General features: G+C 41.0%; 1 protein-coding gene and 2 pseudogenes across 1 annotated transcript; all 3 read left to right on the plus strand.

Annotated features, from left to right (window-relative positions):
* The first annotated feature begins 16653 nt into the window (after positions 1 to 16653).
* LOC147431551 (mitochondrial succinate-fumarate transporter 1-like) lies at positions 16654 to 18674 on the plus strand. Its single transcript, XM_086494600.1, has 2 exons — positions 16654 to 17350; positions 17422 to 18674. The coding sequence occupies exons 1-2, from the start codon at positions 16880 to 16882 to the stop codon at positions 17956 to 17958; spliced, it is 1008 nt and encodes a 335-aa protein (XP_086350726.1). The 5' UTR covers positions 16654 to 16879; the 3' UTR covers positions 17959 to 18674.
* A 10074-nt stretch (positions 18675 to 28748) lies between these two features.
* On the plus strand, positions 28749 to 29614 carry LOC147431552 (uncharacterized; annotated as a pseudogene).
* A 23170-nt stretch (positions 29615 to 52784) lies between these two features.
* On the plus strand, positions 52785 to 53650 carry LOC147431553 (uncharacterized; annotated as a pseudogene).
* Positions 53651 to 72089: the final 18439 nt, after the last annotated feature.

The following is a 72089-nucleotide window of genomic DNA, read 5'->3' on the forward strand; positions in this document are numbered from 1 at the left end:
CCTGTGGTACCAGTAAATGTACTCACATGATCCATGCTCCAAAAACAAAATTATATTCTTGAAGAAAGGGACACGGCAACAATTTCCCAATCTCAAAAGAAGAAGAAAACACGAAGGAAGAGATCGCAAAAAGCAGGGAAGTCAAACCCCAATTCAAAGACCAACATAGGGACTGGTGACAACCCCATATATATGAACGACATTGAAGAGGATTCTGATTCAGGTGAAACCATGGAGACCAAAACAACCACTAGGAAAGAAACCAACAAGGAAGATCGTCATGAGCCACAATGGCAAGGACCCAAGAAGAAGATAGGAACTTATCCAAACCCTACAGAGGAGATCAAGCTAGTCAAACAATTAAGGAGTTTGGTAGAAGAGACCCAAAGGGATCTAGAGCGAGCACCGTAGTGTAACATTTAATGGTCTAGTAACTTATGTGTAGCGGAAAATAACATAGACATAGTGAGCATTTCATTAAGGATAGATTCCTAATGAGCATAGCAAGAGCGCTTGAATGGAGAGAGCAACAAAATCATAACACCTAGTTAGATAGGCATGAACAATACTTCAAAAAGAGAGAGAAATTAAGCTATTGAGAACAATTGAGGAACAAATTTACATGGAGCCTGGTCCCCCCTCCAGAAGGCTTTGTATTATAGGTTTCCCCCATCAAGGGAGACATTTTACAATACACTACTTTGTGTTCCTTCAATAACTTGCTGGTGCAATGAAGATGGAAGCTTCAAGCATCAAGATTACACTTGAAAACACAACATCAATTCCCTCATGGTCTCAGACCCAAGACCTCACACACCTTCGAAGATGGTGAGAGCTAGCGGGGTATGAGAGTAGATCAAGAGGAAGGAGTATTCTTACGAGAAAGAAGTATGTCTCCTCACATAATCACTCTTAGTAGCTTAGCATAGCGTAGTAATTAGCCTGGTAGAGGAGAAGAGCATGCATTGGAGCTTGGCTCTTGGTTGGATTTGCATCACAAAGCCAAGAGTTGTTGGTGTAGGCCTCCCTTCGCACAAGCTTGGAGTAGATGATGAGCTTTCCATTAAAGCTTGAGAAGGAAATAGTCTTCTTTACTTCACACATGAGCTTGTGTGTGTGTGTGTGTGTGTGTGTGTGTGTGTGTGTGTGTGTGTGTGTGTGTGTGTGTGTGTGTGTGTGTGTGTGATAATGCCTTGCAAAAAATCAGCCCCCTCTCTCTCTTGGTCGATCCCTCTTGCTATTTTCTCATGTCGGCATCCTATTGGCCCCTGCAAAGCTTAGCCAATGACAATTAAGAAGCATAAGTGATAGCCTTGTGACATGTGTCCCCCTTTCCCCTTTTGTGAGAGCTTTAGGTATTTAAATTATGCAATTAAACTCTCATTGGACCTCTTAGTCTTCTGGCCAATAGGAATCAGGCAAGCCAATGCTCATTGGACCCCTTGGGAGACTGTCCAATAGTCTTCTAGAGAGAATTATTTGTATTGGTTCTTTTATTAAGTGTTTTTAAATGAATTAAACTAAATTTACTCTAGCCTAATTCTCATTGATCAGCCTCTATGGCCATCCAATAGGATTTGAATGCACCTTGGGGGCAACTGGGCTAGGAAGCTGACATGTGTCCAATATGCCCTTTGTGTAAAGGGAGCTTGGAAGAATGTGTGTGTGTGTGCATTTCTCTCTCATCCCCTACAAATATGGCTTGCCCCCTCCTGGATAGGGATGTGGGAAGACTTTTGAGTCTTTCCGCAAGCATCCAATTTTCCCTAAGGTTTGACCATTGAAGATTTCTTTTAATTTTGGAACCTTAGCATTTTGGAAGTCTTAATGGGCTTAACCTTAGGGTCTTTGAAGCCCAATGATGCACATTTCTCTTTTGCAAATGGTCCCCCCTTTGGATCCTTATTTTCTCTCCTTTGGATCCCTACTATGACGGGCTTGCCAACCTAACCAATATTCTAGCTTTTTCTCCCCTAGTACTTCCCCATATTAAATGATCATTTTAACATGAGAAAATCATTTAGGAGAATTATATATTAGTTATTATGACACCTAGGTAGATACACATTACAAACACAGTGTTCCCTACGCAGAAACAACCTCACAAAGTCCATAGACCCCTAACTATACCTAGTGTCATCCAAGAAGAAAGTGACTTGAAGTCATGGGAAAGTGGGCGTACTCACTTCTTGTTTGAAAGAATGTTTACGGAGGGACTACCTGACCCTACGAAGAAATGGAGATCCCATCTTCCCCACATCAAGGGACTGAAGCCCAAAAGGTGTCGTTAAATATTGCCAAATTGACGGATTTCATGGCTTCAGAAGTTAGAACCACCATCATATCCAAACTATATGGAGACCTCGAGCTATTCTTAGCTCTTTGAGCTTTCCTCAATAAAGAACTGAAAGTTGGGCTACCACAATTTACACAAATGGATGGAGCTAGGGAGATGCCAATGGAGGAGGAACACTTCAATCCACAACCCAACCTAGATGAGAACTCTGTTGTAGAAATACCTGTTAACAAGTTGGGACAATACTTTGAGGGCGATGAATCCAATGCGATCATACCAATCACTACCAATGGATTAACTGTGAAGGGAATCCTTGATGGTGGCAGTGGGGTTAGCATTGTGACTAAAAGTTGCTGGAAAACTATGGGAAGACCTCACTTTAGGACCACAAATATAGTAGTAAAGATGGCCAATGGGACTATTGTTAAACCTATTGGGATGCTAGAAGATCTCAAGATCAAGGTCTTTGGACACAAAATAAGAAATACCTTCATTGTTATGGATTTGTCCAAGCACACTATGTCATCTGAGATGATCTTAGGACATCCTGTCATGATGGAAGCAAAAATGGTGCATGACTGGTCTAAAACCATGTCTACTTGTAATTCCAAGATTCCATCATTCGAGTGGATCTTGTAACTAGTTGAGCACATCCTCTAGGAAACACATTTATAATTGATCATAGATCTGACACCACAGTTCACTCGGCCCCATTGCAGTATTGTTACATGTGTAAAGTGGACACTGATGTTGGGGAAGATTCTCCTTATATGGATGTTCTACTTGGGATGATTGAGTCTGACAATGTGGATTGGGTCCACCTAGCAGCAACCATAGACACTTGGGGAAATAGGGGAATGACTTTGAATTGCCACAACTCGTACCCTAGATGACAATCTATCCAAGGGAGCAGAAGACACAAGTAACGATTCATCTAGTGACTCTTCACTAGAGATCGACTGTAATAAAAAATTAGACAAGAGTAAGAGATATAAGAGGCAATGATATCGATCAAATGTGCGTGCTAGAATAAATGAAAAGAAATATATTGCAGAATGGCTTAATTATATAGGGGCATGTGATGCTTATTAAAAGCTGGTAGATAACTGGGGTGAATACCTTCAAAGTGTTATGTGGTGTAGTCCACAACCCATTGACATCGCACAGCTAGAGGCTACAAACAAGCCAAAATTGAGCCGTACCGTAAGGAGATGACAAAATCAAGAGTTAGCTCAACAACAAAAGGAAGCGGAAGAGAAATCACAGTCCATAGAACAACAAGACCCCACAGACTTACACCCTGCACACCTGAACATTTCAAATCCTACACCATAGAGGAACGTAAGGTTGTGTATACAAAGGCACAAAGGACACCTGTCGATGGAAGTAATGGAGTCCAGTGATAGTTAAGGAAATAGAGTTAGCAAACCCAAGAGAAGAGTCAAAACCTGTTTTCATTGCCCAAGATCTGACAGAGACTGAGGAGTATGTACTTAAAGAACTTCTCAAGGAATTCAAGGATATATTTTCTTGGACATATCATGATATGAAAGGTGTTCCACCTTTCGTGGTGCAGCACACTATTCCCATGAACAACATGGCTAAACCAGTCCAGCAAACGACCCTACCCAATGAATCCTAAGTATGCAAAGATTGTTCAAGAAGAGATTGAAAAGCTTGTCAAATGCGGATTCATATACCCTATTGAGCACTCAGAATGGATGTCTCCAATAGTTATTATGCCAAAAAAGAATGGAATACTCAGAGTGTGCATGGATATCAAGAAGGTCAATGCCGCCACTAGGAGAGACCATTACCCCTTGCCATATTCAGAACATGTACTTGAAAGAGTTGCAAGAAAGTAAGATTATAGCTTTTTAGATGGGTACTCTGGATACAATCAAATCACAATTGCACTAGAGGACCAAGCTAAAACAGCTTTTATAACCGAATTTGGAGTGTTCGCATTTTGTGTTATGGCTTTTGGCTTAACCAATGCTACTGTTACCTTCCAAAGATTAGTAAACACCGCTTTTAGAGAATATTTGAGAGAGTTTTGTGAAGCTTTCTTAGATGACTTGTGTTTATTCTTCTTGGAAAGAACACCTATCATGTTTACGAAAAGTGTTTGAGAAGTGCAGATTGTATCGCATCTCCTTATACACTTTTAAATGCCAATTTTGGGTTAAACATGGAGTCATTTTAGGGCATATAGTGTCCAAAAATGGGATTCCCACATATAAGAGCAAAATTAAAGCCATTGCTGATTTGCCACCACCTACAAACTATAAAGGAGTTCAAAGGTTCATGGGCCATGTTGGTTATTACCGACGGTTTATTTTAAATTTTCTTGAGATAGCTCATCCTTTGTACAAGCTTCTTCTTGAGTTCCACTGGACCGCTGAGTGTGACCATGCTTATGAGTCATTGAAAAAGACCTTGACTAGCGTTCCAATTCTATGAGTGCTTGATTGGAATGTAACTTTCCATGTGCATATTGATGCATCAAACTTTGATATTGGGTGTGTTCTAGCTTAACCAGAAGAACATAAACTGGACTACCCCATTAGCTTTGCAAGTCGTCAATTGAATGATGCTGAGAGAGACTACACCACTACAGAGTGGGAAGGTTTAGCTATGATGTTAGCGGGTACGCCACGACGGACGATGGAGCACAGGGAGAACACAGACCAACAAACTGTCAATCCGAGGATGTAGCTGACCCGACTAGGGCATGGAGGCAATCTCTGGGTTGTCAACCCTAAGCTAGACACGAACAACACTCTACAGTCACTAATCCTACCACAACACTACCATAAAGCAAAGAAACAGACAACGCATCCTACGAAACACTACAAGCTCGAAACAGTCTCAAATCATATCAGAATGACTTGAAATCAGAGGGCAAGACTCACAAGGACATATCCTATATGGCCAAACACCTAAACCCTGAAAACCATAACTGTAAGATCTCTAATCGCTGACGCGATAGACTCAAAACAGCAATTTCCAAAGTGTCTGAAACTGATCTACAAAGACATCAACACAAAGAGCTTCTCGCCCTGATTCTAACGACTACTCGATCATTCAGAACGGATGTCGTTTGAGGTACTTACGACCAAATATAGCTCGTAGCAGGCGGGCTCGCGATGTGGTCCTCGGCTTGCATTGCTTGTGTCGAGGCGGAGAGCTCCTCGATGCTAACACGCTCCTACTCTCATATCTGCAATGTGATTAGTGTGCGCGACAGTGTGTGTGCGTGAATCTCACTACTGTGTGCTGCAGAAACCACGACTGTATATTAATTGAGATAACGTAATGTTTTTTTTACAAAGCCTTAGGTTTCAGCTTATATACAAAGCCTTCAAACCTAATGTCCGGCCAAATGACCTGAATTGTCCCTAGGCTTCTACAGAGCTTAATTACAAGAAACTGAGTTGGCTTTACTCATGATACAAGCATCTGCGGCCAAAATGCAAGTGCTGATTTAAAATATGAGGTTCCCGTAAACATTACAAAAGTGTCTGTAATGGCTCAAAATAATAATAACGGGATATTCGATGACGTCCATGAACTCGTATCTTCATGTTGCAGCATCCATCTTCATCTTCATTACTTCATCACCATCTTCATGTGGAATCTTTACAGAATCTTTGAGGAATCTTCATGGAATATTTGTGGAAACGTTGTTGAAAGGGCGTCCTTTCAACATATGATTTATGTAGTAAAGAAATTTCTCTCCTACCTCCTTGCCAACAAGTTTTTTTTCTATGTGGATCATCAAGCCTTGTTGTATGTAGTAAATAAACCTTGTTCCATGGGAAGAATTTCACGATGGTTGTTGATTCTTCTTGAGTTTTATTTTACTATTGTGGTGAGACCCGGTAAAAGACATTTCATGGCAGATCATTTGTCTTGCATACCCAATGGTGAAGCCCCTACTGGAGTCGATGATGAATTGCCCGATACTTCCCTATTCCTAGTCGAGACCTTGCCTGAATGGAGTGAGAAGATTGTGAACTTTTTAGTTAACGGTTTTCCACCCAAAGAGCTTCGTAAAGAATATAGCTCAAAAACTATTAAAAGAATGTGAAACTTATTCTCTCATTACAAGAACTCTCTACAAGCTAGGGAAGGATGATATTCTTAGACGTAGTGCCTGTGAAGATGAGTATTTTTACATACTACAAGAAGCCCACATGGGTATAGTCGGAGGACATTTCTTATGGGAACTAACTACTAGAAAGGTGTTGCAATCAGGCTATTGGTGGCCTACCTTATTCAAGGATACATCACTATGGGGTTTAGACTTTGTAGGCCCAATTAGTCCGGCAGCTCGTAGCACTCAATCTTGATATATTATCGTTGCCACTGACTATGTGACAAAGTGGACGGAAGCCAGGGCAACATGTAAGGCTGATACAAGGTCAACTCCCAAGTTTTTCTTTGAGAACATTATTACAAGATTTGGTTGTCCCTTTGAGATTGTGAGTGACAATGGTACTCATTTTATGAATGGGGTGATAAAGGAACTCACGACAAACTTCCACCATAAGTCCATGCCTTATTATCCACAAGCAAATGGGAAAGCTGAGAGCACTAACAAGACCTTAATTTCTATCTTGACCAAAACAGTCGAAGCTCATCGCCCAGATTGAGATTTGAAGTTGACATTAGCTCTATGGGCTTACGGTACTTCTTACAAAATTGCTATTAATTGTACACCATTCAAAATGGTATATGGCCAAGAAGCAGTTATGCCATGGAAGTTTGTAATTCCTAGTCTATGTGCAGCTTCACGAGAAGGTTGGGATGGTAACCCTTTAGTTGAGCGTTTATATATCCTTGAAAGGTTAGACGAAGAAATGCAATTGGTTATGCAAAACACACTTGTGGAGAAAGATAGGAGGAAGAAATGGTTTGACCGTCATCTCTAAAGAACAAAGATATCAATGTTGGTGATAAAGTCCTTACATATGGAGTACGAAACGAGAAGAAAAAGTTGAAAGATACGGGCAAAGGACCATATAGAGTATGTAAAATCACCCCACAAGGTACACTTGTGTGGAGAGTCTTGATGGAGTTGAAACCATTGGATTCCTCAATGGGAGAAAATTTAAAAGATACTATGATCCTTTAAGCCAAGAGGAGCTACGTGCCATCCATTAAAAAAAAGGCAGCCAAGGCACAAACAGAATTGAAGAAGGTACAAGCTCAAGTTGAGGCTAAGGAGCAACAACAACGCATAAGATGCCAACGAGCGGCAAACCTTGGAGTTACACATACATTCCACATTGAAACAGAGGATGATTGGTTGGACTCTGACACACCTCTAAGATACCCTATTGAACTAAAAAGCACCTATGGGAAAGTGCGATAAAACGCCTTGTTAGACACGGGTGCTAAAATATAATCTGTTGTCATACAGAGTGTGGTGTCAGTTGGGAAAGCCATCCCTATCTGAGAGTACTATCCAAGTCAAGGGTGTCAACAAGAAAAAAACTACGATTTTTGGTATCTGGAAGACTCCTGTCAGTTATGACAGCGGGGTTGTAGCTCAAGACTTTTTGGTCATGCTTGTTGGAACTATGGAAGGTCATATATCACTTCTCATAGTCACGAAACCATGAGTGATGTGGAATTTTGAGCCAGTTTTAATCAATTTTGGGTCTTTTTTTACCATTTTATAACCATTTTTGGTCATTTTTAGCCCAAAAATGCCCTCTTTTGCCCGTAAAAAGCCCAAACGAGCTGGAAAAAATCCCTAAAATTATGGGAAAATCCCATTGGGATTAAATTTCATCTTGAACCTCATTTTACCACTTGCCAAGCACTCTGGATGCATCTCTTCCGCCCGCGCATGAAACCTGCTATTTTTGGTCGAGATCGCCCCGCAGCATTGAACTTTCTAGGCAAAACGAGCGTGCCACTTTGATACACTTGACATTTGTACATTTCTAAAGCAAAATAGGAATATATTTATGTGAAAAAGCATGACAGAGTGCCACGTCAAGGGCCTCGCTGTCCCCGCAAGGTATATACAGAGCTGCAATTGTGGCATCTATTTTCACATATATCACACTATGTACACCGTAGCATTTGGTCCCACATATTAAAAGCATTGAGATTGAGGTAGATATTTTAGTTTCACATTATGTACGTGCCACGGCATGACATCCACCCCCTCTAAACCTGCATATCCTCCAGCATGTGCCGCACATAGCTTTTGCAGGTTCAATCCTCATTTAAGTCAACATACATATCGATTTCATCATCACTTGCAACAAAGTCCAGTGCATCATCATCTCTTTCTTCATCCTCATCCATAACATGTTCATCAGAGCCTTCATTTTGACTTTCTTGTGAAACAAAGGGATCTGTATCGCCTCTTCTTTTGAACAATTTAATTATTTTCCCTACAATGGGAATCTTCATTTCTGTACTATTCAACTCGTGTAAGGTATAAATTGCATTTCCATGTACATGCTTAACCACATAAGGGCCAAACCATCTCTTTGAAAGCTTTCTTATTGCTGAATGTTGGTTGTCAAGACTACTGTCATACACCAACACCCAATCACCTTCCTTAATAGCTCTAGGTCTGAGCCTATGCTTTTTATCAAATATGTCCTTATTCTTCAACCTTGCATGTTTTAATCGTGCTACTTCAATCTCAATATCTTGAGGTCTTCTTTCTAATTGTTGTATGTGTAAAGCAAGAAGGTCATCCCTACTCATTCCATCTTCCCAAGGCAATACATTCCATGTGGGAATTACATCCTCAGTTGGCATTATAGGTTTCTGACCATACATCAACTCAAAAGGCATATAACCAGTAACTGAGCTATGAGTTGTACGATCATCCCATAAAGCATAAGGCAATAACCTAGGCCACTCTCCCATTTTACCTTTGCAAGCCTTACCCAAATCTTTAATGATAGGAGGATGCCCACGTTCTGATTTACCATGCATATTATTTATTTGATTAAGTCATGGACCGGGCTTGTCGGTCCAATAGGTGTGTAGGTGATCGTCGATGAGAGGTGCACCACTTATTTTATTTTTTTAGTAGTTTTGCAACGACCGGCCACTGTGGGCACCCATGTGTGAATGGGTTGAACTCTTATAAAAGGTCCATTTGACCTAAAAATCCTCATTCTTGGAGGTGTAAGCTAAGAAGTAATCTTGCTCCATCTATGTCTCCTTCTCCTTCGAGTGCTCACATGTGTGTGTGTGTGTGTGTGCGCGTGCGTGCTTGAGAGAGAGAGAGAGAGAGAGAGAGAGAGATCAAGCATTGCGACGGCGAGGCGGTTGAGCGCGACATCGATAGCAGCTCTTTCTTCTTCCCAGCACAGGATCCTTCATGACGAAAGCATTGAGCGGTGAGTGACACACCCTTGCCCCTTTGAGCTTGCTAGGATCTTTTAGTTGTGTGTTTGCAGCCTTTTGAGGCTCACACACAGTGCGCAGGCAAGTTCCCAACTTCGACACGTATGGCAAAGTGTACATCTATGTAACGCAGTCTCGCGGTTTTGTCAAGAAAGGACAAGAGGACAAAGTGTACAGATGTAAGAAGGCTTTGTATGGGTTGAAGCAATCTCCTCGTGCTTGGTATGAGAAAGCTAACACTCATTTGGTCAAACGAGGGTTTCGTAAGAGTCCAACAGAAAGCACATTGTATGTCAAGCGTGAGGGTGATTTACTTCTCATTGTTGTTCTTTATGTGGATGATTTGTTGATCACTGGTCCCAATGAGGCACATATTGCTGAATTTAAGGTTGATTTGAATGCTACTTTCAAGATAAAATATTTGGGGCTATTACATTATTACTTGGGCATAGAATTTAAGCAGTGTGATGGTGGTATTTCCTTGTGTCAGAAAAGTTACATAGAGACATTGCTATGTAAGTTTGGACTTGAGGACTGCAAACCTATTTCCATTCTCATGGAAACATGTTTGAAGTTGAGTCTACATGATGCTGGTGATCCTGCTAATGTCACTCTTCACCAAACTACTATTGGCTGCCTCATTTATGTATGCAACACAAGGCCGCATATTGAGTTTGCAGTCTCACTCGTCAACATAGCCTATGGTCTAAGCATTGGCAGGCAGTCAAGAGGATTTTTCACTACTTGAGTGGCACTTTGCATCTTGGCTTGTTTTATCCCTAGGGGGGGATCATTGCCGCCAGATTTACATGCTTTTTTGAACTCAAATTGGGCTGGTTGTTATGACACACGAGCGTCCACAAGTGGTTTTTGTTTCATGCTTAGCAGTTCATGTATTTCATGGTTGAGCAAGAAGCAACCAACTGTGGCCACTTCCAATTGTGAAGTTGAGTACAGGGCAGTCTTCACAGCTATGGTTGAGTGTGTATGGCTCAGATGCCTTATAGATGATTTGGGTGTTAAACAAGACATTGCCAAGATCATCTACACTGATAGTCAGAACGCATTGGCAATTTTGAGGAACCCAATTTTTCATGCTCTCACAAAGCACATTGAGCTGCATTACCACTATGTCAGGGAAAGGCTCTTAGCAAGAGAGATCAAATTGGCTTTTGTGCCAACACAAGACAACCTTGCAGATCTTTTCACAAAGGCATTGTCTCTTGGGAAGTTGGAAGCTTTCTGCAAAGCTTTGGGCTTGCTCCCCTTTGTGGACTGATCCTGTCCTCAGGGCATGGCACTTTCCTTTACTCTTCGTGGCAGCCCTTCTTCACCGCATCACTCCCAGGGGGGATTTCTTACCATATACATGTGGTGGTGATGTGTGTGAACACACTAGGACCTCCGGGGCATTTTTCCCTTCTTTAGGAGGTTTTTGCCTACGTGCATTGTATATACACCCATCACTCTAGGGCTGTCTATCTTTCCATTGGACACTAAGTAATACACTCTCTGTTGTGTGCCTTGAGCTTCCTTCGTCTTCTCCAAGCTGTGTGTGTTTCCCTGCAACCCTAATTCCAACAGAACAAGATGCTAACACTAACCGTAACAAGAGAGCTTCTTTCTCTCCTAATTTTGACACAAGAAAAAATATCAAAGTCGTACCTTTTGAAAGAGATGCATATTTGACAACTTTGCTACAACTTCTCAACTCTATGGCAACAACAACAACAACAACACACAACAGTGAGGAAACCAAAAATTTTACAACCAACGTCTTACTCAAAACTCTAATCGTAACAAAAAGGTGGTGTTGTAAATGTTTCCAGTATGGCCACTGTGCCCAAATGGTCCTTCTAAGAGAAATGGACAACCCAATGGCCAATCTAATGGAGTCACCCAAAATCCAAACCAAAGACCTTCAACAACAACTACCCAACAATGCTACTGTTAACCTCATCGAAGATGCTAATCCCAAACAACGACAATGAAGTGGAAGCCAATTACAGTGAGGGATATGATCTTGAGTATGATCACGATGACAACCCATCTTTAGGTACTCCTATATTTCCTCACACTTTGTTTAAAGTGCAAGGAATAGTCAAGGGTGAAAGTGTCACCATTCTTTTAGATGATGGCAGTAGCCATGCTTTTATTTCTGCACGATTGGCACAACTCTCTCTCTCTCTCTCTCTCTCTCTCTCTCTCTCTCTCTCTCTCTCTCTCTCTCTCTCTCTGAAATTTCTTCACCTCACAAAGTCAAAATTGTTTTTAATAATCAACATTTTAATTGCAAAACCCAAGTCACTGTTGAAGTTTGCATTGGTGAATTTACACAAACTAACGTTTCTGGTAGCACCATTGCATGGTCTTGGCATGATTTTGGGAATGCCATTCCGTCATGAATTTGATTCGTTGATTAATTATAGAATATGTACCATGTTTTTCACTCATAATAATCAAAATTTCTCCATCCAAGCAACACTAGCACATAAAAAATTTCCACTTCTCTCTCACACTGAAGCCAAAAGAGCAATTCAAAAACAAGGGAAAAAATATCTGGTGCTAGTAAATCAAATCTTCGCTGAAACTGAAACCTCACATAACTCCTCACGTGATGATTTTCTCTCACAATTTAAGAGTTGTTTCATGCATGACCTACCACCTGGGACTCCACCTTCACGCCCAGAAGATCACAAAATAGATATTATATCAGGTAGTGAACCTCCTTGTAGAGCACCTTATCGTATAAATCCGATTGCAATTAGGGACATACGAGCTCAAATCACTGACTTTCTTGATCGAGGACTTATAAGACCTAGTAGTTCACCATATGGAGCTCCAATACTTCTTGTTAAGAAGAAAAATGGAACCTTTCATATGTGTATCAACTACAAGGCTTTTAAAAACAAGATCACCATTAAGAGTAGGTTCCCTATTTCTAGAGTGAAACATCTGTTAGAAAAATAGAAAGGGGCAACCATCTATAGCAAAATTGACCTCAAATCGAGGTATCATCAAGTCAAAATGTTTGACCAAGATGCCTACAAAACTGCTTTCAGAACACAAACGGGACACTATGAATTTCTTGTCATGCCATTTGGTCTAACAAATGCACCAGCCACATGCACACACATGATGAACATAATTTTCATTGACCATCAAGATTTTGTGATTGTATTCTTTGATGATATTCTTGTATTTAGTAAATCAGAACAAGAGCATAAAGAACACTTAACACGTGTCTTTGATATGCTTACACACAACCACTTGCATTTGCATCATGAAAAGAGTTCATTTTTCCAATCTGAGATTGAATATTTAGAACACATTATATCGGGCAAGGGAATACATGTAGACCCCAAGAAAATTGACGCCCTTCAGTCATGGTCTAGACCCAAAAATTTGCATGAACTGCATTCTTTTATTGGTCTATGCAGTTATTACAGGAAGTTTGTATGTAGATTTGCTTACAAATCTCATTAACTCACTCTCTTGTTAAAGAAAAATTCTCTTCATGCATGGTTTGACTTGCAAGAAAGTTCCTTAATGCACTCAAGAATGGTTTGATAAATGCATAAGTACTGCAATTACCTAATTTTAATAGACCATTCTTTGTCGTACTCACTGATTCTAGTGGAAAATGTATCGGTGCAATCCTTATGCAAGATAACCATCCACTTGCATTTGAAAGTCGTAAGTTTAAACCGTCTGAAATAAAATTTAGTACATATGACAAAGAGTTGACTGTTGTTGTACATGCCTTGAAAATTTAAAAGCGCTATTTAATGGGTGTTGATTTAATAATCAAAACTAATCAACAAAGTATCAAGTACTTACTATCTCAACCCTTAATAGATGATAGACATAAAAAGTGGCTGCTTTCATTCAAAGATTTCAACCCAACATTCAATACCAACCTGGTAAGGAAAATATTGTAGCTGATGCTTTGAGTCGAAGATCCTCTCTTAATAATCTATCAACCATTACCGGTACTTCATTTGATTCAATGCCTGGCGCTTATGCACAAGATGATGATTTCAAAACCACATGGTTACATATGATTGACAATTCTGTGCATACATTTTTGGAATACACTATTCAAGAAAACTTTCTTTATTTCAAACAGAAATTGTGTGTAACTAAATCTTTTTGTACATTAGTCATTAAAGAGTTGCACAAGCCACCCTATGCTGGACATAGAGGGTTTGTTGCTACTTTTCAAAACTTATGTCATGATTTTTATTGGCATGCTATGAAAAGTGATATTAAACAATATGTTTCAACTTGTTTGATTTGGCAAAAGATCAAAGAAGCAACAAGTAAGAAATTGGGACTTTTATACCCTCTCCTCATTCCTAAAAAACCTTGGGAACATATTTCAATGGATTTTGTTACTGGTTTTCCACTCATTGTTCACAAGCATGATATGATTTGGATTGTTATTGATCGTTTTTCTAAACAAGCATACTTCATTCCTTGTAAGAAGACTCACAGCTCATCAAGCTACACTTCTATTTCTTAAAGCTGTCTTTCCATATCATGGTTTGCCTAAAGTCATAATATCTGATCGCAATTCCAAATTTTGTAGTGATTTTTGGACTACCGTTTTAAAATCTTGGAACTACAATTGCTTTTACTTTTGTATTCCATCCCGAGTCTAATGGTCAAATCAAAGTCACTAATCACACTATCATTGACTTGCTAAAGGCTTATGTTTCTTCTCAACCTAAGAAATGGAATGATTACTTGCATATTCTACAGTTTGCATATAACAACACCACTCACATTGCTACATGTAAATCTTCATTTGAAATTGTATATGGTTTTTCTCTTCCTACTGTTGCTTCATGTCTTTCTAATGTTGTGCCTTTCGCTGATGATTTTACTGCTAATTTTCATGTTGTTTATGCAAGTGCGCATTCTGTCATTAAAAACTCACAGGAACTTTACACTAAGCATGCTAACAAGCATCGCACTGCACACCCATTTAAGGAAGGTGATTATGTTATACTTCACATTGAAAAACAAAGGATCAAAAGTGTTGATACTAATGTATTTGTTAAAATTGCTCCTCGTTTTTATGGTCCATTCAAAATTTCTGTCGTGATTAATGATGTTTCATTTCGTTTAGACTTACCTTCACATTGGCACATTCACAATGCATTCCACGTTAGTCTTTTAAGACCTTTCAGAGGATCCCTATGTACACATCACATTGATGAGGATCCACCTTTACTTGTGGACCAAGACGAATAACTTATCCTTGCATAAATAATTGATCACAAGACCACCACCACCCACACTGGCATGATTTATAACCGCTATCTTTTGACTTTCAAAGGCCACCCTAGAGAGGATGCCAAGTGGATACCTGAAAAGTTTTTTCGTAACTTCCCAGACCTTCTCAACACTTTTCATCACTCATAGCCCAGTTGATTCTCTATTGAGCAACTAAGGACAGTTGCTATCCCTAGTGGGAGGGATGTTATAAGATTAGGCATCCTCTTGTTGTATGTGGTTAACTGCAATTGGGATAGCTGGCTTAATGGTTAATTATGTGATGTCTATTTGATTTTATTAATAGTGAGTTGATGATGATTTGTAGATTGGAATTCTAGGAGTTGAAAAGGAGGCGTCGACAAATAATAACCCTCTCGGTCATTTTACTTTTGCACAGTATTTTAGACTCAAAGTACTAAAGTGGACTAGTTGTAAAAGAAGGGCCTCCAATTTTGACACCCAAAACTCAAATAATAAATTAAATACCAAACTCCACAAGAAAGGGTGCAATGGAGTTTGGGGCTATGATTTTAGGCATTTCTTGTGTAGATGCTCTCATTTTTTCCTTCCCTCTCTCTTAGGCTATGCTGTGTTATGTTGTGTACCCTTTAATTATGTCTACATCTCTTACAATCTCTTACACTCTTTCCTTGCCAATCTATTCTCTTGTGTGTGTGTTGTTTAGTATAGGTGTGTGCGTGTGTACTTGAAAATTGGAAGGGATGGTGAGAGGTTGACAGGGAGTTGTGCAAACAAGATTGGAAATTGGAAGCATCCGTTCTCCCCATCTCTCTGCTAATACATAGGCCATGACATGATGACAACAGAAGATCAACCATGAAGATTAATTGCAAAGAGACATAACTATTTTTTGATTAGTTTCAATGGTGTAAAGAATGATTTCTAATGTAAAAAAGCATCTTGTAGTCCTGCAATAGTATTGCCTATCTTGCTAGCTCAAACTTTAGTAGCAACTTGATGTGTAGCCTCTTCATAAGCTTTATTTATTTAGGAATAACTCATTCTGGGGTAAACTTGAATGGTCATCATCATCAACTTCAAGGGTTTCTCATCTCTACTGCAACTCTGGTACCAACTTTAGTGGAAGTTCCTTCAAGGGCGTGCTTCTGCTTGTTGTGGTAGTCCTCTTCCCAAGGCTTGTGTTCCTAGGAGAACACTATCACAAAAAAATCAGCTATTAATAAGACCCCAAACCATATGGAGAGAGAGAGAGAGAGAGAGAGAGAGAGAGAGGAAACAAATAAACAAAATGCTAGCAGAGTTTATGTCCCACCTGAGTGAAAACATGCAACAAAGGGCAACTCACCCTCCTGCTCCTAATGTTAAACCCATGATGAAGCTCGACTGATACTTACAGACCTCCTACTGTGTATGTTGCTCAAATAGCCAACAAAAATCCAGAGAGAGAGAGAGAGAGAGAGAGAGAGAGAGAGAGAGAGAGAGAGAGAGCATCCACAACAGTTGAGCTAGCTGTTGATAAAAGAATACCTTTCGTTCTAGGATGCTGAGTGAAAGCGCTGTAGAAACTACTACACAAAAACGTACTTTCAAAATTTTACGCTCAAAATCTACCCTCTAGATCATTCCACCACAAATTTTCACCCCAATCTTGCCCTGCCTTAACGGCAGTGCCAATAAAAGTGTAAATACATAGATTGGCCTGGGGGCGAGGGAATTGTAAGGTTTGCAGTTTCACCAAAATGGAAACAAGAGGCGTCGGCATGTTTTTGGAAGGTGCTGCTCTCGTGTGTGTAAGCAGGCCACCGTTCGCTCTGTGGATGGAGAGAGAGAGAGAGAGAGAGAGAGAGAGAGAGAAGCTTTGGTCACTGGTTGAGCTGCCGCTAAGAATTGCAGAGATGAAGATCTGCGAACGTAGGTAGCCTTCATTCTATGTCCTCTTCGCTAATACCCGATCCAGACTCTGTCCGAGGTCAAGTCGAAGATCATCAACTTGCATATGGGCATATGCATGACACTACTAATGGGCGCATGCGAGTGGCTACACCGCCTTCTGTCAGAGCGATTTCTGGCTCTCTTGGCGGTGCTGTGGAAGCTTGTTGCCTTCAACCTATTGACTCTATCAAGACGCGCCTGCAGTTGGACACTTGCCGACAATATAGAGGCATTATGTCGTGCGGCAAGTCCATTGTACAACATGAGGGTGTGAGAGCTTTGTGGAAAGGGCTTATCCCCTACTCAACACATCTGGTGTTGAAGCATACCATGAGGATGGGCTCAAATGCTGTTCTGCAAGGCATGTTAAGGGACCCAAAAACAGGCACTTTGAGCTGTGCAAATCGACTTGTCGCAGGTTTTGGTGCTGGAATTTCAGAGGCTCTTCTCATTGTGACTCCATGCGAGGTATGCCTGTAATTAGTATACCCGGAACTTCTAATCTCTGTCTAGGAATTTATGTCCTTAAACCTTTGCAGGTTATAAAAATTAGACTTCAACAACAGAGAGGCCTAACCCCATCTTTAATCAAGTATAAGGGCCCCATTAATTGCGCTCTTACGATTGTGCACGAGGAGGGCGTGCTGGGTTTGTGGGCAGGTGTCACACCTACTCTAATCCGCAATGGGATCAATCAGGCCGTCATGTTTACGGCAAAGAGTACATTTGACACCTTCTTGTGGGGCAACCATGAAGATGATGTGAGTAGTATACAACCGTGGCAATCGTCAGTATCAGGTTTTTTGTCTGGCATTATAGGGCCTATTTGCTCTTGCCCGTTCGATGTCATTAAAACGCGATTAATGGCACAGAGCAACCATGTGAGGGAAAATGGGTGTGTGAAATACAAGGGCATGTTTCATGCTTTGAGAAGTATCTATGTAAGTGAAGGGCTGCCTGCCTTGTGGAAAGGATTGCTCCCTCGACTGCTAAAGATACCACCTGGACAAGCAATTATGTGGACAATTTCGGATCAGGTTGTTCGCTTTTATCAAAGCAAATGCTCTTGTTTATGAAGGCATGTATAAGGCTTGTTTCAATGTGGGTCAAATTCGTACACATGCATGCATCTGCACCACACATTTCTGAGTAATAGATGCATGTGCTTCAAAATCGGTCTGCTACATTGGAAGGGTTGTAGGTTGGTCTTGCAAGCACCTCTCTCTCTCTCTCTCTCTCTCTCTCTCTCTCTCTCTCTCTCTCGCACACACACACACACACACACACGTTTTCTTACTTAGTGAAATGAGGGTGGTTTTTACCACCCATCAAACCCCCCGGGGTTGATTTGTATACTTGGATGCCGCGGTATATATTACCCCTTGGGAACACACCATGGATAGTAGCTCTAGGCAATAGAACCGAGGCCTTATAAATGATCTATTGACCGGTCACATGGAACCGGTCCCCTTACAATGTGCATGCCTTGCCATTTAGTAAACTCTCCATTTATGTATATCTTTCTTACCCGTCTGCAGTACATCATGGCGTATCACGCTCTGTATAGATGCTTCCCTCACGCACAATCTCTGTGTGCTTACTGCTTATAACAAACCATTGCTTGTCTAAAACCTAACCTCTTGTAGAGGGTGATCATAGAGGCTACCTCATTTGCTCCCAGAATAACGTGTCGAGCCGATTGTGTTGCTCAAGTGGATTCTCTTGACACAGCATCCCATAACACCTCCACCTGTGGGACCTTCTATTTAAAGATGGTGAGGGTTGCGTTGCCCCTCATTTTGCCATGATTTTGTGTTTTTGCATATGTATGAGAATGTTGTAAGAGAGCTTTCTTTCCTGCACATTGTGGTGCTATGAAGTTGGTTGAACATGTTGTGCCGTCTCAGGTCGGTAGTATTCTATTGATGCCTCTATTTTGCAAAAAACGTTTAAAGTTTGACATATTTTGCACTGACTAAATAGAGTCCCATTCTTTGTGTATTATGTCGTTTTTAACTTAGCATATGAAATAAGTTTTTTAAAAGAAACCTTGTTCGTTTGTTACCTTACCGACAGTACACATGCTGTTTGTGACAAGATGATGATGTCGACAAAAGTGTTTTCTCTTGGGAATATATGAGAGTTTATGTCCTATGAGAGAGAGAGAGAGAGAGAGAGAGAGAGAGAGAGAGATAGATAGATTTTATTATCGTCCTCGGAGGTCAAATATGACCTATGGGACCAAAGTTACATGTGATGTAGTATGTGTATGGCTGATGAGTGACTTTCGATGCTCCAAAATTGTAGTGATGAGAGTCGCAATGGAGAGCCCACACTTTGGCTGGGAGAGGAAAGTGTGTAGGTCTAAGTTATGGCTGAAAATGTGAGAGAAGCAAGTTCGGATGTGATCAAAAGCTGAGCACTCTAGTAGTGTGTGGTACTCAGACTCTCGAACTTGCAGTGAGCATAATGTGCACAATCGATTTGACTCTTCTCCATTGCCCCAACGCCCTATCTCGCATCGAAGGAAATGGGAGCTAAGCCGAATTGTTGCGATAGTGTGTATCGCGGACAAGGGAATAGGCTCAAGCATGTAAGTGTGAGTACGGTTTCCTCTCTCAGCGAAGAACATGGTTTTGTAGTTGGGGGCAATATAGGTGGTGTAATGTATGAAGCGTGATCCACCGGATTTCTCCCAAGCCGTAATACATTGGCGTTGTAGAAAAGCTTCATTCACTTGAGAGTCAATTGGAGCATCATGTAGCAAGTGTAATGCATCCCATCTCCCAAACCACTTCTTTATGTCTTGCATCCATCCCGTGCTCAAGATCTTGCTTTTATGCGTCTTTTGAACTTTTTTGCTTGCTTCCCATGCAGTTGTAGGAAGTCGATGTGAGGGGTTTTGACGCATCTTTATCATGTACTCCACAACTCTTTCCATGCCCATAACCTCAATTGGAAGAGATCTCGACTCAAGAAGGAAGAGCATATATGGTGTTTGTGTCTTAACTTGGAGAAAGTTTGTAAGAAAACGCTTTTAGACATTCTCAAACTCTTTTCAAGTAGACTTTGAGATGCTCCCGTCCCACACTTCAGCTCCATAAAGAAGAACCGGTGTCACCAATGCATCAAAAAGATACTTCTTGAGAATCCAACACTTGATGTTTCCCGCATTACACATGTTCTCAAATGCATAATATGCTCTCTTTCCTGCTTCCAAACGACGCATAGCACATTCATGCCACTTGTGATTGGATGGAACCTCAAGGCCAAGGTACTTAAAGCTCTCAACAACTTCAAGTGTCTCGTTGTTGTACACAATGCATGGCTTCTCCTTATGGTTGGTTTTCACAAGCATAACCTTTGTTTTGGATTCATTTACAATCAGCCCACTATGCAAGCAAAAGTTCTCAAGGACAACCATAAGCTTTTGTGCATCTTCTAAAGTGTGTGCTGGAAGCACTACATCATCCGCATACAACAAAAGCATGATTACCGCATTGCAAATAGTGACCTCTTCAATGCCTTCTTCTTGCATAAAGTCAAGTACCATTTGTTCCAATTGATCGATGCATAGACCAAAGAGAGTTGGTGACAATGGACATCCTTGTTTAACCCCAATAGTGCTTACAAAAATTTCTGAAATTTCTCTTCCCATGCGCAATTGACAAATCACCTTCTCATAGATTCGAGAAACCGCAAGCATAAACTCACTTGGCACTTGGAGTTCTTCCATCCTCCACAAATTGTTACGTGGAATCATATCAAAAGCTTTCTTAAAGTCCACAAAACAACAATACAATCGCTTGCCTTTCAACCGACTTTCTTCCATGAGAACACGAAGAGTGACAAGATGATCAATGGTGCTATGGCATCGACGAAAACCCGCTTGTCCCTTTGCACGCTTGTCATTCTCTTCAGCCCAATCACTCAATTTCATCTCCATTATGCACCCAAACAACTTTGCCATAAGAGACCCAATCATTATAGTCCGGTAGTTGCTTACATTCTTTACATCCTCTCCTTTATGCAAAGGCTTAACCCAATTAGTACTCCAATCATAAGACATACCATGTTGAAGTGCAAGGTTGAACATATCACACATCCACTCATGGGTAAAATCTCCCGTCCATTTGATCATCTCCGGCTTGATACCTTGAAGATCTCCCGCTTTGCGAGTGGCCAACTTTTCAAGCCCACCGCATACATCCTCAATAGTAAAAAAAGACGGCATACATGGGAGTGAACCATAAAATGGCATTTTTTCAGTATTTGCTTGCTCATATAATTGCCTACAATGTGTGTACATATCCACTAGACTCAAGTTACCAAAATTCTCAACCCGCTTGCCTCTCAAGTTTCTCCAAAATCTTCCACATGCATGTGCCTTTTCTTGGACTTGAAATTCTTCTTTCTTTACTTCCCATCTTCTTCTCTTCTTTTGAATCAATGCCTTGTATGCATGCAAATGACTTTGATAGTTGTCTTTGTCCATAGTTGCATCAAGCTTTATCAAGGACTTTCGAGCATCTTGACATTCTTTATCAAACCACTTTTTGCGTGATCTATCTTTGTTGATACCATGGAGATGCTTTATGGCAAAGCATTCTTCCGCACAAGAACAAATAGCTTTCTTGAAAGCTTCCCATTTAGTTTCCAATGGTGCATCACATTGAAGCTTTGTCATCCATAATTTTTGCTCAACCATTTCAATGTACATTGGTGCCCGTTTGAAATCCATACATAGTGATAACTTCTCTTTTCTTTGGTTGAGATTATCATGCTTAGTTGCTTCTCCACATGAAAGGTCAATACATAAGGTGCGATGGTCGGATTCCGGGGTCCATTGACCAAACATAAAACTCTTTATGCGATACATGATGGCTTCAGAGAGTAGCATATAGTCAATCACACTATCCCCATTATGTCTCCTACATGTAAATCCATTGGTTCCACTCCACAAAGATATACCATTGGCAATGAGCATGCCCGTGCTATTACACATGTGTAAAAGTAACTTTCCATAGTGATCCGGCTCTTTCTCATCCATTGAAGTACGATCATACAAGTGAACTTCCTCCAACTCCCTTGAAATGTATGGCATATTAAATTGTTGAGTATTATGTTGCAATGTTTTTGTGTGAGCATTCATATCCCCAAATACAATAACATCACCTTCACCTTTGAAATAAGCAATGTCCTCTTCCAAATCAGAAAATGGTTGATCTCTATCCATGCAAGCATAAAAGGGAGAATCATGATGAGGAATGTAGCAACCGGCTACAAAAATGGGTGCTCTTTTTGGTGTCATAATTTTCAGCCATACATAACGTTTGTACTTGTCATCTTTCACAATTGATACAAAATCTTCCAATCCTTTCTTAACCATACATGCTAACCCTCCTTGTCCTCTTCGTTGCTTGAGATTCTTTGACCACATCAATGAATGTACATTGTAATCCTCCAAGCCGTTAATCCTTTATGTATCATGCTCCCAAGTTTCAACAAGAAGTACAACATCGGCTTTGCTTGTTAGTTCATCAATGCCAACCCCCGCATTCCATGGGTATCCATTACAATTCCAAAAGCATATTTTCAATTGTAACTTGGTCTCATAGGTCACGCATCCCTATTTGCTTGAGAAACTTGGCACCTCCTTGGGCACATTTTCTTCATGAGAGATCTCCTTGTTTTTATTATTCTTTTCCTCATATGCCTTGCGACGCATATTTTGTTGCTTAATAGTGCGATCTTCACATACAAAACATTTTGTATCTCTCAAATAGATCCAACTATTATCAAGGATAATCTTTCGCTTGGTCTCATCCGGCATGGTGCATACAATTGGCCGTTCTCCCGAGTGAGGAGCTCCTTGCTTCCCCACTCTATGTGCTCCATAGACCATAACTCCGGACATGCCAAAGTGGGTTTTGAAGAAATCTTCAATAACAATGGCAAGAGAAGGTGGTGTCTCTAACTTCTCTTCGGGAATTCCACGAATAACAATGTTCTTGGAACGTCGCTCCCGTTCCTTCAACTCCTCCACATCCACATTCTCAACATTCTTTGTTTGAACCATAGCTTGCATGAGTGAGGAATTAGAAACCACATTGCTACCATATACATCAGCCCAAGACTTGTTTGTGCATACATTTTTCATGTCGCATACATCCCGGCTCATAGTGTCAAATTTCTCCTCTTTCAATACATGGTCATGCTCTACTTTGCTCATCCGCTCCTTCAAAGCATTCAAGTCCACAAGAGAGCGTTTACATTCCTTGACTTCCTCTTCAAGTTGCATCAAACGTGTTGTTTGCATCTCAAGTGTCCTTTTGAGATTCTCATTCTCAACCACAAGTACCCTTAGTGTGCCATTCTCCATTGCAAGTGCTCGTAAGTCTTCGCCTTGTTTGTTTACGGTCTCTTGCAATGATACCAAGTACGCCATGATCATGGTTTCCGATGTCATTGGTTGGGTGGTTGTGTTGCTATCTCCACACTTAGGAGATTTTGGATCATTTTCCACAATGGTTGTGGACCTTGTTGAAGAAGAAGAACCCTTGCGAGTGCCGGAAGACATTGTATGTAAAATAGGAGATGAGAATCAATTTTGTTGAACCTGTTCACTTCGGAAATGCTGCTACAGAAATGCCTTCCATAACTCTGAAAATTTCTGTCTTTACATCAATGCGTAGAGGACTTTGTGCTCTTCGATTGAGGCTATAGATCACCCAAATCGGAGTTCGGATGAAGAAGTTATGATCAAAAGAGTGGACTGCTATCTACTAAGTCAAAAAACGGCTGCGTTTTTTGAGAGAGAGAGAGAGAGAGAGAGAGAGAGAGGGGGGGGGGGCGGGGGTCGCCGCGACGGACGTCTGTAGCATAGCTACCGGATACTAACATAATGTCAATACTTAGGGAAGTGACTCGGATGGGGCACAGAGACTCTTTGAGATTGTCAATTTTAAAAAGTGAACCTCAACAAGCTAACATAATAACTCGACAAGCAAACCAATACACAATATTAGGAAAACTTGCCTATGTCCTTTCTCATAGCTCTAGGTCATCACACCATTTTGGCACTCGAACAGACTCGAAATGCAACGCAACTTTAGAAGGGGGTCTAGGACACCTAGGGACACTATTCTACCAAATCTGATCGCAATCCAACTAGGTACCAAAATCACGATCCATCATGAAAAAGGTCCTAAAAATTGCAAAAAAAAAGCCAAAAATATTGCCCTATGATCTAGGAACACTCTCCTATGGTCAAAACGATTAAAAACAGTGATTTAAGCACTTAAATCTACAATCAAGGTTTACAGACGCGTAGTCGCGAACCAACAAAAAATTGACAATGTTTACACTTAATTGAAAGAGCAAAGAGAGAGAAACACAATGCAAGTTTCAGAATCGAAAATAGACCACCTAATCGTTAGAAACGTTGATTACAAGCTGGAGTAGCTTCGTAGCTTGAGCGTACGTTCAGCAGAGCTCTTTCTTCTTCGAAAGATAAGCTTTTTTTCACATTAAAGTGATTGACATTTATACCTAAGGCATTCTAAATGACCAGTGGCCCGGCTCACATGGATCTTTACAATTGTCATGACAAAATTACAACTCACGGAATTGACATGCTACTCTAGAATCAGGATTTACACAGAGTATCACTACATTAGCTTAGCAAAATAATAAACTACAAATGTGGTGTCCGGTTACGTGTCCGGCCAGGTGGGCGTCCATTCTCGTAAGAGAGAGAGAGAGAGAGAGAGAGAGAGAGAGAGAGAGAGAGAGAGAGAGAATAAACAAATTGCTAGCAGAGTTTATGTCCCACCTAAGTGAAAACATTCAACAAAAGGGATTTAAAAGACCCCTCTCTCTCTCTCTCTCTCTCTCTCTCTCTCTCTCTCAAGCTTACACTGGGAATACCCATGGTTCAATGTTGTACATTTTGTTCCAATTGTTGAGGACATATATAAAATATTTGGACCCGTCTGCTATAACCAAGCCCAATTGAAAATACTCCATTTCGGGTTTTTGTTGTACAATTTCTCTCACGAAAACATGTCTTAGTCTTGTCAGATCATCAATCACAAGGGAAATATGGTAATAACAACCAATTCTTGATATAAATTCAACTCATAAGACCCATTAGCTGATAATTTGGGTAGAAGTGATTTCTACACAATAGTCAACATAAATAAGCTTGAATTGTTGGCACTAATATTAAATACAAAAAGTAACATAGCATTAAGATTTGAGTATACTTTATCACCTCACAATCTTTCATCATATGGATCACCTCATTTGTCGTTCCAGATTATCTCCATAAAGGTGGATATGGTAATGAGATTAAGAGTCCTGATCATTTTATCATTCTTTTATCATCAAATATAAAGTATACTTGGAACAAAGTGTGGTGTTTTCCTAATAGATATCTAAATCTAAGTTGCATTGTACATTATACGGTGTACATATAATATGGTTTAAATGGACGTATTATACAACACCTATCTTTATTCGATCGTATTATACGATGCCACATCAGCAAAAACATCGTATAATTTCTTAGAATTTTGATCAAAATATAGCCTTTTATTTACCGAAAATATGGGTTGTTTTCCTCATTCTATTGATCTCTCTTCACACCTAGAACTAACTTAGGTTAGATTTATCTTATGATTGTCTGCCATGTATAGAGTAATACTCACACTACAGACAATTTATGTAGATTAAATAATAATCTCTTGCTTTGTGTAGAGGTATTCTCACACCTAGAAGAGATTTAGATAAGTAGTGAATTTTGATTGCTTGTTATATGTAGAGTTACACTTACACTTGGAGGTAATTTAGGTAGGTTTTTAAAAGATATCTTGCTTTATGTAGAGTTTACTCACACTTGGAAGTTATTGAGATAGATTAAGAAATTTATTTATCATGATTCAGGTATAAAGTGAAAGCTTGCGCTTGAAAAAAAAATGATATTTATAATTTGAAGAGGTTAAAAATTTATGTTTTAAAAAAAACGATGGTAAATAAAGTAATGTAAATGGTATTAGAGTTCGATTTTAGATGTGTATTTAGTAATTAGTCCTGTTTGAGTTTTCAAATCTTAGATATGAGTGGAACTATGTAGATGAATTGGTCAGTAGAAAGACTACATCAAAGCTAAGGTGTACGACCTGCGGCCATAATTTTAGCGAAAATGCTCACAGGATAAAAGAGCATGCGTTCAGAATTTTTGGAAACGTGAAAACTTGCAAAACCCCCAAGAGGTATTGAAGAAAAGTTTCCCGAGTGGCCGCTCAGGGCAAAGAGAGCACATCTTGAGGGCAAAAAAAAGGGAGGTCCCAAAATGATGGCTCCATCTATGGCTAGGGACGTGGAGATGACACTCGAGAATAATCAAAACCCTTCTTCGATCCCTGCTCAAGGTCAAGGAGGACGTCATTCATCTTTTGTTGGGACTTGTAGCTCTAATCTTGCCGCAAGCTCTACTAACATAAGCCTAAGTGAAGCATGGACTGGAGGAGAACCTGCACCAAGTGGTTCTACTTTGCATGATGCATTTGATAAACAATGGCTGATTGAACTCCATCTTAAGTAGACACAAGCATTTGTTGCATGTGGAATTCCTTTTAATGTCATTCTAAATCCTATCTTCAAAGATGCTTTAATGAGCAAAGCACGAAGAAGGGTTTTGTGGTACCTGGTTATAATAAGATGCGTACAGAATATTTAGATAAAGTGAAAACTCCATGAGAGAATATTTTAAAGCGCACAACTCTTGATTATGTGCCACACTATGGATGCACAATCGCTCTAGATGGTTGGACAAATTGTCAGAAGAAACCATTGATTAATGTGATGTTGATTTGTCCAAGAGGTTCCATCTTTGTTGAAGCGATCGATACATCTTTGAAAGAGAAAACTAGTGGATATCTTGCTGGTGTATATGAGCGTTTAATGAGAAGAGCAGGGGGACCTAAAAATGTGATAACCATTTTCACGGGGGTTTCCAATCAACGAGCAAAAAAAACCGAGCAAATCCAATTTCTGAGCAAATATGAGCAACAACAAAGAGATTAGCGCGCACGCGCACGCACACAGAACTACATCACTCTACACAACCAAAAACCAACAAGCAATTTACAAAAGTGGAATGCTTGTGACACCATTATCGTATCCAATTATACATACTTAATCTCCCTACCCGGACAATAAAGAGGAATCTCATTGTTTTGGGTTACTGAGTAGCAAACCTTTACTTTAAAACTTGTCATAAGGAAAAGAAACCACTTCGTGTTCAAACATGAATTGCACCTTGCAAAGCCAATCAAATCAAAAGTGCCTAAGGTGGCAGTGTTGGCGGGATGCCATGCTCTCATTTTACTCCTCAGATAGACTTAGGATGATTTGTTTGGCCCTATCTTTGTAAAGAAGTCGAGATGCCTCTCTTCCCTCCTGTGAGGCACTGTTGTAAAGCTCCACCCCTTTTTTAATACAATTTCATGTTTTCTCAAAAAATATATATATAAAAACTCCAGGATACAATAGTGTAATGCATATCATGAGAAAGCTCATCCCATCGTGAAGTGGCACATGCAATTCTTTAAGTTTTTAACTGTGAGTAATTCCCAGAGGTTCAATCAATTTGCACAATACTTGTGAAGGCATCTCTGCAAAGTTGAGAGATCTTGAACTCTGTTTATAAAGTAGAATAAAGCAATCTCTCTAAGATTCTTGTAGAAGTTGAGCTCCTGGTCAGATGCAGAGAAGAGTTCCACAATGTTGCAACCCGCAAGGTGCACCTTTGGAATGGTGGCAAAAGTGTAAAGAAATTGGTATGGATATCATTGCATGTCTTGTGGTTTCATTGAGTGACTCTAGATTAGCTCAACACCAAGATTGTAAGAGCTAACCAGGCTTCCACACCATGTCGCATCTTCCTTGCACTCATACCACACGGTGTGTGCCATCTACTCCAAGGCAAGAATTTGGAGGTGTTTGATGAGATAGAACATAAGGGCCTTGAGAACAAGGATGACCATCAACTGGTAGAGGACTCATATTGACTAGCAAGTCGGATGCAATACTTGTTTTTTCCATGATGTGCATAGAAGTAGGATGATGGTTGAGGAGCGAGAAATATTGCATGCATTGCAATTCTACCATGCCAGCGATAAGGAGCATGCTCTCCAAAACAGGGACCTAGCCACGCGGACAGGTTCTAGCAAGTTCAACATATTTTACGAAGCTCATGAGCATGCTATACAAATCATTTTTTTTTATATAGTCAACTCACTCAGAGTCGCAGACCATAGCCGTCCTAGTAAAACAAAACAAAAAAGGTCCAAAAAAAGTTATCCAATGCTCGAAAAAACTTTCTTTCTTACACAGACCATTTGTAAACCAAACAAAAATTTAAGGCATGTTGAAACTTGTCTGAACCAGTCCGCGCCGGCGCGGATAGGTTCCAGCAGGTTTCAACATGCCTTACTAAGCTCATGGGCATTCTCTAAACAGAATTTTTTTAATATAATGAAGTCACGCAGCATGGCCGCCTTGGTATTAGAGCAAGCAAAAAAATTTCATTGAAACCTGTCAGAACCAATCCGCGTCGGCGCGGACAGGTTCCAACAGGTTTCAACATGCCTTACTAAGCTCATGGGCATTCTCTAAAGAGCATTTTTTTAATATAATGAAGTCGCGCAGCATGGCCGCCTTGATATTAGGAAAAGCAAAAGAAAAATCATTGAAACCTGTCGGAACCTGTCCGCGCCGGCGCAGACAGGTTCCAGCAGGTTCAGAATGCATAAATAATTAGGTCTTTTTATATTATCAACTCGCGTAGTCGCAAACAATCATGACCGCCCTGGCCCCTTACTACTTAGTAAACCAACCTCGTAGTTTGGCAGAGATATTGGACAGCAAGAAACTCTTTGCGCAATGTCCTAATCGAGCGGAAGCACAAGCTAGGTCCCCATGCCATTCCCACCAAACCAGACAACCTGCCATAACAGAGATCAAAACAGAGAGGCGACGTGCATGGAACAAATTATTATTGATTCTTATTCTAACAAGAGAAGAGCAGTCTGTGCGTGCGTGAGAGCTGTGCGCTGGCTCTAGGATAGCAATTAGTGGCGGTCTACTGCATATTACATGAATGTCTTGGCACCTGGCACGCACTCATCACCCCCAGCTGCTTGCTAACTGCTAGGTGGTGAAGTGGACAGAGAGGTAGACAGCGGCATCATCTGCATCTACATCGACGAAGTTGACGTCGAAGAAGCAGTAGAAGGCCTCGGGGTTGTCGGAGCGCTACCAAATGACGTAGATGAGGTGGCGGCCAGATTTTCCGACAGGCGTGGTGCCGGGGAATTGGTAGGAGCCGCTGAGAAGCGTGGGGTCAGTGACGTTGATGAAGTGGGGGTCCTCCAAGTCTGATCATTGCAGCCTAGCCTAAATTTCGAACTCTCAGCTGGCAAAACTCGAAGAAGCCGCTGTGTGGGGCAGTGGCCTTCTAGAGGTATGTTAAGGAGACATGGGAGGACAAGTTGGTGGGTCAAGGCCCTTATACTTCTCCTGCCCGCCGCTGCACAGCTCGCCATTTGGAATGATCTCGTAGTGATGGCCATTAGTGTTTGCCTGGTTCACCTCGTTCCAATCATAGAACCCTTGCGTCCCACTCACTGCATCCCAAACCGTCTCCTTCGCCGCCGCTCACGATAGCGGGCTGGGTTTGAGTCCATCTCTCTCTCTCTCTCTCTCTCTCTCTCTCTCTCTCTCTCTCTCTCTCTCTCTCTCTCTCTCTCTCTCTCTCTCTCTCTCTCTCTCTCTCTCTCTCTCAACCAAAAACTGGAAAAAAACTGCTTCCATGGTTGAGAGAGAGAGAGAGAGAGAGAGAGAACTCTCTTGCAATTGCAAAACCCTAGGATGTCTTGCAAAACCTCTATGGTATATTCAAATAGATTTTTTCCTCAAATAACATACTTTTTTTCAATTTAACTATTTTCATGAATTTTCCATGCGGATTTTCTCCTTCTCCCCCTTCCTCTAACTAGCTATTTTGAATTTTCAAGATCCACTGCTCACTTAAAAACTAAAAAATAAACCTATTAGAAATAGTTTGTGCCGACACGGACTGCTTTGACGCGGTGTGAATTTTTTCTAGTAGGTTTGCATACTTTTTTTCAATTTAACTATTTTCATGAATTTTCCAAGCGGATTTTCTCCTTCTCCCCCTTCCTCTAACTAGCTATTTTGAATTTTCAAGATCCACTGCTCACTTAAAAACTAAAAAATAAACCTATTAGAAATAGTTTGTGCCGACATGGACTGCTTTGACGCGGTGTGAATTTTTTCTAGTAGGTTTGTTTGTTAGTTTTTGCTAGAGGAGAGAGAGATGTTTCTCAACTCATTTGCAGAGTCCAGACACACGAGAGAGAGAGAGAGAGAGAGAGAGAGAGAGTTCCACATGAGATACTGCTAATAACAAAGCTCAATGTTTGTGAAAAAGTCGCTCGGTTTTTTCTTTGCTCGAGAATGTTCGCTCGCTGTTTAGTAAGACTCGTTGTCACAGATAATGCATCTAATTACATAGCAGCTGGAAAAGTAGTTGAAGCAAAGTATCCAGAGATTATATGGGTTCCATGTGCTGCTCCCACTTTGAATCTGCTGTTAAAGGACTTTGGAAAAGTTCCTTCTATTAAGTAAACTCTACTAGATGCAAACCACTTGGTGAAGTTCATAAGAGAGCATTCATTTTCTTACGCTTTATTTAGAACAAATTCCCCAATAAAAAATTTATAGTTTTTTTGTGTTACCTGTTTTGCGAGAGCGTATTACGTTCTCTCTACACTACAACAGGTTAAAGCAGCCCTTGTTGAAATAGTGGCAGATAGAAGATGGAACATTTGGCTTGATAAATATCCCAAGCATGAACCTGTTGCTTCCAAATGCTATCAGCTTGTAAACTCTCGTGTTTTTTGGAGAAATGTAGACAAAATTGTTACTGTCACATAACCCTTCACTCATCTGATACGATTAGTGGACAAAGAAGCCTCTATCTTTGGACGGGTTTACTGGTACATGCATGAAGCCTCTCACAAGTTAAAAGACTGTACATCTTATGTAGGAAAAGAGAAATCCATGATGATGTCGTTTGTCAAAAGACGATGGGAGCATTTGCATACTCCTTTAGAAGGAGCAAGGTTCGTCTTAGATCCCAAGTTCCACATGCACGATCAATCTTCAAACAATGAAGTGATGAGTGATTTTAAGAAAGTGTGTGCCCAACTATTAGGCAATGTGGATGGACAGGTGGCATACACACAGAAGACGGCATATACTAGCAGAGAAGGAATATTTGGGGATCCTTGACATATAGATGCTATCAAGACGATGAGCGCACCAGTTTGGTGGAAAGAGTACGGTGGAGAAAAAGTGGAACTTCAACATGTGGCCGTGAGAGCATTGTATGTTGCCGCCTCAAGTGGTAGCAAATCTGAAACTTTCAAGGGAGCGGAAGCCTTAGCATTTTCACTAACTCGAAATAATGTATTGTGTACAAAATGATTTGGGCATAGCTATCTGCATTGCCTATAATTCAGTGGCTCCCTTTAAAGTTCTGATTCGTCTTCTTGGGACGCAGCCCAAGCGCTAAGATCTCCTTGAGCCACTCGAATCTCTTCCTCTTTATAAATTTGTTGTGCCAATGTGTGATTAAGCAAAGGATCATTAGGCTGCTGTGCATTCTGGTCGGGAACAATATCTTCCATACCTGAAATGCAAAACAATAAACTTTAATGAGCGAAGCCTTATTACTTAGAAAAGAGAGATGGTTTAAAGGATTTCGGCGATCCAACTTGAAATACTTTAAAACCCCAACTTGAAGAACTTTAAAGACATAACTGAAAATACGATTAAAGATCTAGTTTGAAATATCACCACACATTGCACACCATTAATGACAAAAAATATTGTTATTTACTGGTCTAATCATCAACAGGCCTCAAGCCAGCTTCGGTTACAACATGATAGCCAACATTATGGACTCCATTCAAACAAAGGCTTAAATCCCATATTTTAGGCGTATCTAAGAGTTTGGATAATTTTCCATTAGCAAGGTGTTTGTTTACATTTCGTAAAAAATTCGCGCTTGAGAACCTCAGAGGGCTCTGGAATACACACAACCAAGTGTTTAAGAATATATGAGAGACTATATATATCAGATGCTTTGGTGAAAGGAGGAGGATTGGTGCTGATATTTTCAAGGGCAGTCCATGGATAATCTTGCACGAATTGAGCTCTAGTTTGAGGGTTGAGATTTGGCAGCTTGGGAAATGTTGCCAAAGTGTTTGATGGTGTACTTTGTCCCTAGTCCGCGATCCCAGCATACACTCCTCAGATCATTACCATGACTAAAGCATGTAGTTGTGCCACAAGCTGCATTTTCTCTTTGATTCCAAGTTTGGATGAACCATACTCTCAAAGCTTCTAATGACCTGGCCCAATAATTTCTTTACTATTGTGTTACACATTACTCCATTAGTGCGCAGAACTGGGTCAAATGAAACAAGGAATGCACTGCACAGTTTCAGCCATCACTACTCCACAAGTTCAATCACAAAATCATTGAACTTTGCGTGCAGTGGATCAAATGTCCGATGCAAATGATCGTTTGAAGCTCTATAGAGAGATAAAACTAGAGCATCACAAATGATTTTGCGATGCTGACGCGTTAACTTTGTCTCTACCATGACTGAAGCCTGAAAATACATGAAGCAAATATAAGTAAGGTAGATCTAGAATAGATATAAATTCGACATATATGATTGTAAATAGTTCCAAACAAATACATTTCATGGACAATAATAACAACCAACAACGAAAGATTTAAACATATATAGTTCCTCCCTGCAGTGCAACGTGGTGGTCAGCAACAGCCAGAGACAAAAAAGCGTAATACCAATCTCCCTATAGTGCGATGTGGTAGTTAGCAACAGTCAGGGAGGGACGAAGGATTTAAAATACCTAGCCCCTCTCTATAGTGCGACATGGTGGTCAGCAACAGCTAGAGACGAGAAATTTATTAAATCCAATCAACCTGCAGTGTGACATGATGGTCACCAACAGCCAAGAACGAAGGATGTAAGATATCTATCCCCTCCCTATAGTGCAACACGGTGGTCAGCAACAACCAGAGACAGAGAATCTCTTCAATCCAATCCTCCTCCAGTGAGACGTGATGGTCAACAATGCTAAGAACAAAGGATTTAAAAACCCTAAACCCCTCCCTGCAGTGCGACACAGTGGTCGACAACAACCAGAGACGAGGAATCTATTAAATTCAATCTTCTTGTGGTGCAACGCGATGGTCAACAATAGCCAAGAATGAAGGATTTGACAACCCTAAACCCCTCCTTGCAGTGTGACATGGTGGTCACCAACAGACATAGACGAAGAATCTATTAAACCCAATTTTCTTGCGGTGCGATGCGATGGTCAACTATATCCAAGAACAAAGGATTTAAAAATCCTAAACCCCTCCTGCAATGTGACACGATGGTCAGCAACAGACAGAGACAAATAATCTATTAAACCCAATCTCACTGTAGTGCGACGCAATGGTCAGTAACAACCAAGAAGAAAGAATGTAAGATAGCTAATCCCTCCCTGCAATGTGACTCGATGGTCAGCAACAACCAGAGACAAAAAATCTAATTGCACATCCTAAGCTACTCTTTGCAGTGCGACACGAAGGTCAACAACAGTCAAGGACTAAGAGTCTAAAGTGTCTAACCCCCCTTCCAGTGTGTCACGAGGATTAACACAGTCAAGGACGGGTGTCTAAACTCTCTCTCTCTTTACAGTGTGACACGGGGTCAAATTAGCCAAAGAGAGTGAAAAACTTGTAAAACTAACACTGAGGTGTGATCAAAGCTCCATAACAACAGCGCTAGGAAATACAACCTGCAAACTAACACTGAGGTACGAGCAAAGCTCCACAACAACAGCGCTAGCAAATACATCTCCACAAAAAAAAAGCAGTAGAAGAGATTACGTGACTATCGCAATGGCACTGTCCCTATCGACAATGTCACTCTCTCTGTTCTCTCTCTCTCTCTCTCTCTCTCTCTCTCTCTCTCTATATATATATATATATATATATATATATCTATCTATCGGTGATGTCAATGTCGGGTTGTTTGAACTGTCGCGGCGCCTTTTTTTTATAAAGCAAACAGTATTTCGATCAAAATAGAATTCGATTGAAATATGGTTTACTCGGAGATACGTGTATAATATGGGTATACAACGTATAATACCAAAATATACGTACAATTTTGTTATACGGACGTATAAATGTAACGTAGATCTAGATGTAGAACGATTTTCTATTTTTGTTAAAAGCTTTTGTTGAGAAAAAGCACAAAAGAGTTGCTTCATGACCCCATTTTAAAAGGTTTCGGTAGACCTATAGAGCTCATGTTGATGGAGCTTTAAACGTGTCATTGTTGACATAAACTTTTCACGAAATATATCTCTTGGTGACTTCTCTTAGGAGGTGGCTAAATTTCTTTTCAAATTCTACACAAATATTGCTTGGACTCATGGTAGTTGGTTTCATTATGTTCACAAATTCTTGAATAATTTGTTGGAATTAGGGTTGCAGAGAAACACACATAGCTTGGAGAAGACGAAGGAAGCTCAAGGCACACATTAGAGAGTGTGTTACTTAGTGTGCAATGGAAAGATGAATAACCGTGGAGTGATGGGCGTATATACAATGCTCGGGGGAAAAAACCTCCTAAAGAGGGGAAAAATGCCCCGGCAGTCCTATTGTGTTCACACACATCACTACCACATGTATATGGTAACAAATCCCCTCTGGAGTGATGCGGTGAAAAAGAGCTGGCACATGAGTAAAGGGAAGTGCCATGCCCTGAGGACATGATCAGTCCACAAAGGGGAGTAAGCCCAAAGCTTTGCGGAAAGCTTCAAGCTTCTCACGAGACAATGCCTTTGTGAAAAGATCTGCAAGGTTGTCCTGTGTTGGTACATAAGCCAAGCTGATCTCTCCTGCTAAGAGCCTCTCCCTGACATAGTGGTAATGCACCTCAATGTGCTTTGTGCGAGCATGAAAAAGTGGGTTCCTTGTAACTGCCAATGCGCTCTGACTATCAGTGTAGATAGTGTTGGCAGTGTCCTGTCCAACACCCAAATCAGCCATACACACTCAACCGTAGTTGTGAAGACTGCCTCGTACTCAGCCTCACAACTCAAAGTGGCCATAGTAGGTTGCTTCTTGCTCATTCATGATATACATGAACTGCCAAGCATGAAACAAAATCCACTTGTGGACACTCGCGTGTCAAAACAACCAGCCCAATCTGAGTCCGAAAAAGCATGTAAGTCTGGCGGCAATGATCCTCCCTTGGGTTAAAACAAGCCAAGATGTAAAGTGCCACTAAGGTAGCGGAAAATCTTCTTGGCATCCTGCCAATGCTAAGACCCTAGGCTATGCATAAATCTACTGACCTGTGAGACTTTAAACTGAATATCCGGCGTCGTGTTGCATACATAAATGTGGCATCCAACAGTGGTTTGGTAAAGAGTGACATCAGTAGGATCACCAACATCATGTAGACTCAACTTTAAACCTGTTTCCATGGGAGTGGCAATAGGTTTGCAATTCTCAAGTCCAAACTTACATAGTAATGTCTCTATGTAACTTTTTTGACACAAGGCAATACCACCATCACACTGCTTAAACTATATACCCAAGTAATGATGCAACAGCCCCAAATCTTTCATCTTGAAAGTAGCATTCAAATCAGCCTTAAATTCAGCAATATGTCTCTCATTTGGTCCAGTGATCAGCAAATCATCTACATAAAGAACCACAATGAGAAGTACATCACCCTCACGCTTTACATACAAAGTGCTTTCTGTTGGACTGTTACAAAAGCCTTGTTTGACCAAATGAGTGTCAGCTTTCTCATACCAAGCATGAGGAGATTGCTTCAACCCATACAAAGCCTTCTTACATCTGCACACTTTGTCCTCTTGTCCTTTCTTGACAAAACCACGAGGCTGTGTTACATAAACTTCCTCAAATATGTCACCATTCAAGAAAGCAGTAACAAAGTCTGATTGATGTACATCCCAACCAAAATGAGCTGCCAATGCACATAGAAAACGCACAGTAGTCATACGACAAGTGGGAGAAAAAGTCTCTTCATAATCTTTTGTTGTGCATAACCCTTTGCAACAAGTCGAGCCTTATGGCGATCGATCTCACCATTCGGCTTGCGTTTCAACTTGTAAACCCACTTGTACCAATGGCCTTTTTGTCAGGAGGCAAATCACATAAAATCCATGTGTCATTTTCTATAAGTGCATCATATTCTGATTGCATGGCAGCCATCCAATTTTTTGAATTCTGTGCTTCATCAAAAGATAAAGGTTCCTCAACATCATGTAAGCTAGACACAGCCAAAGGATAACAATCTGATGCATAAGATGCATGGCGAGAGCTTGAACGAGTACGACTAGACAAAGGTGCATCCAATTTACTGTCACGTAAAGTGTGCACCAGCCATTTTGGCATACCTCTAGCCCGCTCATTTTCAGCCCTTTCCTCATCAACTACATCATGTATATGTGCATCAGCAATAGGCTAATCTGTAACATTTTCAAAAACCCCCATAGGCTGTACATTTGCCTCATTGGAACTTACATTCGTATTTCCACCACTGAAAAGAGGCAACAAAGTGTCATCAATGTCCTATGAGCTTACATTACTGTCTCTAGTACATGACAGCAAGGGCTGAACATAATCTTCCACAAACACTACATCCCGTGAAACCAGAATACGTTTTGTTTGCGAATGATACAACCTGTAACCTTTTCTTTCAGCACTATAATCAACAAAAATACATTTGACAGCCTTATCATCCAAATTTTTGCATTGTGTTTGTGTTACCAAAGCATATGCCAAACAGCCAAAAACACGCATGTGCTGAATATAAGGCTTTCTATCATGCCATGCTTCTTATCAAGTAATAGACTGCAAAGCTTTTGTAGGACACCTGTTTAGTACATAAATGGCACACATGAATGGCCTCAAGCCAAAAAGAATGTGGTAAAGCTTGACTTTTGACCATACATCGTGCCATTTCCGTAAGTGACCTGTTTTTCCTCTCAGCAACACCATTTTGCTGAGGTGTATAAGGCACTGTACATTGGTGTTTTATCCCACGACTAGCCAAAAATGCATTGAATTCATGAGACATATGCTCCCCCCCTCGATCGGAACAGAGGGTGCCCATAGTACATTTCGAGACATTTTCAGCCATAGCCAGAAATTGTTTGAAGCAAATAAAAACTTTGGACTTCACTTTAAGAGGAAATACCCATGCATGCATGGAGTAATCATCAATGAAAGTCACGAAGTACAGGTAATTGTCCAAGGACGGAGTTTGCATGGGCCCATAAACATCACTATGCACAAGCTGCAACCTGCATGTGGACCTAACTGAACTATCCTTTGGAAACTTAGATTGTTGCATTTTATCCAGAATACAGCCGTCACAAACATGTTTGACAGGTGCTTCAAGAGGCGGCAAAGAAGCAACCATATCAGATTTTTGCAAACGTAGCAAATTGGAAAAATTCAGATGACCAAAACGTGCATGCCAAAGTTTTGAAATAGCCCTTGAATCTGCAATAGCATTTGCAAAATTTTGTCCCTACTTGTCATACAAAGTGAGCTTATACATCCCACGCCACAAAAGGCCAAATGCAACAATTTCATCACCAAAACTGAGATCATGAACTGTACATTTGTCATCCACAAATTTGACTACAAGTCCAAGTCTAGCAAGTGCGGATAGAGACAAGAGATTCTTTTTGATCCCAGGTACATAAAGTGCATCAACAAGTGTGAAGGAACTGCCATTTGCAGCAGTAAGCACAATCTTTCCAACTCTCTGAACCGGATAAGAGGCATTGTTGGCACAAGTGACTTAATTCCCATGAGGGATAGACTCGAGAGAGATGAACAATTCACGATGTGAGGTAATGTGCTTTGTAGCACCACTATCGAAATACCACACATGTGAATCTGTAGCAACTGAAAAGCATGCATCATGGACAACAGGATTGTAAGTGCACTCTATGTTAAAATCCCATTCTGCATCAACGTTAGCATTACAGTCTCCTTTTACAAAAGAACAATGGCTGCATTTGTAGTGGAACCAGTATTTGCAGTGGAACCACCCTCTTTCTTCTTAGCCTCTTTGGCCATCAACTTAGGACACTGCTTGATCAAGTGATCATTAGCTTTACAATAATGGCAACGCATCTTCTTTTTGCCCTTATCACCAAAATTTCCAGACGAATTGTTGCCAGCAGAAGCATTAGGAACAGAAGTTTTGCCACTCGTAGTAGAACCATAAGAAGTGGCTACATTGCTGTTACCACCCTTTCTTTGAGAAGCAATAAAAGCATGTTCAACTGCACACTTCTTAGTCCTGTTTTTTTTGGAAAGTGACTCTTGCAACAGCAATGTGCATAATGCATCAAACTTGACAACTTCAGGATTTCCTTGGGTCATTAGTCTCCAAGTACTAGCAAAAGTTTGGTAGGAATCTAGTAAGGCATCAAGAACAGTCTTCACAAGGGAACTGTCTGAAATGACTTCACGTGCAGAAATAAGTTGCTCATTGATATCCTTGACACTAGCAAGGAAAGTGTCCATATCATCTTCCTCATGCATAATCTTTGACTCCAGCTCTTTACGCAGCAAAGCAATTTTAGCCTCATTGCGACTTTCATAAAGACCAACCAATATATCCCAAGCCTATTTTGCAGATATTGCTGAACGGATGTGAGGAATATGGTGCGCTTCACAGACAACACAATCAATGCATGAGCCTGCGCATCCTTTACATCCCAACGAGATTGTTCTGCCATAGGCAAAACAACTCTAATAGCAGCAATCCTTGTAGCAAGACCTAAAACATCCTCAACATCGCTTGCATCCTCAGAACCAGGACGTACATCAATGCCCTGCACAATATTCCAGACGCCTTTTGACACAAGAACATGTTGCATCATGTAAGGCCACATAGGGTAATTGTCCCCATCCAACCTGTCCTCAACAACAAACATCTTGAACACATCTGTGTTGTTGTCATGGTAAATGTTGCACTTGATGTGAAAACTAACCGAAAATAGGAGAAACGGAGCGGGAACAACACGTGCTATATAGCACAAACCGTAGAAGATTGTAAGGCACTTGTTATGTAGAAAATGGCACTGACAGAAATTCTGCACAAAATGACAAAATAGCCTGTGCAGACCTAGTTGTAGTGGAAATGGAGGTCGAAATGAGCCCGAATCAAAAATCTGAGTAGACTAAGCTCTACGAGCGCACCCGAAATATTTGTCGACCTGCGAACGCTCGCCAAACCTCACTGTAAATGGAGAAAGTGAGTAGGCGTGTACTGGAGTAGCTGGCGACTAAGCTCGGGAGGACGTAACCTGCTCTGATACCAATTGTTGGAATTAGGGTTGCAGAGAAACGCACACAGCTTGGAGAAGACAAAGGAAGCTCAAGGCACACAATAGAGAGTGTGTTACTTAGTGTGCAATGGAAAGATGGATAGCCCTAGAGTGATGGGCGTATATACAATGCTCGGGGGAAAGAACCTCCTAAAGAGGGAAAAAATGCCCCGGCGGTCCTAGTGTGTTCACACACATCACTACCACATGTATATGGTAACATAATCTGCAAATACTTTGAAGAACCTTCACTATCTTCACAACCTCTTGATCTGGCAAGTTTCTTTGTAGCTCGCAAACTATTGGGGTTTGAAAGTGTAGGCATAATAACTTCATTAGCATCTATCCTCCTATAATGGCAATTGGAGAACCATTAGAAGGGCTATCCATCATTGCAAGGAAATATGAACCTGAGCTACTTGGAATGTTATTTATCTATCCCTCTTTACAAAAAGTCTACGTCTATTTAGTTTAAATCTATCTCTCTCCTCATTCAAAATGTTTTATTGAAATATTATGTGCTATTGCAGGTCTTTTCTCACCACATTTTCTCTTCTACTCTCTATACACATGAAACTCATAAAAATTATATCATTTAAATTTTTTATTTTTATTTTTTTTTTGGGGGGGGGGGGGGGGGGGGGGGAGGGAGAGAGAGCTTACCTTCAAATAAAGTACTCTAAAGCCAACCTTTTGATAGCTGAACAAAAAAAAAATTTACTTAATCCTCATGGCTCCCTAAGTAGCTACATTGCTTTTCCGTCTATCTACTTCTATCTATTTATTTTCTCACATTTTTAAAATTCTATTTATTTCATTTCTATTTTAAATTTAGTTTTTTTTTCAATTTGAAATATTTGGTGTAGATTATTTTTCACTTGTGCACATTCTTGTTTCTATTTTTATATTCATCAATTTTTTTTACTTTTTAGTATTTTTTTAACTTCCTTCTTTTACCCATCTATGTATCTAAATATGTAATATCTATGGTAACCCATACTCCTTTGCGGTATTCTCCCACTTTGCGGTATTCAGAGGAACAAATGTAACTATACTTCCTTGAGAATATTCTTTATTTAGATTCTTGAGATGGTCTTTGGCTAACCCTTTAACACCCATCTTCTTAAGACTGTTTTGCAAATTGTTCCAAAGGTTTGAGTTTCAACAATTCTCCCATAGTGATAGTGCACTTGATGGTTGTAAACAAAATAGAATGCAAATTTTTCACATCAAAGGTTGTTTTTGTTGTGTGCAATTTTGTAGTTTTACATACCATCAAATTTTCTTCATGCTCACCTAAATATGAGGGTAAAGTTTTGAGGGTATTGCCCTTTGAAGCCTCATAGAGTTTTGGCCCCCTCATACAATGATTGAATATCTACTTCCATTTAAAGATATTCTAGGCATAATTCTTCAAAAGGAATTGAATACTTCTCCAAATTCACAATGTTTCTACTCCTTGCCCTTTCCCATAGTTTTTTGGGCCAATCTTCATCATTAAGCGGATTTCATAAGCCAATGTTTAAATTCTGACTCTATTTGGATAGTTTCTTTTAATGGCTTGTTGATAGGTTTAGAGTGAATGATCTCCTCTACCCTTGACACCAAGGTCTCCTTTGATTTTGTTTCATCAAGCTTTATTGGTTCTTGTTTTGGGGCTTCCAAAAGCTCTTATGTTATCTTGACTAATCTTTGATAAGCTTCAAATTTTTCTACTTCAATCTTAGCATGTGGATAGTTTTTCCATTGGTTTTCCATGTTTTGTCTTGCATTTAATCCTGCTTGGTATGCTTCTAGGAAAACATTGATTGGTTCATAAACTTTGTCTACCATTTTCAAGCATAAGTTATGCTCTCGCTTGGGTGGTGATATGATGTGTACATTGAGTTGGGGCTTTCTTTTTCTCCTTGTGCTACACTGTATGATTTTATATGTTGGATGTTAATACACCATGGTTTGACAAGAACCCATTCATTACATGTGCGATTATTATCTATTGGAATTGTTAACTATCCACAACTTACTACACCTTATTTTGTTTATGCTCTAAATTTAGGGGCTTTAAGTGTGCTTTGCATAATTAAGAAATGTTTTTTTGGGACTCACAAGCCTTGTGATCTATGACTTCACGGCTGTAGGTATTTTTGCACTAAGACCTTGGTTGGCATGTACTCTGTAAAAACTAGGATTTGGCCATCTTTTGATGAATAGGGGTACTTGGCACTGGGTCGTTCCCATGCACTTCATGGGTAAGCTTGGTAAAGCGTTTCAAGCCTAAGCATTGGCTCGTATTTCTGTGTACCGACTCACCATTTTAGGCTATAGAATGTGGTTTTAGCCGCTCATGCCATTAAAGGGCAAGATGCATCGCAGATTCATCTACGTATTGGCTAGTCTGATAGTCTAAGTAAAAAGAGAAGGGGTGCGAGTCTGATCTACCCCTTATGTCTTTGGGCTGAAAAATAGAGTTTGGTGTGGAGTTTTTTGGGATGAGGGTGTATTGGAGTCATTGTATATAAAGGGACCCGGTCCGATGGTCTTTTGTGTTATGTGGTGTTATGGTTTGGCTGTATAATCTTCCATTTTGGTTCGGACCGGGTCCGAACATTTGGTAAAATATCCCTATTGGCCCGGACCTCACCCCTTGGCAAAAACTCCTATAGTTGTATAGTAGTGGGAACTTCCCCACCACCTACCATTTGTTAAGATGGCGTACGTGGCCTCTGCGCGTGCATTAACTATCTCCATAATATGCCTGATGTGTTAGGGTAATTATCTTTTTGGATTGTAACTAAGGTCTTTGTTTTAAACCTTAGGGGCATGTTTACGCAAGTGCTTAATGCTTAGGTAGTTTTGAATACCCGAAGTGTCATATGGCATGTAGCAATTTTTGGATGTAGCTAACGAGAAATTCTATTTTAATATGCAGTCTCTTATAGTTTTTTTCCTGTATACTGCATGTTTCTTGTACTTAATACCTGTTAGGACTGTGAGCCGCTAACAATTTGGTGATCCTGCAATTGAATCAAATTCAGCCTGAACCATATGGCATGAGGAATGCAGCAGGGTATTGATATGTTTGTTAACATAGACCACCTGCAAGAATTCTCAAATTGGGTAACCCGAAGGAAGAGTCTAAGGAATATGCAGCAAAGTTCTTGGAGGAGTTCTTCCCGAATCTACCAGGGGAAATCAAAATTGCAATTGCTCACAAGGTAGTTACATCATTTTTACCTTTTGGTGCCTGCAATTTGCCTTCACGTTACAGTCTGTATGAAAGGAGAGTGTTGGTATAGTACTTAAGATAGAAGAGAAGAAGCAATGCATGAGTGGGTCAAGGCAAGGGTCCAGTTTATCACAACACTCATATGGCACAAGGTTTAGACTGAGGAGAGAGTTCTCTGCAAGGGGAAGATGGAAGAAGAGTCTGGTAGTGATGACCAGGAAGAACCAAGGGGGGTTGCTGTAGAAGTAGGAACTGCTAGGGCGGGGACTGAACTACAAGAACCTAAACACAGGATGCAGAAGACCCCACCTGCAAACCAAGGAGGCCAACAAACAACTCCTCCTACAACAGACCCACTTTTGGGACAATTGGTTAATGTACTGCTAACTCAGACAGTCTTAAGGGCAAGAAGACAATTGCAGTTTGTACCATTAGGGACATGTACTTTACCTTTCAATCTACTCCCAGTAAGAGTACTCAAAGCACTTCCGATACCTCCATTGGATGCACCAAATCCCAAAGTGGGTGCGGCAAAGTTCAGCGGGAAAAACTCCCAAGATGCTGACAGCCACGTTGGTCAGTTTCAAACAAGGTGGTCTGCAAGTGGATAGGAGGCATCACATTCGGATGTAGTGAAGAAAGAGCATTTTGCAGCAACACTATAGGGTAAGGCCATGGATTAGTTCTTGTAGTATGACATGATAGCTTTTGCTGATTATAATGATTTGAAGTAGAGATTTTTACTAGGTTCAAGGAGGATAAAACGCCTGAAGACATTTGAAGAAGTTGAGGAAATTGAAGGAGAAAGATTTGTTGGTTGAATATTATGCACAAAAATTTAGAAATTTGAACAATAGATTGGAGGCAGCACAACAACCTTCTATGGAGCAACTGGGAAACTACTTTTGTAGGGACTCAAAAAGGAGTTCAGAAGTGCAGTAGTAGCAGGGAGACGCCCATTAGCAAATGCACAAAATTTTACTGATTTGGCTAAAGTAGTTGCAAGAGTTGAAAGAAGATATGGAGGTAAGGCAGAACTAAAGGACAAGAAGAAAAAGCAGACTGAGGATTCAGATTCAAAATTGGATGATTCAAAATCAGAAGATGAAGATTCAAATCAGGATACTAAAGAGGAAACTGATATTGATGATGAAGATTGGTCAGAAAAGAAGAAGAAGCAGGAAAAGAAGAACCAAAATAAGGATAAGGTTAAGCAGAAGAAGGAGAATAAGCAGGGAAAGGAAGTAGTAGCTGCAGATGCGGTCAACAAAATTATCCAAGAAAAACTGCAGCAGACAATTGGAATGAGCCAGTTTGGAATGTCAAGAAAACCATATAGTCAGGTTTGTCAAAGATTTGGTCACATGATTATGAAAAGTGTTATTATAATGTAGATTTTAGGGAAAGAAGATTTGAGTATATTACTCAAAAAATGAGGGAGGCAGTTGCAAATGTGGTAGCTCTTGAAGGTGTTAACAGGAGATATCAGGGACTTGCACATCAAAGAAGGTTCCATAACCAAAATAATTAGGGATACCAAAAGATAGGTCATAATAATATGCAACGGTTAACAATGTAACCACTGTGGAGTAGTGGGACATAGACAAGGTCCTGATTTTGAACTATGGTGTAGACACAAAAATGATAGAGGCATTTCTATCATCAGGTACAACAATTAAAAAAACAACAATAACAATAGGCCTCAAGAACAGAATCAACAACCCCTACCCAAGAAGCGACAAAGACCTCTAGGTGAGGCTAATTTAGTGGCGTTGGAGGAATGGATTGAAGAAAAATGGACTGAGGAAGAATGGAATCAGGATAGGGTACAATTTCACCACGAGGAACAAAAACTGGATCAAAAAGTACAAGAGTGTCAGTCTACTCAGGGAATGGGTAAGCATTACAATTGTGACTGTGCAGCATGAATCCAAATTGAGGATATTCCTGAAAGCAGTGGGTGCATTGAAGTCATGGTTGTAAAAAGATCAAAATCAAAGCCAGGAAAGACAATTGTGTAGGAGAAAAAAGTTCAGGCACTGTGAATTGGAAGGAGCAAAAAGCAGTGAGAACAAAAGCACTCAAGGAAGTACAAGAGTCCCAAGGAGGCAATATGCCACCTGAAGAATGGGAGTTTTGTGCAAGATCCTTGACTGAGCAAGGGAAAAGTACATTAGAGAAAAGAAAAACTATACTGAAAGAGCAGGGCAATGGGATGAATTTTACGAAGCTTTATGATCAGCTCCAACATTAATTACTGTATGGAAAGGTGTTTGTTCCAGGAGTATTCTTGGTTGGCAGGTCAGGAGTTAATATTCTCCCATACTCAATCTGCAATGTCTGAATCTCTTGAAATGGGGTCCAACACCTTTTCAGGTGAAGATGACATACCAAAGATGGGTTCAGCCTTTGGGGCTTTTGAGGAATTTGCAAATCTTAGTTGGGGGACTGCAGCTTGTAGCCAATTTTGTGGTTCTCAGGTTGAAAGAATCTACTTGCTCTTCTCCAATGATGTTGGGGAGGCCCTGGTTAAGAGCAGCAAGAGTAAAGCAGCTATGGGGAGTAGATTTTATAGTGTTTAAAAGAGGAAAGAAGAAAGTGATAATGCAAATGGATGCAAAGAAGGTGATACCACCTGGTTTCAGGGCACTGCATGCACAAGGACTGAATACGGTAGAAGAAATTGGAGAGGATGTAGAGGAGGATTTTATTAGAACTAATTCATCAGTTGTACCTTTTTTTGAAGTGGATGTGCAAAAATAGCAACCAAATATGTGGTACAATCAGAAGATGAAGGGATACAATCAATAGCTTAGAAACCAGTGATTACTCAAGGGAGTAAACAATCAACTAACAAGATGGGTAATGAGATGTTGAAGAATCTAAAGATTGAAAATAAAGAAGAGGAGGAAACCATTGAAGTAGTGAACTGAACACTCAAGAGGAACCACAGACAATAAAGGTATCAATTGATATGGATGAGGAATTTAATCTGAAACTGAAGGAATTGTTGTTAGAATTCAAAGATGTTTTTGCATGGAAATACATAGATATGAAAGGAGTAGATGCTAGCTTTTATCAACACAAAGTTAACTTGAAAGAAGATGTAGTTCCAGTTGTACAACAAAGGTACATGATGAATCCTAACTATGCCAAACAGGTTAAAGAAGAGATTGAAAAACAGTTGGCTGTGGGTTTCATTTATCCTTTGGAGAAAGTTACTTGGTTGTCAACAATTGCTGTAGTTCCAAAGAAGAATGGAAAGATCAGGGTGTGTGTGGATTATGAGAAACTAAATGCTGCTATAGTAACTGGTCTTTTCCTTTACCTTTTTGTGATACACTACTGGATGCAGTAGCTGGACATGAGATTTGTAGTTTTCTGGATGGTTTTAGTGGTTACAACCAAATATCAATAAGACATGGAAAAAACAACTTTTGTGACTAAATGGGGAGTTCATGCTAGCAATGTGATGACATTTGACTTGAAAAATGCTCCAACAACATTTCAGAAAGCAGTACAACATGTGTTTTCTGATGAATTCCTTACAACTTTTATGAGGTTTTTCTTGGATGATTTTAGCATTTTTGGAAAGAAGCAGGGGCATCTTGAACACTTGAGATTGTGTTTTCAAAAATGCAGGGAATTCATATAATCATTAAACCCAGTCAAATGTGCATTTGCAGTTCAAAAAGGATTTCTTTTAGGGCACGTGATTTTTGAAGAAGGGGTGTCTATTGATCCCAGAAAGGTGGAGGCTATTAGTAAGGCACCAGAACCAAGAACAATTAAACAATAGAGAAAATTTTTGGACCAAATCAACTGGCATAACATATTCGTGAGGTATTTGGCTCATGTATGCACATCATTTACAAAGCTTACAAAGCATGATGTTGTATTTGAATAGGATGTTGTATTTGAATGGGGAGAAGAGCAAAGGAAAGCATTCAGGATTTTGAAGAGCATGTTGACTGTAGCACCAATCTTGATTTTTTCTGATTGGAAATTACCATTTCACATCTTTGTGGATGCATCTCATGTAGCATTGGGTGCATCATTAATACAAGAAACCAGTAGAGGTTGGTTAAGACCTATTTACTATGCAAGTAGGGTACTGACACCTGCAAAGAACAATTACTCAGTTATTATTGAGAGGGAGTGCTTGGGAATGGTTTATGCACTGCAAAATTTTAGACATTACATGTTGGCAAATAGGGTAATTTTCATGTGGATCACCAGACATTGATCTACATAAAACCCCACTTTTTAGGGAGGTTGGCAAGAGGGATACTGCTTTTGCAAGAATTTGATTATGTGGTGATGCATGCTCCAGGAATACTTCATGTATTAGCCAATTATTTGAGTAGATTGGAAACGGGAGATGAAGATTCTGGAGGAGTACCTAATCAGTTTCCTGATGCAGAGCTGTTTCTAGTTTAGGTGACTGACCAACCAAGGGGCTGGTATGATGGTATGCTTCAGTTCTTGACTGAAGAGGTGTTACCTAAAGTAATGACTAAGGATCAGAGGAGAAGATTAACATAAAAAGTAAACCTTTTACAGTTATTGCAAGAGTTTTGTACAAAAGAGGAATTGATCAAGTGATGAGAAGATGTGTTCCTGAGTTTGAACACTCAGGAAGGGCAGTACTGGTAGAGGCTCATGTAGGTAATTCAAGAGGACGTTTTTCAAGAGATATTACTACAAGAAAAATATTTCAAGTTGGACTTTGGTGGCAAAGTGTTATAAAGGATGCTCATGAGTTCAGTAAGAAGTATTTGTTGTGCCAAAGATAGGGCATACTATTGAATGTAGACATGATACCCTTGCAGCCTATATTACCTTTGGAATTATTTCAAAGGTGGGGATTAGATTTTGTTGGTGTTATCAAGCCACTTGCAAGGTTTACATAGAATAGGTACATCTTGGTTGCAACAACTGATTATTTCACAAAATGGGTGGAAGTTGTGGCTTTGAGAGATAACACAGTAAGGAGTGTGAAAATGTTTTTGTATAAAAATATTATGATCAGGTTTGGATGCTCTATTTAGTTGGTTTCTGATCAAAGAGGACATCTTATTAACAAAATGATCAATAAACTGACTGAACTGCATATGATATTGCAAAAGAAATCATTTGTGTATTATCCTCAGGCAAATGGACAAGCAGAGAGTATGAATAAGATTCTAATCAAGATAATCAAGAAGTTGGTGAATCAAAACATAACAAACTGGGATGATAAGTTGGATTTAACACTTGGGGCTTTAAAACAACAATTAAGGTGACTACAAGCATGACACCATTCAAGTTGGTGTATGGATCGGAAGTAGTAGTTCCTGTAGAGATTCTAGTATCAAGCCTCATGGTTGCAATTCAGCAGAAACTATCTCCTGAAGAGTCAGTGAACTAAGAAAAGAAGCATTATTGAAACTGGAAGAGAATAGAATTCTAAGCATTTATATTGCAAAGGTTATCCATGAAAGAAGCCAAGCTTGGATCAACAGGAACATAAAGGTCAAGATTTTTTATGCAGGAGATTGGGTGATGGTTTACAATAGTAAGCTGGGACCAAAACCTGGCAAATTGAAACTGAGGTTTCTAGGACCATTCCAGATAGTTAGGTCTGTGGGACCTAATACTTTCATTTTGGCTGAGTCGAGAAAGATAATTGCTAATCCAGTGAATGGTTTTTTACTTAAACCATTTTTTGGAGAAATAAAGGGTACTTGTGTAGATCATCAAATTAACGATCTTAGTGGGATAGAGATGTCTTATGCATGCACGGAAATGGAAGAGGACATCATTTTGAGGAGTGTGGAAAATTCCACTTCGCTGCGTTTTTCTTCCTTGCTGCAACATGTCGAGCCCTCACAACACACCTATGAGAGCGGGGTCTATTCAAGGATGGAAGAGGACTAGCCCTTTATCATGCTGCGACCTTTGCGCAAAACTCGTTAGCAAAGAACTGTGGTGGATGAGTCCAGTGAGGAGGATGATCCAGAAATGCTTACACAAATCAAGGCTTTATCACCTTCAAAGGAGGAAGTAATCCCAAGTACACTTTTTTGGACTTCATGTATGATTTGGTGGCAGATGAGGAGAATATTCCATGGTTGAAGAAAATAGGGTTACTTAATTTTGCAAGGTTACCTTGGATGAGTTGGAGGCAGAATCAAATGCCAATGGTATACTTAAAGTATTTGCAGGCAAATGATGGACATATCTTTGCAGAGGACTATTTGAATGAAGAACTGATTGCACATGTGTTTGATATACCTACTACAGAAGACAATGAGGTCAGTAAAGCAATTGAAAAGGACATGAAAAAGGCATTTGGATAATCTCAAGGGGGGAGGCATTACTATCAGTTGTCAGGAATGAAGAACCAAGTGAAATTGCAGCACGTGAAATGGTTTATTGAGATAATATTTTTGTTGGTCAAGTCGGAGTATATAAGCAGGGAAAATTATGGTATATTGTTAGCAGCTAAAACTAGCAGGTAAATTGGATGGGCAAACATCCTATTTGATAGGATCAAGTTTGAAATCTAACCAAGCAAAAGAGAAAGGATAAAACAACAAAAGTGGGACCATATTTGGCAGCAAATTTTTAGTATGTGAACAACAAGAGTATTTTGCAAGGAAAAAGTTTTCTAGGGCCAAGGCAGTTGATTAAAGATTTAGGATTTGCACCAAGAAAAGGAAAGAGACAAAAACTATATCAAGAATAGAAGACCCTGCATGTGACAAAGGATGTGGAAAATCTGGTGTCTGGGAATCTCTTGAAGCAGTTAAGTTGAATTTGGACAAGGAATTTGGGGACTTGTTTCTTGAATCTGGAGTGGAACCAAGTGAAATACCTGTGTCAATCAAAACAAGTTTTAAAATCAAAAAGTTAAAAGGAAAACTTGCAGGAGAGGTACCTGACATTACAGTTGGGAATCTGCAGTTGAAAAGCCTAGCATACCTAAGGCTAGCTTTCAAATGTATCTTTCAATGAGGTGCAAAATGCAATTGGTGTAGTCAAAGAATGTGTGGAACAATAGACAATGGATTAATTGGAGCAGATCAAGGAGGAAGCACTAAAGAAAAAGAAAGTAGGGACTGAAGAAACAATTTTACAGAGGAAAGTTAAAGAGTTGATTGAAAGCCAAGAGCTAATGCAGAAGGAGTTAGCCTCATATAAGCAATTGGTATACAAACAAAAGAGTTTAGCTAGAATTTCTCAATGGACAGATGAGTGGCGTAATGTCTTGCTTGGTCAGTTGACTGAAATGACTACTTTGAATACTAATTTGGAAGGCAGCAACAAGGTTTTATTGAATAGAGTTACAACATGTAGAAAAGTGGAAGAGAAGATTAGAGAAATGTCAAAGGAAGAGCTAGATGTGGAGGGCTGGTATTTGGCTTCAGGTGATGTGGAGAAGATGAAGGCTGAAATGAGGGACTACATGAAAGGTGTTTGGGACAAAACCAAAGTCAGAATGTATGATGTAGTCAATAAGCCATATCAGATCTTTGCAGAAGAAGAAGTAAAGGAGGAGAACTTGTTTGTGCAGAGGCAGTATGATGAACCGAAACATCAGTATCAGGAATTGCAGAAGCAGTTGGAGTAGTAGAAACATCATCTACCTGAACGACGGCATGCTCAGTGTGATATTGTAATGTTGGATAAAACTGAAATTGAAGTTTAGGTACAATCGCTTGAAGATGCAGTATAGTTAAAGTTGCAGGTGAAGAGGCAGATGATGCAGTGGACAACAGAATTTTCAAGATACAGTATTGATTATTGTTGAGGATATACTCAGTAAGGAGAATACTGAGGTTACATAGGAAGTAAATTGAAGCTAAAGTGGATGTAGAACTTGGTGGAGATGGCAAGACAACTATAACTGAAGGAGAAAGCGCAAAGCAGACTGAAGTTAAAGATCATGTTGCAGTTGATATTTCTGATCAAGGGATGGGTTCTCACAATGTTTGATAAACATTGCCCACTAGGTGTGCCAGGTGTTAGTGCCTGATGTGTCAGGGTACTTATCTTTTTGCACTGTAACTAAGGTCTTAATTTTAAACCTTAGGGGCATGTTTACACAAGTGCTTAATGCTTAGATATTTTTGAATACCTAAATTGTCAAATGGCGTGCAGAAATTTTTGCATGTAACCAATGAGCAGTTTGCAATCTTCTTGTAGTAGTTTTGCTATTTTGGGTCTATAGTTTGATTATAAGGATGAAGGGGGTTTCCAATCAATGAGCAAAAATAACCGAGCAAAGCCAATTTCCGAACAAATATGAGCAACAACAAAGAGATTAGCGCGCACGCGCACGCGCACGCACACAGAAATACATCACTCTACACAACCAAAAACCAACAAGCAAATTACAAAAGTGGAATGCTTGTGACACCATTATTGTATCCAATTATACATACTTAATCTCCCTACCCGGACAATAAAGAGGAATCTCATTGTTTTGGGTTACTGAGTAGCAAACCTTTACTTTAAAACTTGTCATAAGGAAAAGAAACCACTTCGTGTTCAAACATGAATTGCACCTTGCAAAGCCATGCAAATCAAAAGTGCCTAAGGTGGCAGTGTTGGCGGGATGTCATGCTCTCATTTTACTCCTCAGATAGACTTAGGATGATTTGTTTGGCCCTATCTTTGTAAAGAAGTCGAGATGCCTCTCTTCCCTCCTGTGAGGCACTGTTGTAAAGCTCCACCCCTTTTTTAATACAATTTCATGTTTTCTCAAAAAAAATATATATAAAAACTCCAGGAGACAATAGTGTAATGCATATCAGGAGAAAGCTCATCCCATCGTGAAGTGGCACATGCAATTCTTTAAGTTTTTAACTGTGAGTAATTCCCAGAGGTTCAATCAATTTGCACAATACTTGTGAAGGCATCTCTGCAAAGTTGAGAGAATCTTGAACTCTGTTTATAAAGTAGAATAAAGCAAGCTCTCTAAGATTCTTGTAGAAGTTGAGCTCCTGGTCAGATGCAGAGAAGAGTTCCACAATGTTGCAACCCGCAAGGTGCACCTTTGCAATGGTGGCAAAAGTGTAAAGAAATTGGTATGGATATCATTGCATGTCTTGTGGTTTCATTGAGTGACTCTAGATTAGCTCAACACCAAGATTGTAAGAGCTAACCAGGCTTCCACACCATGTCGCATCTTCCTTGCAATCATACCACACGGTGTGTGCCATCTACTCCAAGGCAAGAATTTGGAGGTGTTTGATGAGATAGAACATAAGGGCCTTGAGAACAAGGATGACCATCAACTGGGAGAGGACTCATATTGACTAGCAAGTCAGATGCAATACTTGTTTTTTCCATGATGTGCATAGAAGTAGGATGATGGTTGAGGAGCGAGATATATTGCATGCATTGCAATTCTACCATGCCAGCGATAAGGAGCATGCTCTCCAAAACAGGGACCTAGCCACGCGGACAGGTTCTAGCAAGTTCAACATATTTTACGAAGCTCATGAGCATGCTATACAAATCATTTTTTTTTATATAGTCAACTCACTCAGAGTCGCAGACCATAGCCGTCCTAGTAAAACAAAACAAAAAACGTCCAAAAAAAGTTATCCAATGCTCGAAAAAACTTTCTTTCTTACACAGACCATTGCCGCCTTTGTAAACCAAACAAAAATTTAAGGCATGTTGAAACTTGTCTGAACCAGTCCGCGCCGGCGCGGATAGGTTCCAGCAAGTTTCAACATGCCTTACTAAGCTCATGGGCATTCTCTAAACAGAATTTTTTTAATATAATGAAGTCACGCAGCATGGTCGCCTTGGTATTAGAGCAAGCAAAAAAATTTCATTGAAACCTGTTAGAACCAGTTCGCGCCGGCGCGGACAGGTTCCAGCAGGTTTCAACATGCCTTACTAAGCTCATGGGCATTCTCTAAAGAGCATTTTTTTTATATAATGAAGTCGCGCAGCATGGCCGCCTTGATATTAGGAAAAGCAAAAGAAAAATCATTGAAACCTGTCGGAACCAGTCCGTGCCGGCGCGGACAGGTTCCAGCAGGTTCAGAATGCATAAATAATTAGGTATTTTTATATTATCAACTCGCATAGTCGCAAACAATCATGACCGCCCTGGCCCCTTACTACTTAGTAAACCAACCTCGCAGTGTGGCAGAGATATTGGACAGCAAGAAACTCTTTGCGCAATGTCCTAATCGAGCGGAAGCACAAGCTAGGTCCCCATGCTATTCCCACCAAACCAGACAACCTGCCATAACAGAGATCAAAACAGAGAGGCGACGTGCATGGAACAAATTATTTTTGATTCTTATTCTAACAAGAGAAGAGCAGTCTGTGCGTGCGTGAGAGCTGTGCGCTGGCTCTAGGATAGCAATTAGTGGCGGTCTACTGCATATTACATGAATGTCTTGGCACCTGGCACGCACTCATCACCCCCAGCTGCTTGCTAACTGCTAGGTGGTGAAGTGGACAGAGAGGTAGACAGCGGCATCATCTGCATCTACATCGACGAAGTTAATGTCGGAGAAGCAGTAGAAGGCCTCGGGGTTGTCGGAGCGCTACCAAATGACGTAGATGAGGTGGCGGCCAGATTTTCCGACAGGCGTGGTGCCGGGGAATTGGTAGGAGCCGCTGAGAAGCGTGGGGTCAGTGACGTTGATGAAGTGGGGGTCCTCCAAGTCTGATCATTGCAGCCTAGCCTAAATTTCGAACTCTTAGCTGGCAAAACTCGAAGAAGCCGCTGTGTGGGGCAGTGGCCTTCTAGAGGTATGTTAAGGAGACGTGGGAGGACAAGTTGGTGGGTCAAGGCCCTTATACTTCTCCTGCCCACCGCTGCACAGCTCGCCATTCGGAATGATCTCGCAGTGATGGTCATTAGTGTTTGCCTGGTTCACCTCGTTCCAATCATAGAACCCTTGCGTCCCACTCACTGCATCCCAAACTGTCTCCTTCGCCGCCGCTCACGATAGTGGGCTGGGTTTGAGTCCATCTCTCTCTCTCTCTCTCTCTCTCTCTCTCTCTCTCTCTCTCTCTCTCTCTCTCTCTCTCTCTCTCTCTCTCTCTCAACCAAAAACTGGAAAAAAATTGCTTCCATGGTTGAGAGAGAGAGAGAGAGAGGGAGAGAGAGAGAGAGAGAGAGAGAACTCTCTTGCAATTGCAAAACCCTAGGATGTCTTGCAAAACCTCTATGGTATATTCAAATAGATTTTTTCCTCAAATAACATACTTTTTTTCAATTTAACTATTTTCATGAATTTTCCAAGTGGATTTTCTCCTTCTCCCCCTTCCTCTAACTAGCTATTTTGAATTTTCAAGATCCACTGCTCACTTAAAAACTAAAAAATAAACCTATTAGAAATAGTTTGTGCCGACACGGACTGCTTTGACGCGGTGTGAATTTTTTCTAGTAGGTTTGCATACTTTTTTTCAATTTAACTATTTTCATGAATTTTCCAAGCGGATTTTCTCCTTCTCCCCCTTCCTCTAACTAGCTATTTTGAATTTTCAAGATCCACTGCTCACTTAAAAACTAAAAAATAAACCTATTAGAAATAGTTTGTGCCGACACAGACTGCTTTGACGCGGTGTGAATTTTTTCTAGTAGGTTTGTTTGTTAGTTTTTGCTAGAGGAGAGAGAGATGTTTCTCAACTCATTTGCAGAGTCCAGACACACGAGAGAGAGAGAGAGAGAGAGAGAGAGAGAGAGAGAGAGAGAGAGAGAGAGAGAGAGAGAGAGAGAGAGAGAGAGAGAGAGAGAGAGAGTTCCACATGAGATACTGCTAATAACAAAGCTCAATGTTTGTGAAAAAGTCGCTCGGTTTTTTCTTTGCTCGAGAATGTTCGCTCGCTGTTTAGTAAGACTCAGGATGAATACACAGTGAATTAGTACCTTCTTTGTCTCAATCATGGTGTCTATTGTTCATATTCTTTGCAGTTCTATGAATTCATATGCAGTCTCTTGTAGTTGTTTTCGTGTATATTGCATGTTTCTTGTACTTAATATCTATTAGGACTGTGGCCCCCTAACACTTTGGTGATCCTACATAATTAAGAAAGGTTTTTTTGGGACTCACAAGCCTTGTGATTTATGACTTCACGGCTGTAGGTATTCCTGCACTAAGACCTTAGATGGCATGTACTTTGTAAAAACTGGGATTTGGCCATCTTTTGATGAATAGGGTACTTGGCACTGCGTCGTTCCCATGCACTTCAAGGGTAAGCTTGGTAAAGCGTCTAAGGCCTAAGTATTGCCTCGTATTTCTACGTACTGACTCACTGATCTACCCCTTATGTCTTCAAGCTGAAAAATAGAGTCTGGCACAGAGGTTTTTTGGGGTGAGGGTGTATTGGAGTCATTGTATATAAAGGGACACGATCCGATGGGTTTTTGTTGCATTTGATACCTTCTTACTGTTAGGTTGCTAGCGTAATGATGGTGTGGCGTTTGGAGTGGTGTATTGCACACTGTGGTTTTGGTCGTACTACATACTATGGTGGAGGTTTTGATGACAGTGTCGTGGTTGAGCAAACTAAATTTAGTTGTGCTTTTTAACATAAGGAATAGCTTCATTACTTTTTTTGAGCTGACAGTGTTCCTCCTTGATAGGTTTGCTTTTGGCAACTTCTAGAACTTGAGCTTGAGTCATCACATTCATAGGAATAGTGGGTTCTATCTCAAATCCACTTGAAGAAGGTAGCACTCCTACAAAGTTCCTTTGTTGCTCATCCCTTGTTATCAGGACTTTTGGGACAATCTAGAGAAACATGAGTGATTGCACATTCATCATAAAATCCAAAAATATCTTTGGGTAAAAGCATGTTAATATGACATGCTTTTTGTGCTAGCTAGCATTATCAAATTAGCACATCTAAAAAAACTTGGACGCACGGTAAAATTTTCACAAATAATATCAAAATTTGTCAAAATCTATAAATTTGGATCCTCGTTTTAGGAGCTTTCTATCAATATATCATGTGCCATATATTTTAGAGATCTAGCTTGTGTTATTGTATTAGTTAGCATATGTCAAAGTTGTACTAGTTAGCACTGTCTGGGATGGCTTAAAGCATGTCACATTAAAGTGCTTACACCCTTTTACATTCAACCTTGTGTGGACAACTCCTTGCCCAATGATCACCTCCACACTCATAGCATGTCCTACTTGTTGCATAGCTAGTGGTGTAGCCAGTGGTTGTTCTTGCCTAGTGAGAATGGTATATGATCCATACTCTTGATTGGCTATCCATCTTAACCATGAAGGATAGGTATCTCTAGCATAAGAGCTACTCTCTGGCATCATTCGTAGGCATCTCTAGGCTTGTCGTAACATGAAGAAGTCATCACCAATGCTTGGCTCTCATGCGATTAAGCTAGTTCAATGTAGTTGATTTCTACTCTACTATCATGAAGAAGAGGTGGTTTTTCCCCTAGCGTATGTTGTGGTCTCGGTTGAGTGTTACACCATGGGGTGGGATGCTCCCCTTAACAAGTGTCACATCTCTCATTTGTTGTTGTTGTACATTTAGGTTCTATCTATAGCCTTGGTCCATTATCCTTACCACTTCTTTGACCAATTGATCAATGCACGATAGAAGTTTGAACACTCCGCTTTGCCATGGACTCACTCGTCATAGAAGAGGCACTACTAGTCACATTGTCTGCAGGCCTTACAATTCTCAAGAAGATACAGAGCTTCTTTAGTGACTTGTGCAAAGGTGGTACAAACTTTTAAGTGTAGATCTTTTTTAAGAGTTTCATTTTTAAGCTCTCTATAAAGAGAACTGATAGCCTTTCATCTTGTGGTAACTCTTGTGCGGGACATCTCTCAAGGTATTTTTTGAATCCAAGAAATGATTCCTTCACCTTTTCATTGTCCTTTTGCTTGAAATCATAGATTTGTGACATCGTGTTGTGCTTGACCCACCTTTTAGAGAAATCCTCTGCAAATTCTTGCAAGAGTCGTTCAACATTTGAAAAAGCCTCTATGTTTGATGGTGGCTAGAACCAAGTCAAACCAAGTCAATGCAATGTTTGATGGTGGCTATGTTTGATGGTGGCTAGAACCAAGTCAATGCAATCCCTTCCAAGGTTAAGCCAAATCCCTCATATTGTGTATGGAAATCAAATACTTGTCCACCCCTTAATGCTAGTTTAAATTGTGACACATGTGTGTACGGGTCCCTTGACCATCGTACTTTGTCTTGACACATTTGGCCTTTTGAGATGGTCTCATTTTCTATGGTTGGTTCAATCACCCATTTGATGAATTTGGGGTCTCTTGCAAAGATGTCTCTCTGTTGACGGTGGAATACAGAAGAGGTTTCCCAATACATTGTACTATTATTGTTTGAAGCGGAACAATACCTTTGTGATATTTGAGCAGCCATTAGACTTTGTGGGAACGATCCTCTATGGAGGAATGTATATAAGTCAATTTTTGTAACCCTAAACCCAACTTTTGAATTAGTCAAATCCAGTTATCACTGTGTGTGGTGTCTGAGAGAGAGAGAGAAAGAGTGAGAGTGTGATTTCTTTTCCTCCCTATGTGCGCTACGGAAGGTCCATTGCTAAAGCGACACCACCATTGTGTTAGCAATGGCAAGGGCTTCCATTCAACGTCAAGAGTGTGTGATTCTGACTATGACGCGAAGTGAGCTCCTACGAGCTTTTGTGTGAGTTTTCTTGCAAACCAGGTGTCCGTTTGGTGATTCTTTGCACCTATGGGTTCACGGCAAGTAGGAATACACATAAGGATCATATGCCACAAAAAATGGTAACTTTTATTTTGGTGCCTGTCTTTATATGCGATTGTCACAAGAGGTAGTTTGAGGTTGGTTATCAAGCCACAGTCCATAGGACGTTGTCCTCATAGTAAGGAGAGCATATCTTGTGAGTTTTGTGACATTTCGAATGCATTTGACCTAGATTTGGATAGCATTAGCATCATAGGTTGGTTTGCTTTCACTTGTGCATTCTTGGATTTGATTTCCTCGATTAGAGGTTGTGTTAGAAGGTCAAGAAGTAGTTTCACAACCATCTTCTTGTTTCCATGCGCCTACGGGTTAAGCTTTGCCCTCGGCCGACATAGAGTTGTTGGTTCTGTTCTTGCTATGGTGGCGTCTGCTCGCTGCGTACCTGTTAACATTGGCGTCGCTATCAGGGATCGAAGCCCTAGGTAGGTGACCTTAGACGAATCCTATGAGGTGAAAGTTCCTCTGGTTTACCAGAGTATTATTTCTATCTTAGTTTAGTTAGGACCTATAGAGAGGTGCTAGGAAGCATGTGTCTTGCCTTGGTGACCCGTGTTGATGGTTTTAGTTTAGAGTTGTATTGGTTTGGGAGCTTGAGTGGTTGAGGAGGTGATAAAAGCATTGGCTAGTTTGCGTGTGTCAGTTAAGTGCTTATCTACTCACAATTGCAAAAGCCAATTTTTTATGTTTAGGGGTAGCTTTAGGTAGGAGAATTGATCTTGATCTAGAGCTGTCCATCAATGAAAATTTGCTCGAGTTGATTGGTTGCATTGAAATCTTGGAAAGAGAGTGATTCTTAGTTGAAACAGTGCAAAACAAGGTTCATAAAAATGTTTTGCATGATATTGCTGAGGGCAAAAGAAGGCATTAGAAAGGACCCTGCATATCAAAATCTGAACTCTGTAAGGTTAGACTTCATATGCATATGAAGTCTCTAGGGCTAAAAAGAGACCAAACTTGTGGAAAGTGATTGTACCAGAGTGTTCAGATGAGTAGTTATACCCTAGGAACACCTTGAGTGGGGAGTTTTGGCATAGATTTGGGGACCAAAATCCAAAAGACGGAGTGGGTGTAGCAAGAAAAATCAAAAACTTGTGTTTGTAAGCACTTTTAAGCTTTAAATTTTGTTGTGAACACATGTACATGATGCTGATAAGTAGGGGAACTTAAGGTAGAAACATATTTGAATTCTTAGACAGGAGACTTCATACACGTATGAAGTCTCCAGGGTAGATATGGGCAATATCCTACATGTTGTCAGCACTAAGCCATTTGGGAGGGTTATATAAGCTTGACTACAAGAATTCATACCATTTGGTCAGCTAACTTTACATCTGGAGAGAATTTTGCAAATTCTAACCAAAAACAAAGAAAAGTGGGAAATTGGTGAATCATTGGCATCAAAACTTGATTTTGGGCACATATGCTTGGAGTACACACCAAAGAGAACCTTGGGCTGAGGTTTAAGTTTATTTTGGTCAAATAGACTTTATAGGCGTATAAAGTCTAGCAACCCAGAATAGACTCAAATTGTACAAAGGTATATGCCCAAGGCTTTGTAAAACCTTGGGGAAGTCCATAACTCATATTTTATTGCATTTGAATCAAAACTGAGCTTAAAAAGACCAAGAAAAAATACAAACACTCTACATACCTCTTTTTGGCCACAACTTGAACAAACTTAATTCCAAACTCAAGTTAGAGAATATCTGTGAAGTCCCTCAGTGCTGGACTACCTCTGGAGCAAGTTTCATGTCAATTGGCCATAAAAGACTTTATACGCGTATAAAGTCTTTTTGATACTATTGACCATTATTTGAACTTAAGACCACATAGGGAGCATCATCACACAACTATATGCACAAACCTGCAAAACTATAGTCAAGCTGGTCAAAAAGACTTCCTACGCATATAAAGTCTTTTTGACCCTATTGACTTCCAAAGTTGAACTTGGGCATATCATTGCATTCTAAGGGACCTTAGAATCCAATAGCCATGATTACACTTAAGTTGGAAAGAATTTGATTCTGTAAGTGCCAAAAAACAGAAAAAGATCCAAAATCAATCTGCATCACCTTGTAACTCACAATAAAGTGGTCCAATTGTCATTTTGAAAGTTTCTATGAGTTACATGAATGGTAGAGAATATTTGGTGAAGAAATATTTCCATTTGTTATTAATAGTCTTCATACGCGTATAAAGCCTGACAGCTAGATTTTAGAGCAAATTGAGTAGCTTGAGCCTACCAAGTAATCCACTTAGCTATGACAACACATTTTGCTAGTCCATTCAGTGATAATAACATATACGGGGATCAACCCTTCCAAAGAAGTTTTGGACGGGAAATACTTGCATGTTCTTTCTAATCAATACTGAATGTTACTAAAAGAGAACCACCATTGACAAAGATTTGCACAGCCTAAAGTTTTGTATAGATAGCCAACAACAAAGTCCAGCAAGTCCAAACTAATCAGAAGGGCAATCAATCAACCAATTGGAAAGCTGAAAGAGCCAGAGTAAGACACGACAAAGCTAGCTCTAAAGGTAAAAGGTTTGGATTTGTAGTGGTGTGTTAAGGGATTGATGTATTTGAGATCAGGAAGAAACCTTCAAAGAGACCAAAAACCACCAGGAGATCAGGTTCGCATAGTGTCTACGGAGGAGAGTGTGACCCAAGCTAGAATAGATCCACTAGCACCAATCATAGAAGACGGTAGTGGAACCGACACCTCCTCTGAAAAATCCTTTTATCTTATGGCGGATCGAAACACCGCGGTTAACCAACCAATCCAAGAAAAAGGAGGGAGCACCTTTAGAAACCCTCCTCGGACATTAAGGTTTACAACCCTTTACTTCGAAGGACCAGATACTCATGGGGCTTTGGTCTATGCTGATGAAAGGGGAAGCAAAAGCATATGTATAGAGGAAAAACCAGCAGAAGGAGTGGATGCCCTTCTAGTGTATGATGATGGGGATAGATTCCATGATGAGGAGGGAACACATTACCTTATAGTTAAGGATCCAGAGAACTACAACAAGTACGGGATAATGTGGTGAAGGGGAAGATGGTTTCTCGAATCACCGTAATACCTCCTCTAATAGACCTTCCTAATGCCACCTTGGTGTTTGACAAGAAGGTAACTAAAGTTGCAACTAGCCAAGGAGTGGTAGGAATCTATGAATACCTAAATGGGGGAGTCAAGACATATTTTCAATGTCTAGCACCATTTGCCTTTGATCTAGGCATAGAAAAGACTATGTACTTATTCTCATATGAATCAGGTGAGGGGAGTCTCATACTATATGTTGACAAATATGGACGGGAGTATAGGCCAATGGAGCAGAGGTAGTGACGGGAGCAAAGCGAACCCCGAACCCCCGACGGCCTCTAAAACACCGGGGACCGAATGGCGCGCCTCGAGCCTATCATGGTAAAGCAAACAGGGGGCACCACCTAGCTTCAGCAGCTAGGACGCAAACAACACACCACCATAACAAAGTTTTCATCCAAGAGAGATGGATGCTTGGGAGTAATGATGAAGAGGAAGGGAAATGAGATCAAGTGAGAGAGAGAGAGAGAGAGAGAGAGAGAGTGAGGGAGGGGGTATAGCGGCTTAGTACTTAGGCACCACAGAAGGATGGGGAATCCGCACACCCTTCACACATACACAAGCTCACTCCAAACACAAGACTATGTGGCGATTCCGCACACCTCACATGGGCAAAACATTGCAGGAAAACATACTCACAAAACCTCAAGCTTTATTTAGAGAATAAGGTGATGAAATGGGGAGCATAAGGTAGGGGAATGAGAAGGGAGAGAGTGGTAGAGCACATGGCGGATAGGTGGGAGTTGATGGCGAAGACTCGCACGAGGGTTATGGCCATCATCCTTCATTTAGTTGCCCTTCATCTTCCATAGCCAAGGGTGTAGAGGTCATGCTCAAGACAAGCATGGTGATTGCGGTGATGGTGATGGTGTGGGTGTGTGTGTGTGTGCACTAGGCACACACAGTGCATAGTGTGTTCTTTGGTGATGTTGTGTGTGTGTTTAGTGTGATGGTGACCCCTCTTTATATAGGGGAGGAGGGGGGAGAAATTCTAGAATTTAGAAATGAAGAAATCATTATCTACATAGGCCATGTGACTCTGGGGCCCACTTGTCTGGCTTTGTGTATATGTGCCAGAACAACAGTCTCATGAGAGAGAGACTAAGAGAGAGAGATGGGTTGATGAAAAAAAGTGAGAGGTGACATGGAGAATAAAGTAATTACAAGAGGGGAGAGAGGGGAGTGTGTTCAGAGGTGAATCTGTGTGCAGATGTGTGTGAACACAAGAAAAATCAGGTAACCACCGGGTGGGGATGGGTCTGTGGGCACCTTTTTCAGTGAAACTGAGTGTGTGTGAGTGTGGGGGAGGTTATTTAGCTACAATACAAGAGACATGGCGCCCTTTAGAGAGAGGGGGGGATATTTGGGTCATGGGATATGATAGGAGAGAGAAAGGAGGGGTGGGGTATACTATTTTGGAAGATATGATAAGTTGCATGTGAGTTAGGGTGCATTATTGGTGAGTTAGAATGCATTATTGGTGAGAGGTGGGGTAGCTTGAGGGGAGAGAGAAAGGAGAAAGGACAAGAGGAAGAGAGAGGGGGTTGACCTTTTGAGTGGAGGAGAGGAAAAGGGACACACGGCGGGGCATCAGTGAAGAAAAAGGAGGCAAGGTGGGGATGGGCTGCCCCGCAGGCATGAGGTGGCCTATTTTACCTTTCTCATATATTTACATAATCATACTTTATTTTTTTTCTTACTTTTCCAATGCCTTTTATCACTCCCTCCCTAAGAGGAGGTTTCCATGGGGTGGGGACGAGAGAAGAGGGGTATGGGAGCTTGGCTTGTGAAAAGCCCCCATCATTAGCCCTCCCCTTTTGGCTAGAGGCATTCATGTCTCTAGCTCTGTTTCTTCTTCCGCTTAGCTGTAGGATCCGATATCGAGTTGCCTTCTGAACTAGCCATTCCATTTGGCCATTGGTGAGATTTCTTGGATATTCATGAATCTATAACAGGTCCGAGTGATAACTTGTTCCTTGGAATAGTGTCGGTTGATTAAAGGGGAAGCCCATGGATTCCAGAACTTTGTGCCAATGTCCTCCTGGATCCCAAGTGAAAAATAGGATCATTGTTTGCAGTGTCCGAACAATAAAATTTGCATGCCAAATTGAATCAAATTTGTAACCACCAGTAGCGAGAGGGGAAATGAGCATCTTGGCTCCTGCAAAGACAGAACTGAAATTATGATTCCCAAGAGTGTACCACTACAAGAGGCTATTCATATTAGCGACGCTCACACAGCGACGCTCAAAAAAAAAAATTCCCGACATCGCTATGAGCGTCGCAAATTTACAAGTAAATTTGCGACGCTCATAGCGACGCCGGCTGGGCTAAAAAAAATAACAGAGAGCGCCCAAAAACTCAGATCTCAGATCTGAGTTTTTCGGCGCCCTCAAGCAAGGAGCAGGTAACGCTCTCCCTCTCTCTCTCTCTCTCTCTCTCTCTCTCTTTCTTCTCCACACACACACACACACACACACACACACACGAGGAGAGGAAGGAGAGCCAGGTATGCTCCTTCCCTCTCCTCACTCTCATGTTCCCTTCCCCTCTTTCTCTCTCCCTCTCTCTCTCTCTCTCTCACACACACACACACATAGTGTTTTTGAGAGAGAGAGAGAGAGAAAGAGTACAAACATAAACAAAAACGCACACACACATACATAAACAAAGAATGCACACACACATTGAGAGAGGAAAAGAGAGAGAGAGCATGCATAAACAAAAAACGCACACATTGAGAGAGGAAAAGAGAGAGAGAACATGCATAAACAAAAAACGCACACATTGAGAGAGGAAAAGAGAGAGAAAACATGCATAAACAAAAAAACGCACACACATTGAGAGAGAAAGAGAGAGAAACTAATTTAACGTCGTAGGAAACTAATTAAAATTAAAAGACCTAAAGATCTAGCCGACGAGGAGTTGAACTCAAGACCTATTATTCAAGAGGGAAATGGCATAACCAATCTATCATACTTGGCATGGGTGATAGAAAGGTTATACCATTTATCTCTTTTTATTGGCACACACATCCACACACGCGCACACACACAAGAAGAAGAGAGGTATAACGTCGTAGGAAACTATCATAAAAGACATTAAAGATTAGGTTAGATGTAGATTTACGTTAAATTAGATTTAGGTTTATTTAAGTTAAATTAAATTAGATTTAGGTTTATTTTTAGTTAGATTTACGTTTATTTATGTTAGATTTAGATTTACGTTATATTAGATTAGATTTAGGTCTCCATAGACTGCGATGCCTGCATGAAGCGGGTGAAGAAAGCCCTCAATGGAATATAGGGTATTGCTGCCTTCACTCATGGTGGGCTCCGTCGATCCAAAAGTACTGGTGAAATGTCTTCAGAAGATAGGGAAGAAGGTGGATCTTCAGGGCGGCAAGAGTCACTACATCCCCGACAATGACCATCTAGACAACCTCTAGTCATTCAACAGCAACTTCAAAGTTAGTAACAAGAGCAAGAACGGTCCAAAGGGCCAATTGCTGTCGTCAGATGTGGATGGAGATGAGGCAGCGTCACCGCCGGAAGTTAACTCTCACATCTTTAGTGATGAGAATGCCAACTCTTGCCGAGTTATGTGAAAAATTATGTGTTAAATCAGTTTTAAGGTTCTTATAATCCCTGCTAGTTTAGTTCTTTGTTTTTAATATAACATAATTTACGTTAGATTTAGATTTATGTTATATTAGATTAGACTTAGGTTTATTTAGGTTTACCCACACACACACACACACACACAAGAAGAAGAGAGTTTTAACGTCGTAGGAAAGTATCCCAAAAGACGTTAAAGATTAGGTTAGATGTAGACTTACGTTAAATTAGATTTAGGTTTATTTTTAGTTAGATTTACGTTTATTTAGATTTACGCTTATTTACATTAGATCGAGTCCACGCAAGAATTACTTACGGTTTAGGGTTTAGAGTTAGACGAACAGTGAAAAGATCTACTGTGAAAAGATGTTAAGATGCTGTGAAGTGCTACAGCTAGAGAAGAGGCAAAGGGGTTTTGTCCACTACATGCAGTATCATGTAGACGTGGGTCTGTAGATTTCTTGTACCCACAAATATAGGTATTGACCAATAAAGACGAGATTATAACCCGGTGATTCTGATCTCCGTGCACCTCTAGACCGAGGTGTGCGGGGATTGGACATGACTAGAGAATGTGAGGTAGAGAGAGAGAGAGAGAGATAAGACGAAGAATGCCAATAGAATATTAAATTTGTTGTCCAGGTTCTAAGATTTTTATCCTCATTATGAGTAGTGACGAGGATGTGGGACCGTCCAACCGAAACACCTATCTCTCAACGAGGGTCTTATGTCCTTGTAATCAATGCAAGCATGCTGTGCGACGGACAAGACATGTTTCTTTGCAGCACGTTCGCGAATTTGGCGAGTTCGATCCATCTATTATAGATCGAGTTGTTGCCAATTATAACTCGTCGGACTCTGACGCTGGCCAACAAGCAGCAATCTTGCAACCCAATAGACGTGTTCGCAGGCGCTTTGGTCAAGCAGCATATGTGAGGCCACAAGATGTAGCCTCTGACAGCTCGGGGGATGATCATGCAGAGCACATTCCCAACGAGGCAATGTTTGAGCCCGAGATTGATGAAATGATCAAGACGATCATGGATTCAGAAAGGCTTATCTATGATGATATGAAAAGTGAAGCCGATACGCCATTGTATAATGGAGCACGTATGTCTAGATTGAAAGCACTCCTGGTTCTTCTCAACAAGCAGGCAAAGTTTGGATGGAGTGACACTAGCGTCACAGCGCTTTTCAGGTGATCTATTACAATTAGTTTACTTTAATAAAACTCTAAATGTATAATGATCTGATAGATTTTTACACGACTGTATCGTATTTTTATGTTGTGTAGATTGCTTAAAGAGCACATACTACCAGCTGACAATGTGATGCCAGATTCCCGAGATGAAGCAAGAAAGATTTTGCGAAACTTGGGGATGGATTACAATTCTATCCACGCTTGTCCTAATGACTGCATTCTTTTCAGAGGGGAATACATAGACATGGAGAAGTGTCCGAAATGTGATTCCGAAAGATATCGAGTAGATCTCCACGGGACAAAAATTCCACAAAAGGTTTTGCAACATTTTTCTCTGCTTCCTCGCATCAAGCATTTCTTCGAATGTAAGTCCATGGCCGCCCTAGCATCATGGCATGAGGAGAATAAATCTTCGGATGGTGTGCTACGAATTCCTGCAGATTGCGCAGCCTGGAAACATATAGATGGAACATGGTCGGATTTTGCCAGGGAAGCTCGAAATTTGCGCTTAGGCCTGGCTATGGATGGCGTAAATCCATTTGGTCAAAGATCAACATATTACAGTGTATGGCCCGTTGTCATCGTCAACTACAACATTCCCCCGTGGTTGACTACGAAGAAGGGGCACCTATGGCTAAGCTTGATTGTGCCAGGGCGATATAAAGTGAAGAATATGGATGTGTATCTTCGTCCACTATTGGAAGAGCTACAACAATTGTGGATTGGCATAGAGGTGGTGGATATGAGCCGACACACAGGACGACGGAATGCTTTGATCAGAGGCATTCTAATGTGGACCATGCATGACTATCCCAGGCTAACAGAATGCTCAGGTGATCTATTGACACTCCTCACTCAGACACTGTAAATCTTGTTTTTTCCCATAGTTGATCTATTATCATGTGTATACTTGCAGGGCTTCAAACAAGCGGATACAGAGCATGTGTCACATGTGGACCTAGACTGAATGCACGTAGGGCACCCTCACTGAAGAAGCAAATCTACGAAGGTCATCAAGCGTATTTAATGGTCTTTGTGTCATTGTCTACTCTATTCATTCAATATTAAGTTTAAATATTCATGTGTTTAATGCAGATATGGATGATGAGGAGTTTATTTCATCTTTGTCACCGCAGCAGAGACAGTGGTACGTGGAGCGTCATCGCTCTGGCGCATCATCGCGCGTTCCTACTCCATCCGCATCTCCCTCTCTTTCGGAGCATTCGGCGCGCTCCGAAGCTTCGGTGTCGACGAGACGATCTTCACACTCGTCTAGACACAGGCGCTCTAGTGGTGGCGGTGGCGGTTGTTGTGGGGATTCCGCCGCCGATGCCTCCACACCGCCTCGTGTTCGAAGAGGCTCTTTACCCTCCCCTTATTTGCCCGCCCCCACACCAGCCACAGCATCGCCATCTACGCCGGGTTTTGCGCGGCTGACTGTTCCTAGCAGCTACACACCTCTACCTACTCCGCCAGGAGCCACCCCACTCGACACTCCTCGCTTCGGGGCCCAGACGCCGGTGGAGACACCTGACGTCCGTACCCCCATCGACACGCCGCTAGAGACCCCTGCCGGGACACCCAGGTTCACGCGTCACCGGCTAGAGGGCTTGCCTTACTCCATCGACTTCAGCGGCAGCATCATCATGGATGATGACGGCAAGAAGGTGATCTCGCGCATGCGTGGTCTTTGCTCTTAGCTGTTTAGACACAACATACTAAACAAATGGAGTGAAGTACCAAGTGATTTAAAAGACAGAGTCATCAGCATACTTCATGATGAGTTTCCCGTTCCAACACGGGATCAGCGCTTCAATGAAGACCTGATGAAGATTCGAATGCGCGAATATTGCAAACACAAGCGTTCCGAAGTGCAAAAAGCAATCAAGCATGGGTGGAACAGGCCAGATTGGCTGGCCAAAGAAGATTGGAAGAATGCGAAGAAAGCAGCGCGCGAGAATCCCGACAAGTGGAAGCAACAAAAGGATGCAGCCAGAGCGCGAGTAGAGGCAGGGAGCTCGCACCACTTGGGGAGCGGTGGATGGGCATCATTTGAGGCCGATTTTGTAAGTGTTTTCGCATTGCTCTTTATGTTCGATAGTTTAGGGTTTATGAGTTTTTTAATTCTAACATAATGAAATCTTTGTATGTTTTGACAGTGGTCGATGACAGGACATGATCCCACACCGTACGAGCGCGAGTACGCAAGCAGGAAGGGCTTAAACGCCCTGATGGACATTCTCAGTTCTTGCGGCGGCATGGTTAGTATTAGGGTTTACTCTTTTCTATTTTTTGTATTGTTTTATAAATGTCGTTATATGTTTATACTTACTGAAAGCTGTCTTATTGTCTTTTTTTGCAGAATCCGACAGATACGCCGCTTGGACGCGATGAGACGTCTGACTAGACGACGTCAGTTTAGCCGTAGCTAGATAGCATTAGTTTAGGGTTTCTCATAGCTTATGTATCATGAGACGGATTTTATACGTCTTTTTGAACCATGTATATTATTACATTTGTCACCGCAGTTCATTTTGCCAATCAATTCTTTATGCCTATGATGTTGTACAATTGTCATTATTACATTTGTCAATCAATTCATTTTGCCTATGATGTGTACAATTTTCAATTTTACGCTTGTCAATTTTGCAAACAATGCGTCTTGTGGGTGACTATTTTGGGTCTATTATCTACCCTTGCACTTTTTTTTAAAAGTGAATCAAGTACAATATGGTTGATAGGTGGTAGGGCATTCAATGCCCTGTCACAAAAAAAAAATTCTCTCGGGCGTCGCTATAACCGTCGCTATTTATGGCTCTGGAACGTCGCTATAAGCGTCGCTATAGACTTCTGTGTAAATGTCGCTATAATCGTCGCTATGAGCGTCTCTATATAGCGACGCTTATAGCGATGCATATAGCGACGCCTATAGCGACACTCTCGTAGTGACGCTATTAGCGACGCCGGGGGTTATAAAAACCCAGTGTATTTTCGTCGCTAACAGCGTCACAAGAGCACACAACCTCTTGTAGTGTACCAAGAATCCACCATATATGGCCGCCTTGTTGGTGTGGTGAGCTCCAGTTGTCTTCAGAGTCCTGCTTACTGCCATTAGAAAAAACTGCAAGCATATCATGCTTCTTTTGGGTGTGCTCAAACATGTCAGCTTCCTTTACTGATGCTAATAGCAAGCCACCTACCTTGTGGCTTAAATACAAGCGTAATCCACTTACCTTTCTCCAAAGAGAGGATGCACTATTTGTAAAAAATTGTACCAAATTGCGAATGAGGTCTTTATTCTTGCATTCTATCAGGCTTTTGTCTATCCATGGCTCCTTTGCTCTTATCTCCATGCTGATCTTCTCTCTATATGTTAGAGCAGCTAGCCATAGCCATAGGTCTGATGCATCCCATGCAAACACAATGCTGTGTTGTGGAGGAGTTTGGAACATCCTTAAAAGGTTGGCAACATATTGATCATCAAACTTACTCTGAACACCCTCACATAAAATGGAGGCATTACCCATATCCAAGTTTATAACACCCTTCAGTAGACTAGAGGCATTACCCATCTCCAAGTCTATAACACTACACAATAAAGTCTTGCTTGGCTACCAAGCCTCTGGAGCAATAGCCAACTCCAAACCTTCAGTCATACTTACCTCTTTGTTATGGTCCTCAAGTGAAACTGCCTTGATGCAAGATTCCTTTAGCTTGCTACACTGTCCTGGGTCCATGCTGGTGCACAGGCTTCCGTTTTCAAAGCCCTCCCCTTTGCTTGATATGTTGTCCATCTTCTGCAAAGCCTTGCTAACAGGCTAGTTTTCCTCTTATCTTGTATCTTTCATGACCTTTGCATTCCTCTTACTCTGACGAGGCCTAATCAACACTTTACACCTTCTTATCCTTACTGCCCAATGATGTCGATTGATCGCTTTGGTGCCTATTTCATTCAAGGTTAAAGATGTACTCACATTCGTAACACAATTTTCTTGACTTACCTCCCCCACCTGGGTAGCATCTTTTGATTCTTTAACCTCTTGTTCCACTGCTTGAGTTCTTTGAATAGTCTTCTTACTTGATCCTTCTTCTGTTACACTCATTTTGACCTCTTCTGCAAGACCAATGATACTTGGTGTGCGGGTACCAATTGGTGGTGGGCGTAGGATGATTGTAAGTGGTGATTGTGGAGGACGTAGAATTTGTGTTGGTGGGGCTGGTGCTCGGGGTGGGCGTGTTCTTTCTCTAGGGGGTGACAATTGGTTCCTCCTACCTTCTCTATTATAGTTTTGTTGTGGTTTGGGACAGTAGTACATACCGTGACCGTCTTCTCCGCAGTTGTAGCAATGATACTCCCTGTTTTGTCGTTGTGCTCTTCCAGGGTCTTGATCTCTTTCTTGACTCCTCCCTTGCTGTATTAAGTGGACAGACAAATTCTGCAGTTGGTCAGTAATATGGGCCAACATATCTTTTTGGTCATCTCTTACCCCAAGAGCCGGTGGTGGTGGTATGGTGGTTGTCGTAGTTGCTGGTCGACGCAATGTTCCTGCTTCTGTTGACTCGGTTTCTTTGGCTTTCATTCGCAGCTTCTTGTCCTTAAGGCGAGCAATCTCAACGGCTAACTCGTACGTAGCCGGGAATCTACCTTTCACCTTCTCCTTGAGAAGCGGCCATAAGCCATGCGTGAACCGATCTTTTTTTAGAAAATCGGGTGCAGCTTCCCCCCTTGCCAGTGACTCAACCCACCGTTCCCACAAATCCACAAATTTGGACTCATAGGTGGCATATTCTAAAAGACCCTCCTGCTTCAAGTCTCTCAACTTGTCCCACAACTTTTCTGAAGTGGTATCTCCCCCAAAGCGCCTCTTAAAAGCAGTTTTTAAGGGTTCCCAATCATCCTTGGTTGCTAGTGGAAGTGCATTGTACCATGATCTAGCTTCATGAGATGCTTAAAGATTCTAACCCGGGATTCATCCGTATCTTTGTTGCTCACTACGCATGCTACTTCAAAGTCATCTAGGAAGTTTGTTGCCAAATCCTCCCCCTTCTTTCCTTTAAATGTTGGAAATGCTACACTTGCCATGATTAGTGAGAGAGAGCTAGAAAGACACACTGCTTAACTTGCAAAAGTTTTTTCTTCTTTACAAGGAGGCGTGTATACCCTCTTATACTAGGACATAGATTAAAACTTCAAACGGTACATTGCCTTGTACCAAAGGTAAGACAAATGGTTGATATGATGCCAGAACCTCCAAAAACCGCTCCCCACCCGGCATGGTGTCAATGACGTGTTGGTAGTGAGCCTTCAAATCCAGTATTACCTTGATTGAGCGTACATGTGTTGGTATGTGTGATCTGTCTTGAGGTAGGTTGTACTGATTCATGTGAAGCTTAGAGGTGCTTAGTCACTGTCCAAGCTTGTGGGAGAGGGTGGTGTTCTTTCCTGAAACAAACTCAGTAGATCCCTAGTTTCTCTAGTGAGAGTGTGAGCCAATGCTTCCGTTATCTGTGCTGCAGCATCAGGTGCGACTTGAAAACTGACTGTGATAATTACCTCGGTGACTTGAGTTACCCGATTCTCAAAGTAGAATAGTGTTGATTCTCTATTGTGTAGAGCTCCTTCCATTTTGTTGTTGTGGGTTGGTTGTAGGTTGCGGACATGGTTTCGACCTTCTCCTTCTTCTTCTTGGCACTTGGCCTATGTATATCCACTGGGCTTGGCGTGTTGGTTGACTCTCCCACTGCAAATCGATTACCGTTACGCCTGGCACTCGAGCTTCGATGGAGATGCGGAGTTCGTCTAGTTGTGCTTGGAGCTCTTCTTCTTCTGTCGTCCAATTAGCAAATCCTACTAGCCATTCATCCATTCACAATAGTTTAAGGGTTTCAGTCTTGTAAACTGAAGGGTTTCATGAAAAGATCCTCAGTGGGGGCACCAAACGACGGGAGCAAAGCGAACCCCGAACCCCCGACGGCCTCTAAAACACCGGGGACCGAATGGCGCGTCTCGAGCCTGTCATGGTAAAGCAAACAGAGGGCACCACCTAGCTTCAGCAGCTAGGACGCAAACAACACACCACCATAACAAAGTTTTCATCCAAGAGAGATGGATGCTTGGGAGTAATGATGAAGAGGAAGGGAAATGAGATCAAGTGAGAGAGAGAGAGTGTGTGAGGGAGGGGGTATAGCGGCTTAGTACTTAGGCACCACAGAAGGATGGCAAATCCGCACACCCTTCACGCATACACAAGCTCACTCCAAACACAAGACTAGGTGGCGATTCTGCACACCTCACATGGGCAAAATATTGCAGGAAAACATACTCACAAAACCTCAAGCTTTATTTAGAGAATAAGGTGATGAAATGGGGAGCATAAGGTAGGGGAATGAGAAGGGAGAGAGTGGTAGAGCACATGGCGGATAGGTGGGAGTTGATGGCGAAGACTCGCACGAGGGTTATGGCCATCATCCTTCATTTAGTTTCCCTTCATCTTCCATAGCCAAGGGTGTAGAGGTCATGCTCAAGACAAGCATGGTGATTGCGGTGATGGTGATGGTGTGGGTGTGTGTGTGTGCACTAGGCACACACAGTGCATAGTGTGTTCTTTGGTGATGTTGTGTGTGTGTTTAGTGTGATGGTGACCCCTCTTTATATAGGGGAGGAGGGGGGAGAAATTCTAGAATTTAGAAATGAAGAAATCATTATCTACATAGGCCATGTGACTCTGGG

This window comes from Adiantum capillus-veneris, chromosome 21 (assembly GCF_014529385.1).
Source record: "Adiantum capillus-veneris isolate H3 chromosome 21, ASM1452938v2, whole genome shotgun sequence".
NCBI lineage: Eukaryota > Viridiplantae > Streptophyta > Polypodiopsida > Polypodiales > Pteridaceae > Adiantum > Adiantum capillus-veneris.

Excerpts from the sequence above, each read along its gene's own strand:
- LOC147431551 (XM_086494600.1), top strand. The coding sequence starts at position 16,880 with ATGTCCTCTTCGCTAATACCCGATCCAGACTCTGTCCGAGGTCAAGTC. Across the intron at positions 17,351-17,421 it reads TCATTGTGACTCCATGCGAG|GTTATAAAAATTAGACTTCA; the intron begins GTATGCCTGTAA and ends AAACCTTTGCAG.